Source organism: Heterodontus francisci, chromosome 31 (genome assembly GCF_036365525.1).
Source record: "Heterodontus francisci isolate sHetFra1 chromosome 31, sHetFra1.hap1, whole genome shotgun sequence".
Taxonomy (NCBI): Eukaryota; Metazoa; Chordata; class Chondrichthyes; order Heterodontiformes; family Heterodontidae; genus Heterodontus; species Heterodontus francisci.
This window is the reverse complement of record NC_090401.1, coordinates 61,638,249-61,710,337: the sequence shown is the minus strand read 5'-3', so window position 1 is coordinate 61,710,337 and position 72,089 is coordinate 61,638,249. Positions and strand designations below refer to the sequence as shown.

The window sequence follows — 72,089 nt, the reverse complement described above, 5'->3', positions numbered from 1 at the left end:
GCATAGACTTAGGGTAAGAGATAGGAGGTTTAGAGGAGATTCGAGGTGAAATATTTTCACCCAGAGTGTGGTGGGGATCTGGAACCCTCATAACATTTAAAAAGTACTTGCATATGCACTTGAGGTACCGTAACCTACTAGGCTATGGAGCAAAAGCTGTAAAGTGGGAATAGGCTGGATGGCTCCTTGTCAGCTGGCATAGATATGATGGGCTAAATGGCCTCCTTCTGTGCTGTAAATTTCTAGGATTCATGTGCCCCATGCTGCCAAGCTATCCTCTACCTATGTAAGGGTCCAAGCCAAAACATTTTAACAATAAATGAGTATATTATCTGCAGGGGGTCTAGGCTAGTGGAGCCCAGTTATGTCCTACTGGAGGCTAGTTTGCCTCATTCCTCTCTACAAACCAGTCTCCAGTCTTAAACAAGATGCCCTGTGAACTGGGGACCAGGAACTCCCATCATGAGAACCCACTGCTGTCATAAGGAGCGGACAGAGGTTTTATCCCTTAAAAAGATGATTTGAAAGTTCCAGATCAGTGGGGACAAGGCATATCTGGGTCCTTGTCTGTTTATATAACATTTTGCCAGAGTTACAGTGGAAATCTGGTGAAATCTACAAGGAATTGAAGGCAAACTATAAATTTGCCAAAGACAAAGACATAAGCAGTATTGTAAGCAGTGCAGATAGAAGTGTAAAATTACAAAGGGATATTGATAAATTAAGTAAATGGGCAAAACTGTGACAAATGTATTTCAATGCAGACAAATGTAAGATCATCCAGTTTCAACCTAAAAAGGATAGAACAGGGTACTTTCTAAATGGCGAAAAGATAGAAACAGTGGAGGTCCAAAGAGACTTGGGGGTCCAGGTACACAGATCATTAAAATGTCATGAACAGGTACAGAAAATAATCAAAAAGGCTAATGGAATGTTGGCCTTTATATCAAGAGGACAAGAATACAAGGGGGTAGAAGTCATGCTTCAGCTACACAAAGCCCTGGTTAGACCACACCTGGAGTTACTGTGAGCGGTTCTGGGCACCACACCTTAGGAAGGATATACTGGCCTTGGAGGGAGTACAGTGTAGATTTACTAGCATGATACCTGGACTGCAAGGGTTAAGCTACGAGTAGAGATTAAACAAACTAGGGTTGTATTCCCTGAAATGTAGAAGATTAAGGGATGATTTGATCAAAGTTTTCAAGACATTAAGGGGAACAGATAGGGTCGATAGAAAAAAAACCTATTTCTGCTGGTTGGGGAGTCTAGGACTAGGGAGCACAGTAGAGGCCTGCTCAGGTCAGGAACAAAGAACCTGACCCGAACCCGACTGAACCACAGCAGACCCGAGCCCGACCCGGCACGAACCCGCCCCCACTCGACCCAACCCAAGCCCGACCTGACCATACCTTTACTTCACTTCCAACTGAGAAGCTCCACGAAGCTGCAGTGCATGCGCGATGATGTCATAGTGTCGTCACTCGCTCACTGCGCAGACTCAGTTTCGTCCCGGACTCCCAGCTCAGGTAAGTTTTTTAGTTTTAATACGTACCCACAGAGCACTTACTGTGTGTGTCCGGCCCAACCTGACCCGAGCACGACCCAGACTTGGCCCGGCCCGACCCGACCCGACCCGACCCGAGCCCGAAAGCTGGACCCTGAAGATGGGCCTGACCCGACCTGAACCCGACACATGTCGCCGGGCCCCATCGGGTTCGGGTCGGGTAGCAGGCCTCTACAGCACAGTCTAAAAACTAGAGTCAGACTTTTCAGGAGTAAAATTAGGAAACATTTCTTCATGAAAAGGATGGTAGAAGTTTGGAACTGTCTTCCACAAATCGCAATTGATACTGGATCAATTGTTAATTTTAATTCTGCGATAGATTTTTGTTAACTAAAGGTATTAAGGGATATGGGCAAAGTTATATGATGTTATGTCTGAGATCTCCCATGATCTCACTGAATGGTGGAACAGGCTTGAGGGGCTGAATGGCCCACATGTGCTCCTATGTTCCTCTGAAATTAAGGGCCATATTATTCAGCTTTAATGCTTGTGCAGTTCTTTGAATAGTGGGGATATTGGCCCTATTCAAACCCATGGTCAAACGCAAAGCTTGTAATTGGTATTCTGGATTTGTTTGTAGATTGTAAATAGATAGTATTTATTGATTGGCAGCAATCAGCTACGTAATATCTCCTTGCTTCCTAAATGATCTCTTGGTTTCCATAGTTACCAATACCCTCAGGCAAGCTTACATTGCTGTTAGACCAGGTCAGACAGTCTGCTCCTAACACTTGGTTATCTGCTCGTTCAGTCTGGTAACATACTTCCTCAATTCTGTAAATCTAGGAAAAAAATATGCTCAGTCTTGCTTGCTTTTCATAGAATTGAGAGAAATTTAAAGCATGTTTTTGGGAAGGTGAAATTTGGGTAATTCATCAGTTTTAGAATCAGAGGGAGACTGGGATTAGATAAGTGGAGGGAAACTCAACCTACTCCTTGAAGCAATACCTCTACACATCCAGTTATTGGCCAACTTCATTGGGGTGCCTGAGGCACACAGACACTTCAAAATATTGATTAATACCTTGTATGCTTGTGTGTTATTAACATCTGATTGAAATGCATTCCCCTAAAGCATGCCTTTATTGATGTGCAAATAATAGGAGCACCATTAATAATATTAAGGATTGTTAATACTATAGAAGCAGGAAATCAAGCTGACTGTTACGAGCAGCTTGCAGGATTTTAGTAGGATGAATATACTTTTGGAACGAGAATCTAGCTGTAATAGCTTGCCAGGTTGTATGACATGAAATAGTTAAAACAATGAATTCCTGATTCTTTGGAGAAAGCTTTCTTCTTTTAAAATGTTAAAATCTCAGAATAGCGGATAGGCTATTTAGGGCTGAGATGAGGAGAAATTTCTTCACTCAAAGCATTGTGAATCTTTGGAATTCTCTACCATAGAGAGATGTAGATACTCAGTCGTTGAGTATATTCAAGTCAGAGATTGATAGATTCTTGGATACTAAGGAAATCAAGGGATATGGGGAAAGTGTAACTGAGGTAGAAGATCAACCATGATCTTATTGAATGGCAGACCAGGCTCAAAGGGCTGAATGGCCTACTCCTGCTACTGTTTCTGATGTTCTTATGTTTTTAATCTATGGGCTGACATAGTGGATGGACACCAGCTGAGATTTCCAGGGATTTGCTTCTGGAAACGAGCTCAGCTCACATGCAGCTATCAGCCCGATACTTCCCAATGGTCCTTGAGCTAAAATCATTTAACTTTAGAATCTTGTAAAATGACATATTAAACCTGCAGCTACAGGCACCAGTAAAACCCACTCCAAAAGATGCTCTTGGTCATTAGTGTGATCTTTAAGACAATATATTGTCAGCCATTCTTAGCAAGTCAAACATTTCACACCAACTCATGAGTTCTAAATAAGTGAGTGCAAAGTACTTTAACCAAGGGAATAAGTAAAGGCTGGGAAAATGTGAATGGAAATAAAAGTAAACACCAAATAAAAAACCTTTTAGTTCCCATTTAGTAGTCACCAGAGAGAATAGATTCCTTCCTTTTTGTCCTAGATTTAAACTGAGGTTTGAAAAAATGAAAGTTAGTGCTTTAAATAGTGCTCTAACAGAGAGCCATCTAACCCTCTGGACCACTATTATACTCATTAGATACAGTAGGTGCATGAAAAATCTTAACAAACCACTGACACGTCTGGATAATAGAGATTATAGACCTGGGCATAGTAAACTGCAGTTTCTAAACGTTGCATGAAAGCTCAGTTCTCAGGCTTGGTGTTGTCAGATCCAGTCGAGTTCTGTTTAATGTTTCTTCACAGCATTTGACAGGTCAGAGAGTTCAGACATAATACAGTATCTTTTAAAGTGCAGTAATTGGTATTACAATTTTAGACCCCTCAAATGCACTCAAAAAATGTTGAGATGACCTCTTTGGCAAATGTTGCTGGGCAGTTAAAGGCGGCTGTGAGCCATAGGACCAGGTTCCCTAAACATGTCCTTAGATTCTCAGCATAAATTGAATTTATATGAGATGGGGATTTTGATGCATTGATGTATGCTATTTTCAACAACTTAAACCACTGACAGTACAGCCAACACAATAAGGGTGGAAGTGCTCATATGCATGAAACCAAAATGATAAAAAAAAATTGTAGAGTATTATATATTACATCAATATATAGTCAGAAATGCTCAGCGGATGTGTTGCAGATTGTAAAAGTCAGCCAGAAAGCTCAGAATAAATTTTGTGACAGACAGAATGTTCTCAATGTAATAATAAACATTTACATTTATTTTGTCTTTCTTTTAGAATGCACAATATCCCTTGCATCAGTGTCCAACTGTCAAGCGGTAATTGATGGAAGTCAGAACAATGTGGAGCTAAAGGGGATTGCTATTATTTTTTCCTTAACCTACCTCTGACTCTAGTAGATTCACACGCCCCTTGTAGCCCCACAGAGCCATAATGTTAAAAGTTCAGTCTGGGGAGGGTTGGGGGGGGTGGCAACCCTGCTGGGCCGTTTTGTGGGAAAGTGGTGTTTCACAAATGGCATTATGAAGTCTCAAACACTTCAAAAATCAGACTTTTTTTCGTGAACGTTTAACTCTTGACATCCTGGTACACAATATATAGAATTCATATAGAAATACAATTCTAACTTAATTATAAAAGCAATCAGCACAAAAAGACGCCATTCAGCCCATCCTGTATGTGCTGGCTCTTTGAAAGAGCAATCTAATTAGCCACACCCCTGTGCTTTTGCCCCATAGTCCTGCAAATTTCTCCTCTTCAAGTATATATCCAATTCCCTTTTGAATAGCAGTTATGTTCCACCAGTTGGACTCAGCAATCAAGGGTCAGGAAATTGGGATTTAGGCCCTTCCACAAAACATATTCAAGAAAGAATTCCTCTTGGGATTTTCAGCATTGTTCACTCCTGGTCATTCTCAGCTGAAGTTTTATTTGCATATGTATCCAACATGCTAATGAGGGCCTTTAGCAAATCTGTTCACATTTCCAATGATTGAAAAGAACTCTCGCCCGGCAACAATTCCTTCCACTAGAAACAGCTCTTAAAAGGGTACTGGTTAAAGCCTAAATTAAAAATGCGACAGAAAAAAACCATTCAATTTTGCTTTACATTTCAGCTAATATTTATGTAGCTGAAACAGATTCCTAATGTTACAGCCAATGTTTGCAGAATTCATGTATTTTTCCAGTTAGTTTTTTTTATTTTTTCATGGGATGTGGGTGTCACTGACCAGGCCAGCATTTATTGCTCATCCCTAATTGCCCTTGAGAAGGTGGTGGTGAGCTGCCTTCTTGAACCGCTGCAGTCCATGTGGGGTAGGTACACCCACAGTGCTGTTAGGAAGGGAGTTCCAGGATTTTGACCCAGCGACAGTGAAGGAACGGTGATATAGTTCCAAGTCAGGATGGTGTGTGACTTCGAGGAGAACTTGCAGGTGGTGGTGTTCCCATGCATCTGCTGCCCTTGTCCTGCCAGGTGGTAGAGGTCGCGAGTTTAGAAGGTGCTGTTTAAGGAGCCTTGGTGAGTTGCGGCAATGCATCTTGTAGATGGTACACTGTCATGCAGGCCCCACCTGCCAAGAATGAGGCATATTAATTTTGTCATATGAACATTGCTTTTAAACTTGCTGGAAAGAAGAGAAGGCCTGTTACAAGGGCTGCCAGACACATAGCTGAAAAACATTTGCAAACTAACAGACAGTGCTTGTGGAGGCAAAAGGACCATTCCCTGACACATTCAACCCACAATGGATTTTGATCACCAGACATTGAAGGTGTAAGGAAGAGCATTCCAGAGACTGCTAAGGTGATACAATCCACAAAAGCCAGGACTGGTTAAGCCAGTTGGTGACATGACTAACTGGCTGGTCCAGGGTTTTTTGAACTAGCCACAGAGTTTTTGAATTCAGAAAGACTGTTTGCTCCTGGAGTGAGGAGACCTCTCCTGTCTGCTCCCATTTCTTTCTCACAAGCCTCTGGACCCATTGAGGACACATGAACTTCAAGAGAGAAAAGTCTCCTACATCGAACAAGGTTTAAGAAGAATACTGGGCCCCAACAAAAAGCAAGACCTACCTACAATCAAAGAGTTTACAGTGAACTTGAAGAACAGTAACCAAAACTATCTTCAGATATTGCCTTAAGCTTTTCCACTTTATTTCTTCTGCTCTTTTCTGTCTCTATCTGCATGTGTGCTACTTATCAGCCCCAGCCTGGACATTGTCCAGGTCTTGCTGCATCTGGACATGGGCTGCTTCAGTACCTGAAAGTCGCAAATGGTGCTGAACATTGTGCAATCATCAGCGAACATCCCCATTTCTGACCTTAGGATGGAGGGAAGGTCATTGATGAAGCAGCTGAAGATGGTTGTGCCTAGGACACTACCCTGAGGAAGACCTGCGGTAATGTCCGGGTCTGAGATGATTGACCTTCAACAACCACAACCATCTTCCTTTGTGCTAGTTTTGCTAGGGCTCCTTGATACCATACTTGGCCAAATGCTGCCTTGATATCAAGGGCAGTCACTCTCACCTCCCCTCTGGAGTTCAGCTCTTTTGCCTTTGTTTGGACCATGGCTGCAATGAGGTCTGGAGCTGAGTGGCATGGTGGAACCCAAACCGAGCATCAGTGAGTAGGTTATTGCTGAGCAAGTGCTGGTAGATAGCACTGTCGATGACCCTTTCCATCACTTTGCTGATGATCGGGAGTAGATTGATATGGCAGTAATTAGCCTGGTTGGATTTGTCCTGCTTTTGTGTACAGGACATATCTGGGCAATTTTCCACATTGCCGGGTAGATGCCAGTGTTGTAGCTGTACTGGAACAGATGGCTAGGGGCGTGGCGAGTTCTGGAACACAAGACTTAAGTACTATTGCCAGAATGTTGTCAGTGCCCATAGCCAATGCAGTATCCAGTGCCTTCAGCCATTTCTTGATTTTTTTAAATTCATTCATGGGATGTGGGCGACGCTGGCCAGGCCAGCATTTATTGCCCATCCCAAGTCAGGATGGTGTGTGACTTGGAGGGGAACTTGCAGGTGGTGGTGTTCCCATGTATTTGCTGCCCTTGTCCTTCTAGTTGGTAGAGGTCGTGGGTTTGAGATGCTGTCTAAGGAGCCTTGGTGCATTGCTGCAGTGCATCTTGTAGATGGTACACACTGCTGTCACTGTGCATCGGTGGTGGAGAGAGTGAATGTTAGTAGATGGGGTGCCAATCAAGAGGGCTGCTTTGTCCTGGATGGTGTCGAGCTTCTTGAGTGTTGTTGGACCTGCACACATCCAGGCAAGTGGAGAGTATTCCATCACATTCCTGACTTGTGCCTTGTAGATGGTGGACAGGCTTTGGGGAGTCAGGAGGTGAGTTACTCACCTCAGGATTCCTAGCCTCTGACCTGCTCTTGTAGCCACGGTATTTATATGGCTACTCCAGTTCAGTTTCTGGTTAATGGTAGCCCCTAGGATATTGATAGTAGGGGATTCAGCGATGGTAATGCTGTTGAATGTCAAGGGGAGATGGTTAGATTCTCTCTTGTTGGAGATGGTCATTGCCTGGCACTTGTGTGGCGCGAATGTTACTTGCCAGCCCATCTGGTAAGGTGTGTAGAAGGACTTCCAGGAGCAACGCCAGGTATAGTCTAGTTTGGAGGCATCAACCTAGCGAATCTACTGCAATTAAAGCTTTGTTATCTGTTATACGCCAGTCCGGAGAGGTGCCAGGTAATCGAAAGTTCTAGTTAATCTAGAGTTGCACTACCAAGGCAATGCAACGCAAAAGTTTTAATTTTAAGAGAAATTATTACATGTAAAGAACAAGAAGATGTACAATACAGAAGTCTTGAGGCAGTAATGATGCATAGAATTCTTGAGGAACAGTGAACTTAATGTATAAATTACACTAAAGCACTAGATGCAGAAGGTGATTGTTGCATGATCGCTTTAAGAGTGATATCCCTTTAAGAACTCAGTATGCTAATGAGCTAAGTACCAGGATGTAGTCATGTGACGGGAAGCCCTAGTCACTCTTTGCAGCAACACGCTGGACAAAGGTTCTGTATATAGTTTGCTCTGTATTGTGTGTATTAGTTTTAGCTGTTAATAAACCTTCTAGAGATCTTCAAGAAACTGGAATCCACGTACCTCATCGTGTTGCTTAAGATAACACAAATAAATACATGACAGTGATGGGGAGATAAATCACAATACTGCATAAGCACAGCGACACAACCAGATGAACTATCAGCAGCATCAGTAACTACAGTGCAGTAATGCCCAGAACAATCGGCTGCACTTGGGGAAAACTCGGCATAGAGAAGCCTCGGAAGATTTTGGAAATTCCAGATAATAGAGCTTTCCGGTTGGTAAAATGCTGGATAACAAAGCTTTTACTGTACATACTAAACACCAAAAGCAGCAGGATGTAGACAGAGCCCAATAATAGATCAGAGAGAAGGTTTCTAGCCCTCTCACAATTAGTGAAACATAGTGGTGGATAACCAGACAACAGGAGGAGGAAACTACATAACTTGTTTCATCTGCTGTAAGAACATCTGCCATCAACCTGAAATGTAAAGATGGCGCTGTCATGGCAGACAAGGTTACCAGTGCATTTAGCTTTTTTGCCTCCACTGCCTTCCAGTAGAGCAGAGGGATCCTCAGCACAATCAGCCAACATGCTGCCCACAAATGACTGATGCATCTGTGAGTGTAGCCAGCTTTTTCATCTCTTTTGCTGTTGATTGGTACCAGGATCATGACATGGCTATTCAATGTCATCTGCCCTATTGCAACTTCCAGCAGCAGTAACTGTGCAATAGGTTGCCTGGCAACACCTACGTGGCATGTGTAATTCGGCTGTGCACTGGGTAAATGGTACAGTTGGATAGGCTTACCATGGCAATTTCAGTAAAGTTTGCCACCTTCTGCTGCATCTGTTACCAGTTCTTGCAGGTATTGAAACAGTTCTGAGCCCCTACCAGCTATATGGCAATGCCAGCCTTTGGAGAGAATGCCCTGCAGTGCCAAATGGGGCAAATCTCTTCACACCCACCTCATGCAGCCAGCTCATTACTACATATAGTTGTTCTGCCACTGTTTTTGACAGACAATATTTTGCTAAATAGAGTCATTATAGTGTCAGATGTGGCTCAGGTGGGAGCACTCTTACCTCTGACTGAAAGTTGTAGCTTCAAGCCCCACTCCATGACTTGAACACAATATCTAGACTGATACTATAGCACAGCAGTGAGGGAATGCTATACTGTCAGGCGTTACTGCCTTTTGGATGAGATATTAAACTGAGTTCTTGTCTGCTCTTCCAAGTTGCTGAAAAGATCCCATAGTACTACTTTGAAAAAGAGCAGGGGTGTTAATCCCGGTGTCCTGGCCAATATTTATCCCTCAATCAACATCAAAAAAACTTATCTGTCCTTGTCACATTTCTGTTTGCTGTGCACAACTCAGCTGCCGCGTTTTCTACTTTACAACAGTGACTACACTGCAAACATACTTTGAAAGCACTTGGAGAGCTCCTGCGCTCGTGAAAGGTGCTATATAAATGCAAGTTTTGCTTTTCTTTTTTATAAAGGCTTTTAAAGATTGCTTTCATCGGTTGGACTTTTATACAGGGTACGCAGGTTTCTGTGTCCATAATTGTGACTGTCTGCCTTTAGGTGACTATCATTTTCCCACAATACCAAGTGATTCCTTGCCTTTCCTCTCCCCATTTGGCTAGTTTGCAGTGTCAGGTCCAAGATAGGCTGGGAGTTTGCCTATATAACACTACAGCATGATCAGGGACAGAGGGCTCTCCTGGTCTAGTTTTAAACGCTTACAGGGATCGGAGAGGAACTTATCAAATTTCCCCCCAAATTGGCTCTGGGTTTTTATCTGGTTATGCGCCTCGCCCAGAAGATCACATGGTTCTGGATGGGATGCAGAGTTGATATATTGAGATGCAAAAGTTCGTATAAATTTGCACATATTAAATGAGCCAACCACAAGCAATCCTGTGAAATTGGTCTCTGGCGAAAGGCCAGCTCTTCAGTCCCATCACTTTGGCGCCAGGAACTGAAGATTGCCCCCTACCGTTATCCTTCATTCAAAAAGAAAATTGTTAATTAATAACTTGCTGACCAAATAGTATAGATTTTGCAGATAAATGTATACAAGGGTATAGAGGACAGACAAGCAGCAGAAATGATAAACATTCAAGTTTGATTTACTGTTTGATCATTAAAAGACATGGGAACAGTCAGTAGGGAGTATGTCACATGTCTGACACTCCTGATATCTGATTACAAGCTGACTCCATTGTGGTTTCTTCAGTTTCTAAGATATAAAAGTGGTGGAAGTCACACTGCAGATGTCATACACCTCGATTCCTGTTAAGCATACTTTAAAAAAGGACGTGTACTGTTGAATTGTGTTTGTTTACAATTAGAGAAAGGTGGAGGATGGTAAGAGTAACAATTCACCTTTTTAGTCTAAATGCCCCTTATAGCATTGAAAATATGAAGCTAAGTTCATTCTACAGGAAGGGATTTTCTGTACATTTTCACGAGGGACTAATAGAATTGGAATCTCTGCCAGCCATAAGGGTCATATACATGAAAAAATTATATGCAGTTCCATTCCATTTCCCAGTAAACATGAGCCCACAACACAAAAACTTCCGGCTAAATTGGCAGTCTCACTGAAAAAAAACCCAGAAAGCTGGCTTTGGAGTAATGCTGGATTCTAGAAGTGGGAATAATCTCACAGAATGGTTTGCAAAGGTTTGGTTGAAGGTACATTGTTGGGACAGAGGGACCTTTATTCTGCATCTGATCAGGGCTCTGTCTGACTCTCGAAGGCTTGATGCAATTATGAGCACAAAAAATCTGAACTGGAGCATAAGCTGCTACTGAATTTATTTTGAGAAAAAAGAGACATATGGTCTACAGTTTGGATGCTTTATTAAAATAAATTATGTTCTCATGTGTTTATGACGAGTACACTCTGGAGATTTGGTGCAGGTCATGGATGACTCAAGCTTCAGTCTCAGTTTATCACACTCTTGAATAAGTTACAGCCCCGTAATGCACTTCCTGTCAGCATTTATTTTATGTAATATACAGAATTGGAATAATGCAAAACCGTACTAACTATTGATTAGCTATTCTCTAACCCTGAGCCCATCCTGATCCTCCATACGTTCCTCATGGAACTTGTGGCCTGATGCTTCCTGCAACATATACTGTACTTCCTATCTGCCCAATAGAGTTTGCTAAAGGGTCTTTCTTATCTTGCATGAAAATTCATAACTCTCTCTACATTTTCCCCGATTTTGGCCTCAGTGAATTTGTCAGTCTTCAGTTGCACAGGCGCAAGTAGCACATCACTACCTCACCAAGAATTCATTCTTGATGTGAACTTGGACAGTGAGTGCGGGTAAGGACTCCACCAAGGACAGTGCAAACCCAAGCCAAATCCTGTTCTGATCAAAATCCCACACAACATACTTTGTAACGAGAACCACTGGATCATGATCAAGAGCAGGAACCATGAGGACTTTTTGCCTTCCACAGCCCAGGGATGCTTGGCCAAATTAATGTCCATGGTTCTGCTCTGACTCAGATCAGCTAACTCAGCACAGACCCAGAATCAAACGTGGAACCTTTTAGTCTCTAGGTTAAGGTAATATGCCAGTGATGTTTGTACCCCATGAGGGAACTTGAAACTTATTAAAGAACGCTACAAGCACATTACTGTACATGAACATCAGCTTGATTTGTTTTCTCAATTAATTTAACCATTTAGAGGGTGAAATTACTCTGTTGAGGTAATGCACACACTGCAGGGGGTCATTTTAAGCTAAGATGCCCTGTGTGAACAGAACTGGTTTGGCTTGCATGCCTGAATTACATTCCCCACTTCTATCAAATTTAAAGGAGTGTAAAATCAGGTAGCGTGTAATATGTTTGACTCGAACCTGTCCCATTCCAGCTTGGTGCATTAGGTTACAATTACCCCCTAAGTGTGCAATAATTTAGTATGTCAGCATTAAAGGAGCTTCAGTGCATTTTTGTCCATCGTTCAAAAATTCTACTTTGGACCAAAGCAATTTAACACATGGTTTGATTTTCTTTTGGATTATTAAGAATTTCTGAAGTATCAGTTAAAGACAACTTGCAAATTTGCTCATTCAGTCCAGATTAGATTAAAGATGTTTGCTATAAAAGGTGGAGGCAGCCAGTGGTCCAATAAAGAGCAAAGCTGGAGACTTTGTAAAAAGACACTCAACTGTTTCAGTGCGTATGGCAGAACAGGTGCATCTGCCAAGTCTTATTTTTCCAGACATGTTGTTATTAGAAAAGGATGAGGATGAGGTACAAAGTAGGGCTAGGGAGTTATGACGCCATTGCAGAACAACCATTAGGATATAATATTATCCCAGGCAGCTATCTGCTACCAGCTATACAAATATCTCAACTTCACCAGGAAAAGAGCAAGGATCAATCAGTTTGTGATTCACCGTTGCATTAGCCAAGGTTACAGAAGCCATGACATGACATTATGGTGAGCACGTTAAAATCAGCACCAGTATGCAGCAGCAGGAGAGCTAGCAGGATCCCATATCTTTCAATATAAAACCTAAGGTAGAAGACACCATTGACTGTACCTATCTGTTCAGTCAATCATCTGTGCAACATTTCCTAGTACCCATGAACAGAAAAGGATACCATTTGATGAAAGTCCAAATCATGCATGCACATAGATACTTTCCAAGAAGTACCCACACAACAACAGTTTAAAAAAAATCATGGGTCCATTTGAGAGGCAGGAATGTCACTGAACAGATATTTGGCAAGCAAAAACACTTCTGATGTTTGGATCATCTGAGCACAGAAGAGAAGGTGCTCTACAAAAATGTTCTGGAGAGAGATGGCACAATGGTATGGTGTTCTGCGTGCTACAAACTTAACAACGATAAAAGAATGTGTTGGTCTATGGAGAATGAATAATAACAATTCACAGTACAGGAGAAGCTACGTGAGGCTCAGAGCTGCTATAGGAAGCAGCCCTGGTTTGTCAAACTCTTATTCAAAGAGTCAAAATCATTATGGCACAGGAGACTTCAGTAAAGCCTTTGACAGGGTCCCTCATGGCAGACTGATACAAAAGGTGAAGTCACATGGGATCAGAGGGGAGCTGGCAAGATGGATACAGAACTGGCTCGGTCATAGAAGACAGAGGGTAGCAGTGGAAGGGTGCTTTTCTGAATGGAGGGATGTGACTAGTGGTGTTCCGCAGGGATCAGTGCTGGGACCTTTGCTCTTTGTAGTATATCTAAACGATTTGGAGGAAAATGTAGCAGGTCTGATTAGTAAGTTTGCGGACGACACAAAGGTTGGTGGAGTTGCGGACAGTGATGAAGATTGTCAGAGGATTCAACAGGATATAGATCGGTTGGAGACTTGGGCGGAGAAATGGCAGATGGAGTTTCATCCAGACAAATGTGAGGTAATGCATTTTGGAAGGTCTAATGCAGGTGGGAAGTATACATTAAATGGCAGAACCCTTAGGAGTATTGACAGGCAGAGAGATCTGGGCGTACAGGTCCACAGGTCACTGAAAGTGGCAACGCAGGTGGATAAGGTAGTCAAGAAGGCATACGGCATGCTTGCCTTCATCGGTCGGGACATAGAGTATAAAAATTGGCAAGTCATGCTGCAGCTGTACAGAACTTTAATTAGGCCACACTTAGAATATTGCGTGCAATTCTGGTCGCCACACTACCAGAAGGACGTGGAGGCTTTAGAGAGGGTACAGAAGAGGTTTACCAGGATGTTGCCTGGTCTGGAGGGCATTAGCTATGAGGAGAGGTTGGATAAACTCGGATTGTTTTCACTGGAACGACGGAGGTGGAGGGGCGACATGATAGAGGTTTACAAAGTTATGAGTGGCATGGACAGAGTGGATAGTCAGAAGCTTTTTCCCAGGGTGGAAGAGTCAGTTACTAGGGGCATAGGTTTAAGGTGAGAGGGGCAAAGTTTAGAGAGGATGTGCGAGGCAAGTTCTTTACACAGAGGGTGGTGAGTGCCTGGAACTTGTTGCCAGGGGAGGTGGTGGAAGCAGGTACCATAGAGACGTTTAAGAGGCATCTTGACAAATACATGAGTAGGATGGGAATAGAGGGATACAAACCCCGGAAGTGCAGAAGGTGTTATTTTAGGCAGGCATCAAGATCGGCGCAGGCTTGGAGGGCCGAATGGCCTGTTCCTGTGCTGTACTGTTCTTTGTTCTTTGAGACGGCCATTCAGCTAGTAGATATTTCCCTGAGACCTGCCTTTATGTTCAAATGGAAAATTATTATGCAACATTCTGCTATGGTCTGCAGATCTTGACCAGTAAATCTTGAATCGGGTATTCAGTGCTTTCTTTCTCCAAAACGTCATTGCACTATTTCTACTGGGTAAGTGACTGTTCACCAGCATGCTTGTAGACTCTCTCTGATTGAACACTCAGTTACCCATTACTTTTAGTGTGTCCCAGCACACCAAAACTTCCAAAATGTGCACAGAGTAAAGTTGCATATTGCTACAAGTGTAATTAAAAAAGCCAAAAAAGTTAACTTCCATTTAATGTCTTGCCTGTACCAAGAGTAATTTTCTCCTACTTTATAATAATGGAAACCACTTAAGAAATGTCTGCCATAATTTTACTACAGAAATACCATGTAAAACAGATTTTCAGCAGAAAGTCATTTAATTTTACAGGAATTTGTAACAAATAATGTTTTTCAAAGTCTTCACTAGTGGTATCTCTGGATTTTTGCATTGCTGATGGACAAATATTTCAGGATGAATGTAGCGTGGCATGCCCCAGAACCACCATTTAATCATCTTATTGTAGGCTTCTTCCTCAGAAGGAACTCAATGCAACGACAATGTTGACATTTTAATATTCTAGCCACAGCAACAAAATGTACACTTGTCTCTGGCACAGGATTCCACAATGACCTTTCTGTGTCATTTTAAACTCCCCTCCACCCCGCCCCCCCCCCCCCCCTTCTTATTTTTGCTCAAAAAGGAGAAATAGGACATAGGCCCTCAACTTTAAACACTCTTTTTAAAGGTAAAGGACATATTCTGTTACCTGAGACACTCTGCTGTTAGAACTGTTTGCAAAAATACAAATATACACACACACAAGAGCCAAACCCCACACTCACACAGGGCATGAGCCCCACATTCACACATATGCGGACGTCCCAGCACCAAAAACTGTTAAGGGATGTTTAAATGCAGTCATTGTCGCTACATTGTTTCAAACAATTTATCAGGTTGGTATCAGAGGCGGCACAGTGGCGCAATGGTTAGCACTGCAGCCTCACAGCTCCAGCGACCCGGGTTCGATTCCGGGTACTGCCTGTGTGGAGTTTGCAAGTTCTCCCTGTGTCTGCGTGGGTTTTCTCCGGGTGCTCCGGTTTCCTCCCACAAGCCAAAAGACTTGCAGGTTGGTAGGTAAATTGGCCATTATAAATTGCCCCTAGTGTAGGTAGGTGGTAGGGAAATATAGGGGGACAGGTGGGGATGTGGTAGGAATATGGAATTAGTGTAGGATTAGTATAAAATGGGTGGTTGATGGTCGGCACAGACTCGGTGGGTCAAAGGGCCTGTTTCAGTGCTGTATCTCTAAATAAAATAAATAAAAATAAAATAAATGCTGTAAATGTGGAGGATATGCACCAACACAAACCAGTTGGGCTGAAAATCCAGTTTCCATGTTGTGGTTCCAAGCAATTTATTTTTTATTTTAACTGGAAAAAGAAGTGTAATCTCCCCCAGCAGCACAAATTCCCCATTTCAAATCAACACAGAGAGCATCAGCAAGACTTCAGAACTGACTGCTCCTGTTCTCGTCTGTCAGTTTAAAAGGATCTGAATCTGTTCATCTTGATGTTGATTTAGTTATTTTTGTTTATTTAGAGATACAGCACAGAAACACGCCCTTCGGCCCACCGAGTCTGTGCCGACCAACAACCACCCATTTATACTAACCCTACAGTAAGCCCATATTCCCTACTACCTACCTACACTAGGGGCAATTTACAACAGCCAATTTACCTATCACCTGCAGGTTTTTGGCAGTGGGAGGAAACCAAAGTGACGATAGAAGGGACAATACTGTTAATTTTTGTATGCCATATGGAACTTCACTTTTCAATTAAAATTTGTAATTTGAATCATAAGATTTACAGCCTTCTGAAAAATAAATCTTTACTCTTTCTCAACAATAGATTAACCCAACACAGGTACAAGTCAGAATCCTCCAGAGTCACCACAGGTAGGAAAGTCAGCTCTAAAACCAATATATTCTGAGACATTCTTGTGGTGCAACTTTTTGATATTATTAGAAAAATCCCAGCCATATTCTCTAGATTTATTATTCCGATTTATAGTGGAATACAATTCAGTCAATTCCAAATTTCTATTCTGTGACTAAGAACATTAGGCAGTTTTATATAAAATAATTCATGAGACTTATCCAATAGAGTTTTATGATTAGAAATTGTTTCATATTTTATCAAAATAAAACCAAATGGTTACCTTGTAGGTGACAGAGTAATGATCTACTGGAGAAGATTTTTTTAAACTTACAATAATGCTTGGATTTAAAAAGGAAAGTTGATTGCTCAATGCATAATTTGCTTTAAAAGCATAAATTTGAATGGCATTTTGACTGTGTTTTAAATATTCTATCAGACTTCGACTTTAAACAAGAATCACCTAGTTTTCTCGTCCAGGAAATTGCCAAGGAATTAGTAATTTTTCCTAATTTTTTTTCTGTATTTAATCTGCACGTTATTCTACCATCACAGAAATCAAGAGGGTTAGAAAAAAGCTGAGGATGTTTTGGTGACTCTTCCCTCATAACTATTTACCTCCCACATTTCTTCATCGAAAACATCACACATTTTAATTGGATGAGCTGAGCTGAAAATTTCCAAGAAGAGCTCCCTCTTCAGATTTTACTGCTCATTACAAACCAGCCAAAAGTAGATATGAAAATAAGATCACAATCCAAAGACAACGTCATACACTATTGAATGGGTCGCTATGAATTGAAACAATATAAATTATTTTGCTAGGAAACAAAAAGAATATATAATGTAGGACAGGAAGTTCTTCAAATGTGGCCTTTTTAAATCTTCAATTTTCTGAAATAAATGTGTGTGGTTTGTTTATAAGATGGCTAATTGAGTAATAACAGGAAATCTACACTGATAAAGCTTACAGGTTTTGCATGCACGAAATTATTCCTATTCTGTTAGGTCTATTGATAAATGACAACTCTTGGAAATGCAATTCAAAACAATTTTTTAAAAAATTCTTTATGTACTAATTCAGTCTGCACCATAGTCACAGCAGATCAAAGTTACACCTTATCTTAACAAAAAGACAATCAGATTCTAAAATATTCTATCAATAAACCATATCGTGAAAAAATGAACTTTTTGCAATACAAAAAAAATTAAGCTCTTATCTTTGCCTCCAAAGCAGAATTGAAACATGTTTAGGGAACAATTTTGAAGGCTGCTGTGTATTCTCTTGACAAAATAATTGCTGAATGACTTTGGTAATCGAAGGGCACTCCTTTCTATTCCTCTTTATTATTATATTGTGATTTTTCCGTGTTTGCCCAATCCTTGCATTAAGATCAACTACAATTCCAGGGAAGTGTAGAGAGAACGAATGGATGCATTTGTGACATTCCTGAAATATCAGTTCTCTCCATTTCTATCTCCAGTCATCTGCTGTTTTATTCTTCTCGGCCTTGTTGGCAATCTGTATTATGGACTATAATCCTTTACCATCTTTTCTCATTCTAAAAAAACAAAAGGATGATTTTGAATTATTACTTAAAAAAGATATATAAACGTTCTTTCTCAACTCCCTTCAATATTTCCCCTTACTCTTCTAAAGGTACCGTCTCAAACTGCATTATAATTTTCTTTTTATGCTTTCATGGGATGTGGGCGTAGCTGGCTAGCCCAGCATTTATTGCCCATCCCTAAATGCCCTTGAGAAGATGGTGGTGAGCTGCCTTCCTGAACCGCTGCAGTCCATGTGGGGTAGGTAATTCCATAGGAACCTCACCCAAGTGGCTGTTATTTATGTCTGAGCCCAAATAGTGAGCATTGGTAAGTTATATGTTGCCGTTGGGAGGGGCGGGGGTAAGGGGGTTGGTGGTACATTGCAGATTCACCAGAATGGTACGGGGGCTTAGAGTGTTAAATTCTAAGGAGAGGTTGCTAAACTTGTATATAGCAGATCAAGGGGGTGATCTGACTGAGGTGATTAAAATGTTGAAAGGATTTCGTAGGATGGAAACTATTTCCTCTGATGGGGACATCATTTTAAAATTAAAACAAAGCCATTCAAAAACAAAATCAAATAGAAATGTCTGATCAGGAAATCTCACCACAAAAGGCTGTGGATGCTAGGAAAATTGGAGTTTTCACAATGGAGAGAGATAGATTTATGTTCAGTAACGGTTCCAAGGGATACAGAGGAAACAAAGGGAAAATAAAGGTGAGGTGCAGATCAGCAATAGTCTAATTGACTAGCTTCCTCCTGTTCCGAATGTTACTATTCTGTCAATGGGAGGAGAGGGGATTCAGAGCCCATTCTGGTCCTGTCCTTATTCAATGTCCACACAGTTTCCAGTAAGGATAGCAGTAAGGATAGCAAGCAGGTCCAGGGACATTTGCTGAATTTTCCTATCCTGAGGCTAACTGAAGCACTGTTAAGTGCAATGCCAGCTGCGAGTCGCTAACTCGTGGTCTCTACTGTTCATTTACCAATTGAGTTACCAGGGAAGCCACGAAAAAGGTACATTAAAGTCAGTCACTCAATGTTATAAGTAAACCACTAGATTCCTCAGAACAGCAGGATAACTGTAAAATGAGTGAAAAGCAGCTGCTTACAGCCTGTATTTCTTGACTGTTTTCTTGAACAATAATGCTGTCCACCCACAGGTGCAGAGATGCCCTGGGAAGACTAAGTCACAAAAAGCAGCATTTTGAGAGTCACTATAGCATTGCATCAATTCATATCTTGTCCCTCGCTCCCAAGCATAAATATATGACTTTCCAAAATGATTGTTACATCATTGAGCCTCTTACAAGTATCAACCAGTTACTTCTTAATAATAAAACAATAGACCCAGTAAAGTGTTGAGATAGCTGAATTTATGCTTTTTCTTAAAGGTTGATTTTTTTTCAATGTTTGCCCCGTTTTATCACAATTTGGGTTCCCAACAGATTCAGCCTTTAAAATGCTATGATAACACTTTTAATAATTGATCTGCATTGGTTCTATAAGCATTACATGTACTTCAAATTTAAATAAACTATTCAGTTGTAAATTACTTTTATAAATCATAGTTAGGTGTTTTGCCACATTCAGGAGTCAAAATAGTTTTGTGTTTGACTGCGACTTTCATAATACTCTCACACTGTTAACGTGAGTACTGTTAGGTAGACTACTTGATTAATAAAACCAAATCTGTTTTCAATTAATTATATCAGATCTGCTGCACCACTCAGCAGAGTATTTTTTTTAATGATTATGGACAATAGATGCAAAGCAAACAAGGGGACCTTTAAAAACATGAAGAAATCCTAAAAGCTCTTCAACAGAACAAATTTTATGGTCCATTAATTTAGCAGTGTCCAAGCTTTTTTGACTTCTTTGGCCACTTATGTGCAGAACAAGGAGTCTCGTGGGACACATTTATAAAATCGAAATCAATGTTGCGATTAATTTGCATACATCTTGAGCTGCTGCAACTAACAGAGCTTCCGGTTCTGACTTTGGACCAATGAGGACTTATCCTACCATCCTTCCTAACATTTCAGGCTCATGAAAATCAAACAGGAAACACCAGCAAATAAGAAATATGCACACAAATGAAGGGGAGTTACTTGGGCTTTCTGAACCAAATTAGTATTAATCCAATATAAAAGCAAAATACTGCGGATGCTGGAAATCTGAAATAAAAACAAGAAATGCTGGAATCACTCAGCAGGTCTGGCAGCATCTGTGGAAAGAGAAGCAGAGTTAACGTTTCGGGTCAGTGACCCTTCTTCGGAACTGACAAATATTAGAAAAGTCACAGATTATAAGCAAGTGAGGTGGGGGTGGGGCAAGAGATAACAAAGGAGAAGACTGTCCTGGCAGACCCATTGTGTCAGCCTGCTCCTGCCCCACTGAACTTATTTCTTCCTATCTAGACTCTATCTTTTCTCCGCTGGTCCAGTCTCTTCCCACCTACATCCGTGACTCTTCTGACGCCCTACGTCATTTTGACAATTTCCAGTTTCCTGGTCCCAACCGCCTCCTCTTCACTATGGACGTCCAATCGCTCTACACCTCCATCCCCCACCAGGATGGTTTGAGGGCTCTCCGCTTCTTCCTGGAACAGAGGCCCAACCAGTCCCCATCCACCACCACCCTCCTCCGCCTGGCTGAACTTGTTCTCACATTGAACAACTTCTCCTTCAACTCCACGCACTTCCTTCAAGTAAAAGGTGTCGCTATGGATACCCGCATGGGTCCTAGTTATGCCTGTCTTTTTGTGGGATATGTCGAGCATTCTTTGTTCCAGTCCTACTCAGGCCCCCTCCCCCAACTCTTTTTCCGGTACATTGATGACTGTATCGGTGCCGTTTCCTGCTCCCGCCCCGAACTAGAAAACTTTATCAACTTTGCTTCCAATTTCCACCCTTCTCTCACCTTTACATGGTCTATCTCTGACACTTCCCTTCCCTTCCTCGACTTCTCTGTCTCCATCTCTGGGGATAGGTTGTCTACCAACATCCATTATAAGCCCACCGACTCCCACAGCTACCTCGACTACACTTCTTCACACCCTACCTCCTGTAAGGACTCCATTCCATTCTCCCAGTTTCTTCATCTCCGACGCATCTGCTCTGATGATGCTACCTTCCATGACGGTGCTTCTGATATGACCTCCTTTTTCCTCAACCGAGGATTTCCCCCCACTGTGGTTGACAGGGCCCTCAACCGTGTCCGACCCATTCCCCGCACCTCTACCCTCACCCCTTCCCCTCCCTCCCAGAACCGTGACAGGGTTCCCCTTGTCCTCACTTTTCATCCCACCAGCCTCCATATCCAAAGGATCATCCTCTGCCATTTTCGCCACCTCCAGCGTGATGCCACTACCAGTCGAATCTTCCCCTCCCTTCCCGTCAGCATTCCGAAGGGATCGTTCCCTCCGTGACACCCTGGTCCACTCCTCCATTACCCCTACCACCTCGTCCCTGTCCCAGGGCACCTTCCCCTGCAATCGCAGGAAGTGTAATACCTGCCCATTTACCTCCTCTCTCCTCACTATCCCAGGCCCCAAACACTCCTTTCAGGTGAAGCAGCGATTTACTTGTACTTCTTTCAATGTAGTATACTGTACTCGCTGCTCACAGTGTGGTCTCCTCTACATTGGGGAGACCAAGCGCAGACTGGGTGACCGCTTTGCGGAACATCTCCGCTCAGTCCGCAAGCAGGACCCTGAGCTTCCGGTTGCTTGCCATTTCAACACTCCCCCCTGCTCACATCTCTGTCCTGGGATTGCTGCAGTGTTCCAGTGAACATCAACGCAAGCTCGAGGAACAGCATCTCATCTACCGATTAGGCACACTACAGCCTGCCGGACTGAACATTGAGTTCAATAATTTCAGAGCATGACAGCCCCCCATTTTACTTTCATTTTTAGTTATTTTTTCTTCCTTGTTTTTATATACTTTTTTACATTTTTTACAATCTTTTTTTTGCATTTATTTCATTTCATCTTAGTTTGTTCAGTTTGCTTATCCACTGTTTTTCTTCAGGTTTGCACTTGCTGCTGTTCAATATTCAGTGTATTCACACCTAATCTGTACTAATGCTTTGGCTTTCAACACACCATTAACATATTGTTTGCCTTTGCTCCGTGACCTTTTGGTCAGCTATGTGGCCTGGTCCAATCTGCACCTTCTCCTTTGTTATCTCTTGCCCCACCCCTACCTCACTTGCTTATAATCTGTGACTTTTCTAATATTTGTCAGTTCTGAAGAAGGGTCACTGACCCGAAACGTTAACTCTGCTTCTCTTTCCACAGATGCTGCCAGACCTGCTGAGTGATTCCAGCATTTCTTGTTTTTATTATAGTATTAATCCAAATTGGTGAACAACAATCAGTTATTTTCAACTGGTTATTAAAGAGAGTTTTAAAATGATGTGATATACTGCATGTGATGCAACACAGATTCCAAGCTTTATTTCACAAATCTTGGCTGCGACGAGAACTGAACATCAGATGCCTCTTCAAAGGAAAGAGAAACAGAGAGCGAGAGCGAGAGAGAGAAAAAAGAGAAAGAGAGAAAAAAGAGAAAGAGAGAACACATGCCACAAGACAGAGAGACACACCTCGGTTAGATTTTTTTTTACTCCTGCGAATATCTGACTCAGACTGCCAATGGCCGAGACCAAGAAGCAATCTGCTGACCAACCCTTCCACTGCAATTGATGTGTGACTGATGGAGGAGAGCTGGAGAATGTTTATGGGGGATAACACAGGAGGAATCTTGGGATGAGAGGATTGTCCCATGAGCAGAGATTGAGTAGAATGGGCCTACATTCTCCAGAGTAACGAAAGATGAGAGGTGAGCTCATTGAAACATTAAATATTCCAGGGTTCACAGTCCCAGGAAAAGGGGTTGGCCATTTAGGACTGAGATGGAGAGAAATTTCTTCATTCAGAGGGTTAAGAACTTTTGGCATAATCTACCCCAGAGAGCTGTGGATGCTCAGTCGTTGAGTCTGTTCTAGTCTGGACAGACTAGATGCAGGAAGGATGTTCCCGATGGTGGGGGAGTCCAGGACCAGGGGTCACAGTCTAAGGATAAGGGGTAAGCCATTTAGGACTGAGATGAGGAGGGATTTCTTCACCCAGAGAGTGGTGAACCTGTGGAATTCTCTACCACGGAAAGCAGTTGAAGCCAAACATTAAATATATTCAAGAAAGAGTTAGATATAGTTCTTAGAGCTAAAGAGATCAAGGGATATGGGGAGAAAGCGGGAACAGGTTACTGAGTTTGGATGATCAGCCATGATTGTATTGAATGGCAGAACAGGCTCAAAAGGCCGAATGGCCTACTCCTGCTCCTATTTTTCTATATTTCTATATTCAATGCAGGGATAAAACTTAAAGAAAAGCATGTAATTGCACAAAAATGAGTGGCAGGTCAGAAGATTGGACAGAATATAAAAAGCAGCAAAGAACGACTAAAAATAAGGGGTCACCCATTTAAGACAGATGAGGAGACATTTCTTCTTTGAGGATTGAGAGTTTTTGGAATTCTCTTCCTCAAACGGCGGTGGAAGCAGAGTCTTTAAATATTTTTAAGGCAGAGGTAGAAAGATTCTTGATAAGCCGGGGGGCGGTGAAAGGTTATTGGGGTAGGCGGGAATGTGGAGTTGAGGTTACAATGAGATCAGCCATGAGCTTGTTGAATGGCGGAGCAGGCTCGAGGGGCCGAGTGGTCTACTCCTGCTCCTAATTTGTATGTTCGTAATAGATTTTTGGACTCTAAGGGAATCAAGCGATTTGGGGATAGGGAGAGAAAATGGAGTTGAGGTAGATCAGCCATGATCTTACTGAATGGTGGAGCAGGCTGGAGGCGGAATGGGTAAGGCCTACTCCTGCTGCTAGTTATGAATCCATTTTTATTCCCCTTCAAAGTGGCAATATTACCTTTATGACTAACCAGATTTTCCCTCCCCCGCAAAAATTAAGAGATACCACTCCTAACCCAGATAACAGTCTGATTATACTTACATAGGCAGTGGCCTCTGCTATCCTTCCCAAGTGATCCTTCTTTATTTATGAGTCTACCATTTAACCATGGTAGAATCACAGCAAAGCCTAATCAGATATACAGATACTAACACTATCCTGCACCGGTCACTAGGTATTAATCAGAAGGAGGAGCACAGTTGGGAATTCCTTTCCCCTATCCCAGGAAATTGAGGCCGTTTGCAGCTGTCTCACTTCAGCTCCTGCGGAGTTCAGCTAACAAAGCACAGATCGGGAATGTACCCCGGGACCTCCGATTTGTTGCTTGCTGGCCTTACAACTAAGCCAATGGAGGAGCATGTGTTTGCATATTCAAAGTGTATTGTACAAGTGAGAATCACATCTAGACTCTTATTGGTAAGTTGAGGTGTAGCTTTTCCTTTTGAAAAATGAAAGAGGATGAGGTAATCAGAAAGCAGCTATCAGGTCAGCCTGAACATGAATATGACAAACCTGATGATTATAGGAAGAGACGAGGACAGAGATATAGAATTCCATAGGTATGAGGTATTGGAATTGAGTAGCGCACTGTACAATGATTTTCGATTTCAATTCTGTGAGAATCCAGGGAGAACGATGATCGGGGAAATAGCATATTTGCAGCTGAAAAGAATCAGAGAGGAAAGTTCAGAGGTGTACGGTTTATAGCAAAAAGACAGACTATAAGAGCCGTAGAGTCATTGAGGCTCAGAAGGAGACCATTCAGCCCATCGAGTCCATGCCAACTCTCTGCAAAGCATTCCAAACAGTCCCATTCCCCTGCTCTTTCCCCATAACCCTGCAAGTTTATTTCTAAGCACCCATCCCATTTCCTTTTGAAATCATTCATCGTCTCCACTTCCACCACCCTCGTAGGCAGAGAGTTCCAGCTTATTACCACTCGCTGCGTAAACAAGTTCTTCCTCACATTCCTCCTGCATCTCTTGCCCAAAACCTCAAATCTGTGTCCCCTAGTCCTTGTACCATCAACTAATGGGAACAGCTTTTCTTTGTCAGTAGCAGTAGTAAAGTTCAGACAATACACTTTTCCCCCCCATCTGTTAGCCAGGAGTTGGAGACAGTTGTTGGAAACGAAGCATGTTTGTAGTCAATGTTTAATACAGCTCTTGTTCCCATGAAGATACATTCTCAAAGTATAGAAATTTAAATTGGAAACATGCTCATATAACAAACATTAAGTATTTAATTGTACTGTCCTACTGCTTAAGTAAGCATTGGGACATTTTATTAATGTTAGGTTCTACAGACATTTATTTGACAAGATCATCTGTTGACTCACATTGGTCCCTGAGGTCATGTCAGTTTTCTAGTGCTTACAGCAGTAACACTCTGTACTAAATACAGATGTTTTACTTGTTTAGACTCAGATCCATCAGTGATGACAAGTAAACCTGTCACTACAGTGCCGTTTGATCTGATGGAACAACTTACATTTCATCCGCTCAGAATCGGTTAGTCAAACAAAGAAGCCTTTAGAGTCCCTGGGACCATCTGTATTGTTATAGAAGGTAGCCTGATTTTTGCCAGATCATTCATCATATTAACTTAATGGGTTTATATATTTTTTAAATCAATATTTATTACCATTCTTTAAGAGAAAAAATTTGTAACACTTTTATTGAACCAGCTGTAGCTCAGTGTGTAGCACTCTCACCTGAGTCAGCAGATTGTGGACTCACATCCCATTCCAGAGATTTAAACCCAAAAATCTATACTGATAGTGTAGCACTCCTTCTGTACTGTACTGTTAGAGGTGCTGTCTTTCAGATGAACCTCTACGGTCACCTGCAAGGGCAGACAAAGAGAAAACAAAAAATCCCATGACACTATTTTGAAGAGCAGGGGAGTTAGCCCTGGTGTCCTGACCAATTAACAAAGGAACAGATTATCTGGTCATTATTACATTGCTGTTTGTGGGAGCTTGCTGTGCACAAATTAGCTGCCACATTTCCTACATTATAACAGTGACTACACTTCCAAAGCACTTCATTGGCTGTAAAGCACTTTGGGATGGCCAGAGATTCTGAAAGGTGCTATTGAAATGCAAGTGTTTCTTTTTCTTTACGGTTTCTCTAAAAATCTTGACATAGTAAAATACTTTTGCAATTATATCAAACAGGAAACAAACTCCAGCATTAGAAAAGTCCTTGTATGACCTAATATTGATATCAAGGTTTTAAACCCAACTTCAAATAAACCTCAATCCTTCCCATTCTATCTTCACTGCCAACGTTAGTATCCTCCCCAACTCTCCTGTCGGCACCAGCTTTAGTTAGGATTGGATTCCAGAGGCACTAGTAGTTCTCTGCTACCTCACTGAAGTAGCTATTCTTTACTTATGAACCTAAACAATGACTATTAGCAGCCACCTATTCAGCTTAGATGGCATCACAGGTAAATCTGATCCTATCCTCACTTGATATTTACTCAAGATTACTTTCCAGCAGAAATCACTACATAACAATCAAAGGCAGGAACCTTGGCTGAATCTTCAACCTCCAGCTACCTTCCTCACTAAACTCACCTAACACAAAGCAGAAAAGAAATCAAATAAGAAACATTTTCCTCTAGATTGCTTAATACTATACCAGGTAGTACCCTGCATAACCAGCCAATGGACAGCTAAATAAACATTTTCACAGCTGTCCTGTCTAATTGGTTCAGAAGTGCTTGGACAGCAATTATTAACACCTGACATCAAGCAATTAAAACCCTGGCTATTTATTTTAAATTGACCAATCAGCACAACACAGGGCTGTTCTAGTGTCATCAAACAAAAGTGCCATAAAGAACAAACCCCCAAATTATAAAAAAGGAAACTTATCAAATGAAAGAATGTTATTCCCTGTATCAACAATACACTCTAGTCTCTGCATTACCAATAAAAACCCTGTCTGAAATTAGTTCAGCATCCAAAACCCCATCTTACTAGGAGTGGTAAATTTCCCTAAATGCTTCTGTGCGATGTAAAATCTAAGTTGATTTTTTTTTTCCATTCCCAAGATTTGGGCATTGTTGGAAAAGCCAGCATTTATTGGTCATCCCTAGTTGCTCAGTATTTGCTAGGCCATGGCAAAGGACAGTTAAGGGTCAATCATGTTGAATCAGACAGAGTACAAGCCAGAGCTTTCTTCAAAAACGCGAGATTAAACTATTTTGGATTTATTTCAGTAATCTAAATTTGACCTGATCAGCTGATATTAGCTTGGATGCACCTATCTGTGATATATCAGCGATCTGGCTTGTCCTTGATCAACAGACTCTGGGGCCAATGTTCCTGTACTAATATAAACCAGTTCAAAATGGTTATGAACTGGTGTAAATCTAATAGTACTCAATTTTCTGGGTCAGCTACAGCTGCACATTTGAATGGACACAGCAAACATATTATTATACGAAGTGAAAATTACACTTGGCTACTTTAAAGACCTGCATACAATTAAAGGAAAGTGACTGAATAATGTGGCATAAAATCTTATATTATTTGGAGAGCTCAAAAAATCTTTATCAAGACTGAAAGGGGAGGGCTGAAAAACAAAAAGAAAAAGAAAATAAACTAAATGTGCAGACATGAGATTGCAGGCAAGTGACAGAGCAGCCCAGCACCGGGTCCTCTGCAATCGTTAACTGAGAATGAGGCTGTCATTTAATTTTACTTTTTGAGTCTTTCAGTTTAATTGTAGAATTTGCAACTGTTTATTAGTGTGCCCTCAGCAGGGCTGGTTTCTGTCCCAGTGACACTGGATTACCCAGTGCCACCCTTTTTGGTCTCATTAAAATAACCTCACCTCCTGAGCCCCTGGTTAATGGCTGCTGAAGGTGGCCTTGTTTGTCAAGCAACTATACCACTCCCATTGGCAAGCATTGTAGCATATCTGGAAGGAGGTGGAGCCAGCCTGCAGCTGACTGTGATGGTCGATTGTGGTGCATGTTAGCAGCAGGTGTCCTTGGAGCAGATGGCATAGCTCTGAATTTGACTATCTGCTGATCCAAACACTTAACCACGGTCATTGTCAGTTGTTGTGAAGTCATAGAAATTCCAACGGAGGAGGAGGATAATCACACCATCATGTCTGTTTCAGTAAATTTTAAACAGAGACCCAGCAAGGTGTAGCAAAGGCTGCACATGTAGTTGGTGACATTTTAATAAGTACAGCCACTCATGGCTACAATGTTGATCGCCCTGGCATGCCTTCCTTCAGGCAGTACCACCTAATGCAAAACATGCTGTGATTGGGATGTTAACAGTTAGTCAAACTGTTATATATATTGCACTTGTGTCATTGAACTTGCTATACTAACTACATTGTGCTTCTTCCCAGTGCCACCCATGTGGCTGGAGCCCATGAGGAAGCTGACAGTAGTGTGTCCATGAAAGGCTCCTGGGATTGAGATGATCCTGTTGCAGGCTGCAGTATTTCCAATGTCTATCTATTTTCGGCTATATGTGATGTCATCAAAGGGCAGGTGGTGTAATGACGCTGCTGTGTTGTTATTGGGTGAAACAGCAACATCATGCACTACCATTCATTCCTCCCTCTGCCCCTGGCTCTATGCCACTCTACCCATAATCTGTAGGGAAATATGCCCCATGGCACCACTGACATTACTTTCGGTAACCCTCTCTATTTGACCAGCAAAATATTCCAAGAAGGTGCTGACAGAGGAGCAGCCTGAGCAGTCACAAGACATGCAAAGCCTGGGATTTGGGTCTCTGCTGGGAGGTGGTGGGTGGTCAGTTATACATGAACTCGAGATGCCACACATTCCAAGATGGCCTCCTTCTGTCACAGTTACTCACATGCATTTTCCTGTATAACTGGAAGGATAGAGTCATAGACTCATTTATGGCACAGAAGGAGGCCATTTGACCCTCAGTCCCACTCCCCTGCTCGATCCCTGTAGCCCTGCAAGTCTGTTTCCTTCAAGTGGCCATCCCATTTCCTCTTGAAGTCATTCATCGTCTCTGCTTCCACCACCCTCATGGGCAGTGAGTTCCAGGTCATTACCACCCGCTGCGTAAAAAAGTTCTTCCTCACATCCCCACTGCATCTCTTGCCCTAAACCTTCAATCTATGTCCCCTAGTCCTTGTACCATCAGTTAATGGCAACAGTTTTTCCTTGTTTAACTTATCTAAGCCTGTCATAATTTTGTATGCTTCTATTAAATATCACCTCAATCTCCTTTGTTCCAAGTAGAACACCACCAGTTTTTCCAACCTAACCTTGTAACTAAACTCCCCCATCTCTGGAACCATTCTGGTGAATCTCCTCTGCAGCCTCTCAAGGACCCTCACATCCTTCCTAAAGTGCGGTGACCAGAACTGGATGCAATACTCCAGTTGGGGCCTAACCAGAGCTTTATAAAGGTTCAACATAACACCCCTGCTTTTGTACTCAATGTCTCTGTTTATAAAGTCCAATATCCCATATGATTTAATAATCGCTCTCTCAATATGTCCTGCACCTTCAAAGATCGATGCACATGCACCCCCAGGTCCCTCTGTTCCCGCATACTCTTTAGAACTGTACCATTAAGTATATATTGCCTCTCCCTGTCCCTTCTGCCAAAATGCATCACTTCACACTTGTCAGTATGAAATTCCTTCTGCCACCTCTCTGCCCATTCTGCTAATCTATCTATGTCCTGTTGCAGGCAGTTCATATCATCCACACTGTTTGCCACACCTCCAAGTTTAGTGTCATTAGCAAATTTTGAGTTTCTACTCTGTATTCCAAGATCCAAGTCATTTATATATAACAAAAAAAAGCAGTGGTCCCAGCACTGACCCTTGGGGAACACCACTGTCTACCATCCTCCAGTCTGAAAAGCAACTATTTACTATGACTGTTTTCTGTCCTTAAGCCAACCTTTTATCCAATTGGACACTGACCCTCCTACTCCATGAGCCTCAATTTTGTTAACCAGCCTTTTATGTGGTACCTTATCAAATCTTATAGCAGCCAAATTCCCTAAAGTTCATTACCCCTTTGAAGTTGCTGCAAGCCTTTAAGGTCTGAAGCAGCACACAAATGCCTTGTTGCAAATGGGTGAATGCCAGCGAGGAACTTGTCCACAGCAAGGCAAATTAGCTGAAGCTATAATACAGCCATGTTGAGCAACAAACAGGTCGGGCACATGTAAACTACATGCATCATGACTTACCCTGGGTTGCTGAACTGAGATGCAAATTGGGCCAATTGAACCTAATCCATTCTTGCCTAGTGCTGGTACACACGGTGGTTGAGTTAAAGTATGATCTCCAATTAAAATGTACAAAGATATAAATTTTGGGCCTTCGGAAACCCATGCTGTAGTAGCCTAAAAGCTCATATCTGGGTGCAATTTTATGAGACGCTGCTTTCAGCCTGATGCTTTGCTAGGTGGGAGAATAGACCATAGAACCAACCTCATAGTGTCATGTCATAACGAAAGAAAAGAGTGCCTTGCATTTATATAGCACCTTTCATGGCCTCAGGACACTTTTAAGTGTTTTATAGCTACATTTTTGAACTGTAATCACTGTTGTAGGAAATGTAGCAACCAATTCACACACAGCAAGCTCCCACAGACAGCAGTGTGATTAAAGGCAAGATAATCTGCTTATTGTTGTTGGTTGAGGAATAAATACTGGTTAGAACACCAGACAGAACTTCCTTGCTCTTAGGAGGTAGAGATCTATTGCATTCACCTGAGAGAGCAGACAGGGCCTCGGTTCAAAGTCTCATCTATAACACAGCACCTCTGACAGCGCAGCACTCCCTCAGTACTGCCCCTCTGACAGCGCAGCACTCCCTCAGTACTGCCCCTCTGACAGCGCAACATTCCCTCAGTACTGCCCCTCTGACAGTGCAGCACTCCCTCAGTACTGTCCCTCTGCCGGTGCAGCACTCCCTCAATACTGCCCCTCTGACAGTGCAGCATTCCCTCAATACTGCCCCTCTGACAGTGCAGCATTCCCTCAATACTGCCCCTCTGACAGTGCAGCATTCCCTCAATACTGCCCTCTGAAAGTGCAGCGTTCCCTCAGTACTGACCCTTTGACAGTGCAGCATTCCCTCAATACTGCCCTCTGACAGTGCAGCACTCCCTCAGTACTGACCCTCTGACAGTGCAGCGCTCCCTCAGTACTGACCCTCTGACAGTGCAGCACTCCCTTAGTACTGACCCTCTGACAGTGCAGCGCTCCCTCAGTACTGTCCCTCTGCCAGTGCAGCATTCCCTCAATACTATCCCTCTGCCGGTGCAGCACTCCCTCAATACTGCCCTCTGACAGTGCAGCACGCCCTCAGTACTGACCCTCTGACAGTGCAGCGCTCCCTCAGTACTGCCCCTCTGACAGTGCAGTACTCCCTCAGTACTGTCCCTCTGCCGGTGCAGCATTCCCTCAATACTATCCATCTGCTGGTGCAGCACTCCCTCAGTACTGCCCCTCTGACAGTGCAGCGCTCCCTCAGTACTGTCCCTCTGCCGGTGCTGCATTCTCTCAGTACTGCCCCTCTGACAGTGCAGCACTCCCTCAGTACTGTCCCTCTGCCGGTGCAGCATTCCCTTAATACTATCCCTCTGCCGGTGCAGCACTCCCTCAGTACTGCCCCTCTGACAGTGCAGCGCTCTCTCAGTACTGTCCCTCTGTCGGTGCAGCATTCTCTCAGTACTGCCCCTCTGACAGTGCAGTGCTCCCTCAGTACTGTCCCTCTGACAGTGCTGCATTCTCTCAGTACTGCCCTCTGACAGTGCAGCACTCCCTCAGTACTGTCCCTCTGCCGATGCTGCATTCTCTCAGTACTGCCCCTCTGACAGTGCAGCACTCCCTCAGTACTGTCCCTCTGCCGATGCTGCATTCTCTCAGTACTGCCCTCTGACAGTGCAGCACTCCCTCAGTACTGTCCCTCTGCCGATGCTGCATTCTCTCAGTACTGCCCCTCTGACAGTGCAGCGCTCCCTCGGTCCTGCACTAGAGTGTCAGCGTAGATTCTATGCTCAAGTCCCTGGAGTGGGACCTGAACCTACAACATTCTGACTTACAGGTTTCTACCAAGAGACCTTTTTTTGTTTAAGCTGTGTATTCGTCCACACGTTTTATCTTTGAATATATATACCTAGAAATTGAACTCTGACTATTAGTGAACAAAAGTTTAACACATTGCATGAAATTTCTTTGTTTTAATGGAGCAATAACCCATTTAAAACAGTATTGAGATTTCAGTATTTATTTATTAGTTAGATAGTACTAAGAACTGCAACATGTTTAATACTGGAGCCTCAGTCACTGCCCTTGGAGACCGAAGAACCTGATTCCTTTCAGCGTGCAACTGATTTAGGTTGGAATAGACCATTATAATTGAATGTGACATGACAGCAAAAGTCAGCTTTATGCTCAAAAGGAAAAAGCTCTTGGATTTGAAATCCAGTCGAGAGAAATTACAATGAAAGTTGTCTTTTGATGACAGTTTATGACACCATCTATGTCATTTTTTTGGCAGTCCATTGAAATGAAGTCCTAGCTTTATCAACGCACTGAGCTAGCATTATTTGCTACAAGGTTCAACTCTTGCTGCTTCAGTCAGTGCAGAATATCATGTTTCCTTATCAATTGTCTCCCTTTGTCTCTGCTGAAGGTGTCGACTCCTTCTTGCTGTTTGCTTGCTAAGGGCCCCTCTGCTACCTTGACCAATGTCTGAGGCTTAACTGTGATTGTCAGGAAGCGCTTTCATCTTGCCCAAGAACACAAACAAACCCAGTGCTCTCTTCATCTTACTTGCAGCAGGGGTTGCTATGGCAATCAGTCCAATTTTTCTCTTCCTAACCCAGAGGAACAGAGGCGAGTTTTAGTGCTTCTACCGATGCCCCAGATGAGATCAGTGAATTCAGCCCAGATCAACATTTAGCAGGAGACCTTTCTGCTCTGTATAGCTCTGCTATGCAATTGCTAAACACTGGGAGAGTCTTGAACATTATCTCAAGATTAATTGCATATTGAAGCTAACCTCAAATGGATTATTCTGGTGCCTCCTTAAAAAGTCCTATTGTCATTTCAAATGCATGTTAACTACAAGAATACATTATCACAAACAATCAGATTTGGATATTGTGTATTCTGATATTGACAGGTAAATGATTTATGGATTTGTATGACATTCCTTTAACCACTACTTTAGGAAAAGCATTAACCCATTCAAAATCTTCTTTTCTTCTTCTTTGGCCTCCTTGTCTCGAGAGACAATGGGTAAGCGCCTGGATGTGGTCAGTGGTGTGTGGAGCAGCGCCTGGAGTGGCTATAAACTATATATTCTATATTCATGTTTCCGGCAGTTCCTGCAGCCATACCGGTGCCAAACGTCGTGCTCTGCACTCCTTTGGACCCCACCAGAAAGGCCGAGAGGGGGGTTTTGACGCTTGGGCAACTCTCAACCTCCATACATTCGCCCAGGCATGCGCCATGGAGAGGTCACTCCATAGTTGCCTCACAGCGACTGACACCACTGACCACCTCTAGGCGCTTACCCATTGTCTCTCGAGACAAGGAGGCCAAAGAAGAGAAGAGATCGCAGACTGGTTTCAATCTCACTTTGAAGAGCTGGAATCTGTCATAGCTGCTAAGCGCACTGCACTGTCGAAATACAAGAAAGCCCTCAGTGAGTTAACATCCATAGCACTTAAAGTAGCCAGAAGCGCTGCAAAAAGAACAGCCAGGCGCTGTGCAAATGACTAGTGGCAACACCTATGCAGTCGTATTCAGATGGCCTCCGACACCGGAAACATCAGAGGAATGTATGATGGCATTAAGAGAGCTTTTGGGCCAACCATCAGGAAGATCGCCCCCCTCAAATCTAAATCAGGGGACACAATCACTGACCAACGCAAACAAATAGACCGCTGGGTGGAACACTACCTAGAACTGTACTCCAGGGAAAATGTTGTCACTGAGACCGCTCTCAATGCAGCCCAGTCTCTGCCAGTCATGGATGAGCTGGATGAACAGCCAACAAAATCAGAACTCAGTTATGCCATTGATTCTCTAGCCAATGGAAAAGCCCCTGGGAAGGACGGCATTACCCCTGAAATAATCAAGAGTGCCAAGCCTGCTATAGTCTCAGCACTCCATGAACTGCTTTGTCTGTGCTGGGATGAGGGAGCAGTACCACAGGACATGCGCGATGCCAATATCATCACCCTCTATAAGAACAAAGGTGACCGCGGTGACTGCAACAACTACTGTGGAATCTTCCTGCTCAGCATAGTGGGGAAAGTCTTCGCTCGAGTCGTTTTAAACAGGCTCCAGAAGCTGGCTGAGCGTGTCTACCCTGAGGCACAGTGTGGCTTTCGAGCAGAGAGATCCGCCATTGACATGCTGTTCTCCCTTCACCAGCTACAGGAGAAATGCCGCGAACAACAGATGCCCCTCCACATTGCTTTCATAGATCTCACCAAAGCCTTTGACCTCGTCAGCAGACATGGTCTCTTCAGACTACTAAAAAAGATCGGATGTCCACCAAAGCTACTTAGTAACATCACCTCATTCCATGACAATATGAAAGGCACAATTCAGCATAGCGGTGCCTCATCAGAACCCTTTCCTATCCTGAGTGGCGTGAAACAGGGCTGTGTTCTCACACCTACACTGTTTGGGATCTTCTTCTCACTGCTGCTTTCACATGCGTTCAAGTCTTCAGAAGAAGGAATTTTCCTCCACACAAGATCAGATGGCAGGTTGTTCAACCTTGCCTGTCTAAGAGCAAAGTACAAAGTACGGAAAGTCCTCATCAGGGAACTCCTCTTTGCTGACGATGCTGCATTAACATCTCACACTGAAGAGTGTCTGCAGAGACTCATCGACAGGCTTGCAGCTGCCTGCAATGAATTTGGCCTAACCATCAGCCTCAAGAAAATGAACATCATGGGACAGGATGTCAGAAATGCTCCATCCATCAATATCGGTGACCACGCTCTGGAAGTGGTTCAAGAGTTCACCTACCTAGGCTCAACTATCACCAGCAGCCTGTCCCTTGATGCAGAAATCAACAAGCGCATGGGAAAGGCGTCCGCTGCTATGTCCAGACTGGCCAAGACAGTGTGGGAAAATGGCGCACTGACACGGAACACAAAAGTCCGAGTGTTTCAAGCCTGCGTCCTCAGTACCTTGCTCTATGGCAGCGAGGCCTGGACAACGTATGTCAGCCAAGAGCGACGTTTCAACTCATTCCATCTTCGTTGCCTCTGGAGAATACCTGGCATCAGGTGGCAGGACCATATCTCCAACGCAGTAGTCCTCGAGGCAGCCAACATCCCCAGCATATACACCCTACTGAGCCAGAGGCGCTTGAGATGGCTTGGCCATGTGAGCCTCATGGAAGATGGCAGGATCCCCAAGGACGCATTGTACAGCGAGCTTGTCACTGGTATCAGACCCACCGGCCGTCCACGTCTCCGCTTTAAAGACGTCTGCAAACGCAACATGAAGTCCTGTGACACTGACCACAAGTCGTGGGAGTCAGTTGCCAGCGATCGCCAGAGCTGGCGGACAACCATAAAGGCGGGGCTAAAGAGTGGCGAGTCAAAGAGACTTAGTAGTTGGCAGGAAAAAAGACAGAGGCGCAAGGAGAGAGCCAACTGTGTAACAGCCCCAACAACCAATTTTATCTGCAGCACCTGTGGAAGAGTCTGTCACTCTAGAATTGGCCTTTATAGCCACTCCAGGCGCTGCTTCACAAACCACTGACCACCACCAGGCGCTTACCCATTGTCTCTCGAGACAAGGAGGCCAAGGAAGAAGAAGAAGAAGACTGTATATTCTACTATATATCTTGTAACCCTAATTATCTTTCACAGTGTATCCATATTTCAGGAATTGGTTCTACAGTTCTGCATCCTGGTCCCTTTTGAAAGACAACAACCAGTCAGGGTTCCTGCTCCTGACTGCAATCCAGTAAGTTCTGCTAGGACCTGTGTGTATGTGGATGTTGCATGAGGACAGGATCAGGATCAGCTGTGATGTCTTCCACAGTCTAATAGCCTACTTGCACTCACTGTTTAAATTCACACATAAAGACACCATCATCAAGGACAAAATTCATTCTCATTGGAGAAGCAGGGGTTAATAAGAACATAAGAACTAGGAGCAGGAGTAGGCAGTTCAGCCCCTCGAGCCTGCTCCGCCATTCAATATGATCATGGCTGATCTCATCTTGGCCTCAACTCCACTTTCCTGCCCATTCTCCATAACCCTTCAACCCATTACTAATAAATAATCTGTCTATCTCCTCCTTAAATTTACCCAATGTCCCGGCATGCACCGCACTCTGGGGTAGTGAATTCCACAGATTCTTGATCCTTTGAGAGAAGTAATTTCTCCTCATCTCTGTTTTAAATCTGATACCCCTTATCCTGAAACTATGACCTAGATTGCCCCACCAGAGGAAACATCCTCTCTATGTCTATTTTGTCAATTCCCTTAATCATCTTAGAGACCTCAATTAGATCTCCTTTCATTCTTCTAAACTCCAGAGAGTAAAGGCCTAAACTGCTCAATCTCTCTTCATAAGACAGGCCCCCCATCTCTGGAATCAATCTAGTGAACCTCCTCTGAACTGCCTTCAATGCAACTACATCCTTTCTCAAAACTGTACGCAATACTCCAGGTGCGGTCTCGCCAATGCCTTGTACAGTTGCAGCAACATTTCCCTACTTTTATACTCTATTCCTTTAGCAATAAATGCCAAAATTCCATTTGCCTTCCTTTTCACCTGCTGTACCTGCAAACTAGTTTCCTGCGATTCAAGCACGAGGACACCCAGATCCCTCTTCACTGCCACTTCCTTTAAGTCCCTAGGATGTAGGTCATCAGGCCCTGGGGACTTGTCTGCCTTCAACCCCAATAGTTTGCTCAGTACTTTTTCCCTAGTGATGACGATTGTTCTAAGTTCCTCCCTTTCTATAACCTCTGCATTACCTGGTACAACTGGAACAGTCAGTGTGGATTTGTTAATGGCTAATCATGAACTGACTCACTTTTTTGATAATGTAACAGAGGGTTAATGAAAGCATTGCAGTAGATGTTGTATATATGGACTTTAAAAAGGCATTTGATAAAGTACCACATATAAAATTTATTCAGAAAATAGAAGCACATGATATTAAAGGGACAGTGGTAACTTGGGTCGGTAATTAGCTAAGGACAGGAGGCAGAGAGTAGTGGTGAACAGATACGTTTCTGACTGCAGAGTAATATGCACTGGGCTCCTCCAGGGGTTGATGTCAGAGTTTTAACGACCTGGAAACCACTGACGAGGAGGGTGGAGGAAGCAGAGATTTCAAAAGGTAATTGGATGGGCACTTGAGGGAAATAAACACAGGGCTACGAGGATAGAGCTGGAGAATGGGACTGATTGGATTGTTCTGCAGAAGGCCAGCATGACCTCAATGGGCCAACTGGCCTCCTTTTGTGCCATTGAAACAAAGAGTTTAGGAGATTTTTTTATGCTAAGGGTTATTAGAATATAAAACATCCTAGCAGAAACAGTGGTGGAAACACTTCCCTGCATCAAAATTAAAAACAAAGTTGATCAATATTTGGAAAGAAAATTAAGACAGTCTGGGGAAAATACAAGAAAATGTGACTAAATGACAGTTCTTCCACAAAGCTGACAGTGGTGTGAAGGGCTGAATGGTCTCCCATGCTGAAAAATACTGTGATTCCATACACCAAATCCTGAGCAAGCAGTTTCACTCTATTGAACACAAACAGGAATTGAAACAGCTAGATAGTTTTTCACCTTACCCCTAAACTCTCAATGATCAAGCTGTGAAACAGCCAACAGAAAACTGCTAGGAAATGGACTTGCTTTAAAATGGAGTAAGCTGGATTTATTCTCTTTTTCCCTGTGTGATCCAGCACTTTTCTCCATGCTTTCTTTCATAGGATGCAATTTTGTGGGATCCTAGAGGTGCACGAAATATAACAAATAAAACATGAATCCACAGCAGAAATAATACCAAATATCTCATTGCACTTTCATTCTGCAAGGCATCAATCTACAATGCAGTGTTGGAAATTTCATCTACTTTAGTAACATACACTCACTGAGATTAAAGTGGAGGTCAATCTAAAACACACGTTACCTTTGTTACAAGATAGAAACCGTACCTCAGCTATGTCAACCATAAATAAATAAATAGCAACACATTTTAAAAAATCCTCAAGAATGAGTGATGTTTACCTCCTGTGTGCTCAGCACTGGAGGATATCTGGCCCCAGACAGCAGGAAGCAGGCCTACTCTGCGATATTCACGTACTCAATATATCAGCACAGAGACACAGCCAGCTGGGGAGAAGGAAGTGCAAGATTTCAAACACTTACATTTTGGTTGAAAAGTCTTACCGAGCACACTTCTATTCATTACTAAAAACTGCCTGTGGTAGATTTTGTCCTTGTGCGGTAGTGTAAAATGGTGACAGCAAGTCAACGACACATTTTATGTTTCTTCCGATTGAAATTAAAATCTACCCCATCCTGTTAGTATCTATTTGTCAACTCTGCCATTTTACCCAAGTATTCACTTGAAATGGAAATATATTTGTTAAACTTATTACAGCCTTCCAAACTTTCTAACAAATTGGATTTTGTTAGTAATTTGTCTCTCCCACCATGTCCAAAAAAATCAGTTCCTACTCAAAACTTTAGCAGTTCATTTTGAATGAGATCCAGAAAGAAGCTCATTCTATCAGAAAGAAATCCTAGTGGACTTACTTGCAACAGCTATCCAAATCAGCCACCACAACTTTCATTTATATAGCAGCTTTAATGTAGTATAATGTCCCAAGGCACTTCACAGGAGAGTTATCAAACAAAATTTAATACCAAGCCACATGAGGAGATATTAAGACAGGTGATCAAAAGCTTGGTCAAAGTGGTAGATTTAGAGGAATCTCTTAAAGAAGGTGAGAGAGATAGAGAGGCAGAGAAGTTTAGGTAGGGAGTTCCAAAGCTTAGGGCATTGGCAACTGCAACCAAGGCTGTCTATGGCAGAGCGATTAAAATCAGGAATGCACAAGAGGCCAGAACTGGCAAAACACAGAGATCCTTGAAGGTTTGCAGGACTGGAAAAGGTTATAAAGATAGGGAGGGGTGAAGCCAGGGAGGGATTTGAAAACAAGGATGAGAATTTTAAAATCGAGGCAATGCCAAAACTGGGAGCTAATGTAGGTGATAAGTAAATGGGGTTTGGTGCAAGTTAAGAAATTGGCAGCTGACTATTTGGATGTGTTCCAGTTTACAGAAGGTGGAAGATGGCAGTCCAGCAAGGAGAGCATTGGAATAGTCAAGTCCAGAGGTAAAAAAGACTAGGGCTGGAATTATATGTTGGGCAGGAGGCCCCGCCCACCGGCCAAAAACTTGGGGCAAGCATGCCTGCACCGAGCCTGGGGAGCCAGTCCAGGTATTTACGCCCGCCCAAACCTTTAAGTGGCCTTGGGTGGGACTTGCACCCCTCTGAGGCAAGAAGTTCCACATTCAAGAGCTGCAGGCCAATCAGCAGACCAGAAGCTCTCAGTCCCAGCAGTGCCATCAGGAGTAGTGACCACTGCTGGGACTGCACTCAAGTCAGCAACAAGAGAGATGCCAGCCCCAGAAAAAGGGTAAGTTTGTGGGGCCTCGCTGGGGACAATCGGCTGGGCCCCAGCCAGGCAAAGAACGTCAGTTGGGAGGGGGGGGGGGGGGAGGCGAGTGTTGAGAGAGGTGGTGGTGAGGCAGAGCTGGGTGTTGTCAGCATACACATGGAACCTGATGTGTTTTGGGATGATTTCTCCCAGGGGCAGCATGTAGATGAGAAGTAGGAGGGGGCCAAGGATAGATCCTTGGGAGACTCTCGAGGTATTGGCGGGGGAGTGGGAAGAAAAGCCATTGCAATTGATTCTCTGGTTATGATTAGATAGATAAGGAAAGAACTAGGCAAGAGCACTTCCGCCCAGCTGGATGACAATGGAGAGGTGTTGGAGAAGGATGGTGTGGTCAACCACGTCAAAGGCTGCAGACAGGTCGAGAATAACAAGGAGAGAAGGATTACCGTGGTTACAGTGACCTTGGAGAGGAAGGGGTTGTTGGAGGTTGAATGACAGTTTGCAAGAACAAAGTTGTCAAGCGTGGGTTTTTTTGAGGAGGGGGTTTATGGGCAATTTGAAGGGGAAGGGGAACAGTTAACAATATTAGCTAATGTGGCACGAAGGAATGGAAGTTGGGTGGTCAGCAGATTGGTGGGAATAGGGTTGAGGCAACAGTCCATTAATTACTTTTTCTCTCTTCTTCTCACCTGAAGCTACTGAGCAGTTCAACTGTGCAGTCCTAGACAGTTGAGCTTCATCCTTCCTCACCTGACAAACACAAGCATTTTCTCTCTAATCAGGAGCAGCAACCCTGGATGATCATTTTTCCTAGCCCAGGAACACTGAGGCCAACTATATTGCCCTCACTGCCTTGTCCAAATGGCCATTATTCAATTGTGAGCTGAGACAATGAGTTTTGGCAAGGCATTCAATAATGAGGGTCTTGACAGCCAAGCTTAGTCCTGTCCTCTCGAGGTCCATACACATGTACTCTTCAGAAAAGACCATTGGGTAGTAATTAGGAGATTGAATTCTGATTGATATTCCCCTCCTAAACAGAGGTATGCTGAGGTCAATAATCGTGTCCTATCAACCCAATGGGTGAGATCGACAAACTTATCAGGTACAAACAATGAAATGTGGGGAAACTCTGGTCTGTTAGGCTGCAGGCTGCCTTTACTAACTGAACCATCAGAGGAGATGTCTGTTTTTTATAGGTAAGCCTACACTTAATTTAAATAACAAGTTATGGAAATATGTGCCTATTTATCTTCCTTACATCTGTTTTGTGTGTTTGCAACAGTAAAGATTTAACCTGGGTGGTTCCCTACGTCCAATGTTTAGAAACAACATTAATCCTTTAAAATTGCATTGCCTCGATTCTCTGCGGAACCAAAGAAGACCCCTTTCCACCACCCTCAACAGGGTTTCTCTCCCTCTCTCATTTCCCATCCCCCTCACTCAGCTCCATCTCCTTCCCTCCCCCTCTCCCTCTTGCACTCCCTACCTCCCTCCCTCTCTCTCTCCCTTCCCCCTATTTCTCCTTCAAGTGGGTATTACTTTGGAAACAGGTTCAGTCTCTCCACCCCCACACCACAATAATTTCAGTAATGACCTGTACTTATCTGTCAGCATCATATTCTGCCCATACTGAACAGCTTTATGCTGCTAATCGGAAGCTTTAAAGACTGGAGCTGCTTCACAAGACCCTTACAGATGAGAGACCATTTGTCCCGACTAGGTTCATCTATCCAGAGCAACCCTACGCTTTCCCAGTTGTAGCATCTAGTTGTTCCTTAAATTGTTCCACGTTTCTGTCTTTATCACTCCATCTGGAAGTCCATTCCAAGTGTTGCTCACACTCTGTGAAGAATCTCCTGATGTCAATCCTAAAATTACATTTGACTAATTTGTGTCCCTGGTCCTACTTCCATAGTTTAATTTAAAGTTGTATTCTGGATTCCATTTACTGTCTTAAATATTGCCTCAGATACTTCCTTCCCAGGCTGTAAAACTCAACCTTTTCCAGTCTTTCCTTATAACTCAGACCCCGAACATTAAGGATCAGCCCCTCATTTGCTTTTTTCTACACTGCCCCAGTTTTCTAATATGTCTCTCTTGTTTATTAACGACCAGAAATACACAAGGGACTCAGGGGGTGGTCTGAACATTTTCAATCACTTCCAAAAACCAATGTAGCTTCGAACCGCTCAACAATTTGTTGCTGCTTCTCTCAGATCAACTCGACATCCACCATGAAGGTACAGTTAGATGGAAATTTACTAAACTCGAGCATTTTTCCAATTTTTTCCCTTCGTTTCCAAAAAATTTAGTTTATTTCAAAAATGCCTTTGTCGCAGACTTGTATTATTTTTCTCCTCGGATTAAAACAGTGTGCCTTTAAAACAGGGAGAGAAATTTTAGATTTAGATTAGATTAGAGATACAGCACTGAAACAGGCCCTTCGGCCCTCCGAGTCTGTGCCGAACATCAACCACCCATTTATACTAATCCCATATTCCTACCAAACATCCCCACCTGTCCCTATATTTCCCTACCACCTACCTATACTAGTGACAATTTATAATGGCCAATTTACCTATCAACCTGCAAGTCTTTTGGCTTGTGGGAGGAAACCGGAGCACCCGGAGAAAACCCACGCAGACACAGGGAGAACTTGCAAACTCCACACAGGCAGTACCCAGAATCGAACCCGGGTCCCTGGAGCTGTGAGGCTGCGGTGCTAACCACTGCGCCACTGTGCCGCCCCACTTTCTGGGGACAGTGTGCCAAGCTGCATTTTATTACCGAGACAACAGCAGGAGAGAGAGGTCACATGGTATAATGTTTCCACTTAATTGTGTGAAAAACTGGCAAAAAACAGTCTGAACCAGACTCACCAGTGAAGCGTACTGAAGAGAAAACAGCTGTCCGTTTTCTCTCAGCAGAAATTCTACAAGGAGCTACAGGCCAAATTAATTGCCTGAAGAGGAAATAACCCTTTTAAGAGTTTGAATGTCTATCAAACACAGACTGCTTCATCAAATCCACGTGAAGACTTTGAGTAGCATTTGATTATTTTCACATTTGAATACCTCATCCAATAGGAACGTAATGCACAAAGACTTACTTATTTATTTATTCTAAAGAAACAGCTAATTTTTAAAAACACCACACTTTAAAAAACGATTAACTACTGTTATTTTTGAGTGTATGTGTGTGAATGGGGGAGTTAGATTAAAATAAGAAGTTAGAAGGTCTTTAGACATAAGTTTATCTTAATAGTGTTTAAGATATAATTTTAATAAATAGTTAATTGTTGTTGTCTAAAGATAACTGGTTTGGTCTGTTTTATTTTGGGAGTTACTAGAGTGTTTAATTTGGCTGTTTTCGAGTTGAGTGGAAAACTTTAAATAAAATGCTGCAGTGACGGGACTGAATTGACAGTGCATTGCTCCCGCCACGGTTGTAACACATTTAAAGACTCTTCTCATGACACATATACATATGTAGACAGTAACTGGCAACATGCCCAGAGGACTCAACAATCTCTGAGGGATGGGAATCAGTTTTCTATCGTTCTTAGAAAGCAGCAGCTTGGAAGAGGCTATAATTGTCATGCATTCACTCATTTGCTTTGAAGAGCAAAGACACAGTTTGCTGTGCCAGTGCTGTGCTAAACTCATTCTTAATCTAAATCCAGTCATTCTACGTTTAGGTTGGATATGTATCATTTCTACTAGTGTTAGTGAGTTACCAAAGGGTCAAACGAATTTAATAAACTCTTGTAGTATTTTCCTAATATCCCTATTTCTGTGTTTATTATGTGAATTTTTATTGCTATTGAGATGAACTATTTAAACGTAAGTTGTTGTTGTTGATGAATTGAATACTTTGGGGCTGAAAGACAGTCAAGGGGGTAAGTTCCAGGATCTACCCAGCTGGAACCTCTGCCACTGACCCCATCAAAGATTGGAGGATGTGGGGAGGTCACTTAATTTGCATTGCAATGGCAGCTGTCTAAGCCATTGTTTTGGAGGAAGTTACTGGTTCTGAGGCAAGGGAATGCTGAATTCCCAGCTCTGGAGGACTGTTTGTAAGCTAAGGCAGTGTGAAAAAATAGATCAAAATCCTAGCCTGGACCCCTAATAGATTCCACTTCCACGCTTGGGTAGCATTGTATGTCTGGTCTCACCAGACGCACCATCACGGACCCTGCACCAGCTCCCTCTGAGGGCTGGAGACTTAGGAACTCCCAACTTTAAGGAGCCCCCATCTCCACATGCTGCTGGCCTTGTTTAAGGTGGGTAAAGGTTCCACCCCAAGGTTCCATCCCATACAAGGCTCACAGGAATTCCCATGCAAGGAAGGGACACAGTGCACACAGCTCCTGGCCTAAGTTATGGTAGAAGTGTATCAGAAAGTCCACCCATTTTCAGCCCAGGGGCACTCAATGTTAGAATCACTGACTCCCAGATTAAGTATTGTGTAGTTAATTACAGAGTAAATCTAAGAACATATGAAATAGGAACTGGAGGAGGCCATTCAGCCCTTCGAGCCTGTCCCGCCAATCAATAAGATCATGGCTGATATTCTACCTCAACTCCAACTGCCCACACTACCCCCATATCCCTTAATTCCCTTAGTACCTAAAAGTCTATCGACATCAGTCTTGAATATACTCAACGCCTGAGCATCTAGCGCTCTCTAGAGTAAAGAATTCCAAAGATTCACAGCCCTTTGAGTGAAGAAATGAACAAACCAGATAGAAAAGGATGAGTTGGCCCTTAGCCTGAACTGTACTGTTGTGATAACTAATGCATCAAATTAAGAGACTCCTTACCCATTAGGTGCTACATAGAGTCCTGGGAGAGTCAAAAAAAAATACCCGAGGCCAATTAGGGGAAAAATGTCTGGAAAATCCATTTCCAATCCCTCTAGGTGATCAAACTAATCCAATTGATCGCACTGACCATGAATTATAGAAGGGTGAAATTGAATAGTTAAGGTCTATTAGTATGAACTGGCAGAGGCAATGATGTCTGAGTAAGCCCAAGACACACTCGATATTGGTCCTTGGGCCTGATCTAAATTAGACTGGCAAGCTGCAGATATCAGCTGCACATCCCCCGGCAGCTCGCTGGTGATACACTGGCCCTCACTGGTCCTGTGAGGACTGCTGGAATGATTGTGGGGGTGAGGGGTGATCAGGAGGGGAGGAGAACGACTGAGTGATGGGAGGAGACCAAACTGCTGTGTAGCCAGGAGGAGCACTGCTGCTCCTCCAGATCCACACTCAGATAAGTATTTTTTAAAAATTTATGATTTTGTTGGTGGCCTTTAAATCGGTTCATTAGTCTGCATATAGACTTGGTTATCCTGTAGAGGGCCAGCCTGTTACCAGCTGCATTCAGAATAGCCCGATTGTTGTAAAAACCCATCTGGTTCTCTAATGCCTTTTAGGGAAGGAAATCTGCCGTCCTCACTTGGTCTGGCCTACATGTAACTCCAGACCCACACAGCATTGTGGTTGACTCTTAAGTGCCCTCTGAAATGGCCTAGCAAGCCTCTCAGTTGTTAAGGACAACTAACGACGGGCAACAAATGCTGGCCTTTCCAGTGATGCCCACATCCCTAATAAAAAAGAATAATTAAAAAAATTTCAGCAAGAGGTCCTGAAACAGATGGTGGCCTGTTTCAGGCACATCACTGGGCACCTAAAACAATGTGGCAAATGGCGCACTCCGAGCGTGGAATGTGCGTTCTCATTCTGCCCACTATATTGGACAGTTCGGCCCAAGCGCAGCAAAAATCACACTGTGAGCCAGACTATTTGGTGCCTACCTCTTATACGAAGACTTCATTATTGCTCAGTTCCAACCACAGAAGGGCAATGCCCTATAACATTAGTTTGACATTTCACCACATTCCACACGAGCCATCTTCTGACCTTGCTAACAGAGACTGATTTTTTGACTTCAAAATAAACAATTCCACAATGAAATTATTAATTATGCTAAAAATAATGTGGCACCATGAGGATGAAATCACCAAAAAAATGATGCATCATAAATATCTCCCTGGCTTCCCCAATTACAGAATGCATTGACTCAGTGAGTAGTTGAATGTAACCTTACACACCAGACAGCCTGTACTGAGTCTCCACTGGGCCTGGATTACAGAAGAGGAAAGTAATAGATAAATCCTGTCTTCACCCATATTAATTCCTACAGGAATTGTACATTGTAAAAACACCAGGTAAGGACAGGACTAGGCTTGTCTGTGATGCAACCAAAATCAAACAGCTGACTTACGAGCATGAATAATGATCACCTGGGTGAAGTGCCAGAGAGTCCCCAGTACTGTGGAACTGTACCCCAACGTTGAGCAAGTGTGGAGAAGATCGGTGAAAGGAAAAAAAGTAATTTCGGTGACAAAGTCTTATCACATACATGGCTGAAGAAGCCAAGAGGATCAATAGAACTAGACTTGGCCTTTCTATGGTCTCACTGCAAGAGATAAATAAAACTCTCAAGTTTTCAATTTATTCAGAATAGAACAAAGTGTTGTGGCTCTACACTTTCCCTAATTCCTGTTTATAATCCTGAGCATTAACATAATACAAATTCTAATATTTATTCCTGTTATTGACAATGTGCAGGCTTTCAAAGCTGCAAAGAAAATCCAGTACTCACATTGTTAATAAATAATTTATTCCAAATGTAAAATCTGCAGGAAAATGTGATAAACAGTTGACAGAAAGAAAGAGAAAAAGGAAGGGGTTCTGTAACAGGAAAAAGAGGTGAGAGTCCATCTCAACAACCACTTTGAACATTCGTTTTGACAGTCTTTACGATGTAATACTCCCCCCACCCCGTGTCAGCCCTCTCAGGTTTCGAGACCATAGACATTGCTAAGACCTTGCCTTAACTGTTCCAATAATGTGTCTCAGCCCCAACCTCACATGACTCACTTCACTCCATATCTGTGATATTTCCATTCACCATTCTCTATCCTTGTGGCCTCTTCACGTAGGTAGGACTGATGATAAATGATTGTGCTGCAGACTCCTCTAAAACTGAATTTGGAGGATATTTTCATCCCTCATGTTTAGACTAGATTCTAATCCACATCCCAGAGGTGAAAAGAAACCCCTTACAATTGTGCAAATTAACATTAGAGAACAGCAGGCTAATGCAAATAACCATGGAATGTTTGCACATGCTTAGTGGGTGTGATTTTAAATGCTTCGTATCAGACCTGAAGCTTTTTAAATGATTTTTTCAGTAAATTCTGATGTAGATAAATTCAGTCATTCTGTATACCCTACTCTCGCCAGTTTGGGTCTCATGACCCCCCCAAACCATGGATCAGTTAAATCTTTTGCAGTGTTCTGTTGAATACAAAGCTATTATGCACTAGCCCTTTGTAATCCCCAGAGAGCGGGGGATGGGGAATGGAAAATATGGAGGAAGGTTGGGGGGAGGGGAACTTGGCAATGAATTGGCAATGAAGTATTCCAGAAATCCAAGATACGTTTCCACCTGAGCTTCCCCCTTGTGAAATTCCTGGATATTCTTAATCTGTAGGAGAATTTGAAATGGATATTTTTCTGTTTTACTCTATTAGAAAGCAATATTGTAAAATACAAACCAAAGAGATCCTTTCAAGCTCAGCAGACTGGTGCATCACTGTATTACAGCACCGAGTTATTGTATGACATTCAATTCGTGTCATATGTTTTTTAATTTGACAGGATTTTTCTAAAAGAAAAGTTAGTAAATTTTATATATTAAGGTGCCTAATTGAAAATACAAATTGGTCCTGTGTTGTGTATAATTGACAGCTAGTACAGTGGGAGTTAATATCCTTGGTCCACTGTACCTGCCCAATAACTAGTTAAACATAAATATAACCACTCGTGGGAATGAAGGAAACTCTAATTTCCAGAGCAGATAATTATATGTATTTTAATTAAACTCTAATGAAGGAGATGCTGCTTCTAACAAGAGAAAAAGCCTCCTCCCCCAACCAGGAAATCCTGTTTTTCTACCCTAATCAAAAATCCTGTACACCGTGCAATTCAAAAAAATACTATGGAATCCTGCTGTTTAATTCCTGAAAATCTTTGTTAAGAAATTTTATATGATCAAAGAAAACTGTAAATCCATGACTCTGAATGATATCGATAGAACCTGTGCATGTGAATAATCAGTGTGTATGTATATACAGGGGATATTGGTGTGTTTCTCACACAAGCATTCTCTTCACTGTGAACATCCCACATGAATTTTCTCTGCATCTAGTCAATGTGGAATAAAGGTAGCTGCAGTGATATCTTGTACATGCAAAAGTCTAATACTCTACCAGACTTAAAATATTAAGTAAGACATGTCAGTGAATGTACAAATTTGGAAGGTCTGTTTCTAATATCAGTCTTGTGAATGTTTTTGCTGTATTGATACATGTGGACTTCAAAGTCAAGTCAGCATCCCTTGTGCAGGGTATAGTATAGGCCTGTTTGGTTTTGGTAGTTTCATTTCAATATTTGGTTGGATTTCTGTTGAAGGAGCCTGTATTTATAAAGAACCTCAATATATCCTCTGAATGTCTGCAACTGCAACCTACTCCATCCTTGTCCCTGGTAACTGTCCGAGATTAAACCAGTCTGTTTGCGACCTTGGTATCATACTTGCCCGTGAGATAAGCTTCCAACCACATATTCATGCCTTCACTAAGGCCACCTATTTCCACCTTCGTAACATCACCTGATTTCATCCCTGCCTCAGCTGATCTGCTGCTGAAACCCTCAATCATGCCCTTTTTTACCTCGAGACTTGACTATTCCAACGCACTCCTGGCTAGCCTCCCATAATGTACCCTCTGTAATTTTGAGGTATTCCAAAGCTCTGATGCCTGTGCTCTAACTCGCACCAAGCCCCATTCACCCATTACCCTGTGCTCTTTTTTAAATTCTTACAAGGCCAGCATTTGTTCCCCATCCTGAATTGCCCAGAGCATTAGCCTGGGCCTTTAGATGACTAGCCCAATAACATTACCACTACGCCACCACCTCCTCGAACCTACACTGGCTAGTGTAGCAACACTTCGCTTTTTACAATTCTCATCCTTGTTTTCAAATCCGTCCATGGCCTTGTCCCTCCCTATCTCTGTAAACGCCTCCAGTCCCACAACCCTCCAAGATATCTGCACTCATCTAATCCTGACCTCTTGAGCTTCCCCAATTTGAATTGTTCCACCATTGTCTGCCATGCCTTCAGCTGCCTGCGCCCTAATCTCTGGAATTTGCTCCCTAAACCTCTCCACCTCTCTGCCCTCCTTTAAGACGCACCTTAAAGCGTACCTTTTTGACCAAGCTTTTGATTATCTGACCTAATATCCCTTCATGTGATTCAGTGTCATATTTTTGTTTTATAAAGCTCCTGTGTAGCACCTTAGGACTTTTTATCATGTTAAAGTCACGATATAAATGTAACTTATTGTTGTTGCTTCACAGCAAATGAGTCGCTGTTATGTAGATAAATCCTAATTGTAATTGTAGAGAAGAATCCCCTAATTTGTTGCCACCCAAAGCTTGTGCTTATTAAGATCTCAAAATTGAAAAGAAAATCTAATTATGACATTACACTCTGATGCAGCACCTAGCAATTTTTTAAATCATTCTTCAGTATTTGTTGCCCATTCCCAACTGCCCTTGTGAAGGTGGTGGTGAGCCACCTTTTAGAACCGCTGCAGACCGTGTGGGGTAGGTACACCCACAGTGCTGTTAGGGAGATAGTTCCAGGATTTTGACCCAGTGACAGTGAAGGAACGACGATATAGTTCCAAGTCAGTATGGTGTGTGACTTGGAGGAGAACAAATCCCTGTGGTTAAGGCATTCCCACAATGCTGTTAGGTTGGTAGATCCAGGATTTTGACCTGTAAATGAAGAGGTGATTTTTAAGTAGCGCCTAAAACAGGCACAAGGTTGGTGGAGTGGACACTCTGCCTGCCTGTTCGTGCCGGTGTCAGACTCGAGTCATTTTGAAGCCCAAGCTTCAGTAACATCTCACCGACAAGCTATGGGCACCTGCTGCAGCTCACCACTTCTAGGAGGGAAGGAAATAGTCTGCACCCAAGCTGAGCTGAGTGACGGGTCGGATCTGAATAGGGGCAGGCAATCGTGGTGGGGAAACTTGGACGGGGTAGCAGTAGGCCAGAATTTTTGGCAGGCCAGCAGGAGAACCTCTGCTCCTCTCAGACCCACATAAATTTGAAAGCTTCCTAGGCCATTTTTTAAGTGGCTGCCAGCAATTCCTTCAAGGATGCCCAGTTTTGGCCATTCAGCATCTGGCACAACTGGGTGGAGCATGTCTATAACACGATCTCTCCTCACATATAACTGAAAATTGCAATGGAAATCATTTCACCAGTACAGGACCTTGATTTGCATATTTAAGTAGCAGGGCCTTGGGCATCACTGAGGTAGCCTTGTTACCTTCTCCCTAGATTTTCAGTTGCTGCCTGTATAGTTTTCAGACAAGAAAGGGACGGTCAGCAGTTTAACAACCCTTCTGAAGATTTTTTAGTGAATATATTGGCATATTAGCACAGAGCACTGCAGCAGTACATGATGCAAGAGTGATTCTCTCTATACCGAAAGCATAATTTTTGTCTTCTCGCAAGTTGAGGACATTTCTGTATTAAGTTTTTATTCAAAACTTGAGACTTCAAGGGGCCATAGACAGGCTGGTGGAATGACTGGACACATGGCAGATGAAATTCAATGCAGAAAAGTGTAAGGTGATACATTTTGTTAAGAAGAATGAGGAGAGACAATGCAAGCAAAATGGTACATTTTTAATGGGAGTACGAGAACAGAGAGAACTATGGGTGTTTGTGTACAAATCTTTGAAGTGGCAGGACAGGCTAAAAAGGTAGTTAATAAAGCATATGAGATCCTAAGCTTTATAAATAGAGGCATAGAGTACAAAAGCCAGAAAGTTTGGCCACAATTGGAGTAATGTGTCCGATTCTGGGCACCGTACTTTAGGAAGGATGCAAAGGTTTTGGAGATGCGACAGCAGAACTTTAATAGAATGGTTCCAGGGATGAGGGAGTACAGTTACGAGGATTGACTAGAGAAGCTGGGGTTATTCTCCTTCGACGAGATTTGCTAGAAGTGTTTAAAATCCTGAAGGTTTTAAATAGAGTAAATAAAGAGAAACTGTTTCCAAAGGTTGAAGGATTGATAACCAGAGGGCACTGACTTAAGTGATTAGCAAAACAGCCAGAGGGTGACATGAGGAAAAATTCTATCATGCAAGAAGTTTTAGGATTTGGAATGCACTGCCTGATAGGGTGGAGGTTTCAGATTCAATTGTAGCCTTCAAAAGATAATTGGATATATGCTTGAAGGAGTAAGAATTGCAGGAAAGAGGAGGGGGGATGGGATTAACTGGATTGCCCTTTGACAGAGCCAGCTCAAACTCAATGGGCTGAATGGCCTCTGTGCTGTATTCCTCAATGATTCTATGACTTTAGTTACCAATAAATATGACTTAAAATTAGCTTTGAGTAACTGTATTTTTATGTCAGGGGACTCACAAAGACATTAAATTGTCCTAATTCATCCACATTTTCAATGAGAATCGTTCGACTTTCTTTGTTTTTATTCAGGAGCTAATTAGGTGGTTCATTTGATATCTTTCTTTGAAGCATTAATGGATGCAAGTTTATAAACTGGGGAAGGAAACCAATTCATTATCTCTGGTAGATGACCCATTGGGTGTACTTAATTGGAAGATGTTTAATGGCTTGAACTTAATACCTGTGACATGAGTGGCTTATTTTGACATTAAGGTAATGCTATAACAGCTCAACTTTAATTTACTTTTTTTAAAACTCTGTTTCAATTTCTTGGATTGACAGTTGGACTCCATGCAGTCGACCGAAAGATTACCATAGCCAAATACAAACATCACATTGGTAAACCTATGAAAGACTGTTTTCTCCAAACGTCTTGCAAATGATCTAACTTTGTAAGCAATGCACTTTGACGAAAATATCTCCTGTGGATGAATTCTGCTTTTATTTTTTTCTAGCATCAATATTTTACTATGTATATGTGATTCTGTTTAATTATCATGTTGTAAATAAATCTGACTATTAGCTTTGCCTGAATATAACAATTTTACAGTGAAGTATTCACTGCATTTCAGAGTAAAACATGTACCCAGTAGGTATCCACATGATCTCCAATACAGTACACCATAGGTAACTGAAGCATAGAAACATAAGTAGACCATTCAGTTCCTGAGGCCTGTTCCACAATTCAATTAGACCATGGTTGATCTGTACCTCCACTCTATGACACACTATCCTGCTCATAACTTGAATAAGGCACAGCTTTTGAATTGTAGGATGCCCAGTCTGCTTATGGAAACTCCCTTTTCCTGTGAACACAAGTTCAAAGACTTGGGAGAAAGTTCAAACCATGACAACTGAACATCACTGAGTCTTTGATCTTGGACTGACCATTGCGAAGAGCCAATAAGCAGAGGGCACAGGAGTCTCGCAGGGCAAGTAAAAATAACACAGTGAGTCATTCTCAGGCTGCACCGGCACACCTTCAAGTCAGTGGTTATATAGCAACAACTTCTATTTACACTGATTCTTACATAGACAAATCCCTCAGAGCACTTTAAATGGTAGAGAGCAGATTATTGAGCAATAGGCAGGAAAGATGAAGGGATGGACTTCAAGATATACGATATGCAATGCTTTTGAATAAAGGGAGAGAGGCAGCAAGATAGATTGATTTTGGGAGAGAGGGGCAAGCAGCAGAGCTTGGTACTGAAGGATCAGTTTCCAAGGTGGAGTGGAGGGACTTGGGAGCATGTAATAATCCAGAATCAGAGCAACAGAGGGTGAGGTCTAGGAGATAATGGTATCAGTAAAAGCCTGGAAACTGGATGCTTGTTCACCATCTGCTAGTGCTTAGCAACGGGAGAAAAACTGAATGACCGAGTTCTCAAATTTTAAAAAAATCGAGAAAGTGTGAGAGACAACGGGCTTTGCTTTCAAAAGTTTGCATTTCCCATCAATCTGTCATTTTCAATAAAACTATGTTTTAGAAAAACAGTAAACTAATTTTGATAGATTTGTTTTTGGAAGATATGCATCAAAACACACTACATTTATTAAATTGTTATACTATCAGAATGCAGTGTAACATTATGTGGAATATTTTAAGAAGGATGTAAGCTTCCTGGAGAGGGTGCAGAGGACATTTATCAGAATGGTTCCAGGGATGAGGGGTTTTAGCTACAAGGTTAGGTTGGAGAAGGTGGGGTTATTCTCCTTCGAGCAAAAGAGATTGGGGGAAGATTTTATAGAGGTGTACAAGATTATGACTATCCCCATTAGTTGATGGTACAAGGACCAGGGGACACAGATTAAATCTTTTGGGCAAGAAATGCAGGGGGAATATGAGGAAGAACGTTTTTATGAGTGAATGGTAATGACCGGGAACAGACGGCCTACAAGGGTGGTGCGAGTGGAAACGATGAACAATTTTAAAAGGAAATTGGATGAGCATTTGAGGGTAAACAAACTTCTGAGGTCATGGGGATAGAGCGGGGGAATGGGGCTGACTGGATTGCTCTGCAGAGAGCTGGCATGGAGTCAATGGACCAAATGGCCTCCTTCTGTGCTGTAATGACTAAGACGCTGTTTACAAATATAGAAAATTAAATCAAATTAGCTTGTTAAGATAAATCATTGGAAAATTAAACAGCTTTATTTTATTCAATGTTTGCAAATAATTTGATACTGAATAATATTAAAATGCATTTTCTTGATGGTACTGCAACATTTTACATCCTGTGATATTTTTTATTGTTTGCTTACAAAATTTTTGAAATGTGGAGACATATTTTCCTTTGTTTGCTTCATTTTAACAAAAAGCTAAATGCGAGTAGACAGAGAGAGACTTTATTGGTAGAAATTGCTAAAATATTCAGTGTGGATAAACTCTGAAGTATATATCGTTCGTTTTGTGCATGCACTGCCTTGCTAACAGGAAATATACACGTGCAAGGAAGTAATTTGCAAGGCAGCACTTGGATGCCTAGCATGGGTCAGTATGTATTTACTTTAAATGTTGTTTGGTCGGGAAGGGAGAACAACAAGTTAAAGGCAACATTTAAAGGACAAAAGATAAGACAGAGAAATGCAAATTACATCTATCTAGCTTTATAATGAAGTAACTGAGAGAAGTGGAGGTTATTCAAGCAACGATGTTATTTTTCAGAGGTTCGAGTGCAACCAATGTAATGCTATGTTTATTGGTATCTCTAGCTCTTTTATTGATGCTTTCCACATGTTTTCACACTGCTGTCTTTGTTTGAAGCCTTTCTCATACGGCTCAAGATGTCCTATAAAATCACCACCAGCCAGTTTCATTTCCAGGCCATCCCCATCACTCTACCAGTTCAGCTGAACCATGGACAGATCAGATTCTAGCACAAGACCATGAGACATGTGGGCTGCAAACACTTGAGACAAAGTCTTACACTTAGAAATTGTCCAATGTTGGTAGCTTGTGTTGTGTGTATATGGAGGACTGACCAGAGAATTACATTAATGAGGGGAGTTGAAGAACCTGCAGTACAGGACAACTATAAGGTTGAAAAAAATGAGATTATGTACTTATTATGATAAATGTAATAGTGCTTAGCTGACACGAAGTTTGGGTTTTAAAAAATATTTGTAGTCATTTTAGCTATTCCCCAATCCTAGGGTTTGACATGATAACAAACTATAAGGAACAAAGTAAACCTTCCTGCCACCAGGATGATTACTGCAATGATATTCAGGTTGTGCTTATTATTTGAAGCCAATGAAAATTAAAGAGTTACAAAGAGAAAGGAAACAAATATGAAGAAAAATTAAAAATGGAAGCCAGAAAGAAAAAGATGAAAGACTTTAAAAATACTGAAGAGGTAAAAGAGTGAGGCTGAGATTTCCACACTTCCAGGGACAATAATAAAAACACACCTCTGTATTCTTTCCGTTTTCGTCCAACAGCAATAATTTAGATGTTTCTTACTGGACAAGCATTGCTAATAGTAACAATTGTAAATTTTAGATGATGCTGGCATATATATTTAACAATGCTGTGCTTCTTGTAAACAATCTGGACATACAATATCACCAACCTATTCTAATATGATTTATTAACATTCAATAATCAAATGTTTTGCAACACAATACAATAATTCTATGTAATTATTTTGGAAGCAAAATACTTAAAGTAAACAAATTTCATGCCTCTGTTAAAATAGTAGAAAGAAAAATTTGATACGAGCATTCATATGATAACATCAGCAACAGTAACTTTTAAGCAATAAAGGCTTATCAACATAAGAAAATAAAGATGAAATACATATATATAGACAATACATTGTAAAATGCATTTAAGATTTTGTTTGAGAGGACTAGAATGGAACTTTGGGCACTTGAGGGTAATTCTGTGAGAACCTGCACTAGTCGAGGGGCCTCATACGCAGCCAACATAGAACACAAAATCACAGGCATGCCACCCACAATTTCCTACCCATTTATAAGCAGTTACCTGAGATTTTGCAATCCTTGCCTGCTGGGTGTGAGACAGCACTGAACAGGCAAATTTGACAAAGCTTTCCCCACAGTCTCTAATAACGCAGTCAAAAAAACCAACAATACTTGTAAAAGGTTACTTTCATTAGATGCCAAATCTAGTTTTTCTATAAAGAGGAGGCTTCATCCACCACTATTTGTGCAAAGTCACTTTACAAACTGAAAATAAAGCGACTAGCGCAACGAGTAAGATTTTTGGGGATTAGCAAAAGAATTGCATTGTTCAACACAAGGGAGCTGTGAACACTCACTCATATCAAAACTCAACTCTTCTTACCTGAATTTATGTTAAAACATTTAGCACAAATATTGTATTTGGCACTGCTGGAGTTTAGCTATTCATACCAATTAAATTCTGCCATGTAGAAGTATTAAAATATCATTGACTGAGATTTTGCTAACGACATTTCAGGAAGTACACGTTTCCTACAATTTTGTTAATAAGTCAAAAATAACAAAAGAAAAATGGGCTGTTCTCGTGTTCTTTTCCAACCAGTGGGAAATAGATCCCGAGCTTCCTCTGCAATTTGTCTTTTTCTACCTGAAAAAAGCACAATGTGCTTACACCAAATTTCAATGAGATTATTGGACAGGTCGAACTGAACCACACTTCATCCTCACTCAGTAAACATCTGTTTTTACAGACATTACATCCAAACGTAGCATTTGCTTCTTTTCAATGTGATATTTCTGAATTTCACATCCTATTTCTAATCCCTGTATAAATGCAAACTTGTAACACAAAGCTACTGATCCATGGGAAAATAGGACATCAATTATTATTAGAAGTTTCAAAAAAAGATGTTGGACATTTTCGAGAATAGACCTAAAACCAACAGACTCACCAAAATTCAGTAATTCTTGCATATCTCCAGAACAGATACTAGGTGAATAAGAGTACACAAAAAGTAAGGTTGTGCCACAAAAAAATCTCCATGTCATTTTGTAGAAGTTCAGAAGTTTTAAATGTCAAACTCAACTTGGATTTTGAAGGAGCCGCAAAGGAGTCTGTGAAACAGCAACCCATCCTCCCCAACCATCCATCTCGGAGAATGGTGCAGAAGGAGTGGGGGAGGGGAAGGTTCCTTATTCAAACCACAAGTTAATGCTGCAATAGGACCTGAAGCCATTATAACAGGAAAGCTACTCCTTTATCCACATGTAAATTACTGACCAGAAGGGTCGTAGTGCAGGGTTACAAAGACAGAGGGCAAGTCATCCTGCTGTCTAGGGGCCGTCCATAAAATATGTACTAACAAAAGTGGGTTTGGGATGTGAAAATGTATAACGAAATATCCCCAGAAGAAACCTGAGGCAAGCATGTCAAAAATTGTGAAAAATTAATTCAGTGAAGTGAATTAAAGTTTGAAAATACTGTCCATGATTTGGTAATCATCCCCCCCCCCCCCCCACCCCCGCCAACATCTACCCCACTATTGAGGATGTTTTTTGATTATTTTTCAGGCCCCAAACCCACTATCGGGTGAATGTAGTTTATGGACGGCCCCTAGACTGCAGGGTGATTTTTCCTCCCTCTTTGTTACCTGCTCTGATGGTCAGTGATTTACATACATGGCCCCTTTATTCAGTAGCTCTGTTGCTTTGCTAAAGTAAATCAGATGGTTCCTGAGCACCATTTGTTACTCAGAACAGTTAGATTTCAATAGTAACATTTAGGTAGAAAAGCAGACAAAACCATACCAGAACTCCACAAGAGAGTTTATTTTCATTGTCTTCTACTCCTCAAAGTTCTCACAAAAATAATATAAATCACATTGCTTCTCCATACTACACTTTCACAAACGAGTTTTGTTAATACTACATAATATATTTGAGAATGTATGAACTTGGGAAGCAATGAAGCATTTTCCTTTCCAGTTTGGGGAACTCAGAGACTGTTGTTCACTCTCGGAATATGTGTCTTTATTTGTAGTACAGCCTAATCTCCCACAACTCCAAAAGAATGATATAGTAGCAAATGCAAGTAAACATTATGATATCCCTCAACATACTGGATTTCCAACTACCCTAAATATAGAAGCTGGTATCCCTAATCAATCTTTTCCTTGTCGTACACTTTCCTACTTTATAACCTATTTAGTTTTACGAGATTAATTATCGATTATCTCTTTATGCAATGAAACATCACAGAATCCACATCCTTACTTTAAAGACAAAACAATCATATCAAACAGTTTAACTGTACAGTCAACTCTTTATAATAAGGCATTCGGCATAAAGTACTAAACCGTACTGATAATTAAGATTTTACATCATTTGAATATGACGAGTGCTCTACAGTATATGAAACTTATATAATACTGGTTATATTCCTCGCAACTTAAGAGTTTTATGATTTCTCAGTGAACAATTAAATGGAAGGTTACCATGACCTTCACACGCTAATGGACCTTGCCACAGACATAAGTATGTACAGCTCATGTATCTATCCTGCATCATCACCATCGCCATCACTCAGTGTTTTGTGGCAATGTATATTTTTAACTTTAGGATTCTTCCACATTTGTAAAATATTTACAATTGTAACTTATGTTATTATGTTATGTTATTTAGATATTTCTTAAATATCAGGTGGGTCTTTTTAATCTTCAACCTGCATCAAAACTGTTTATTTATTATCCTAAAGCATATGAATTGATAACAAGCTACTTTATCCAATGTCTGACTGGAAAGGATCTGTGCAAGATCATTTCGGAGTAGACTGCCCTTTTTGTCCTTGAAACAAAATGGAAAATAAATAGATAAGAATAAAGACAAGGAATCAGGTGATTCTCAGGAGTTTCGTTCAGCTTTATTTTTTTTAAATGATCCAATCCTATGAAACCCAATTCCAGAACCTGACTTTTAAAAATCTTTATTCAGTAGGTCATTACATTTTTGAAAACAAGAATGGTCTCAGGTTTGATCCCCAATGTGTGTTGAGTCAGCTGCTCTAGGATGGAGTGGCACAGGGGTGCTAGAATTGGCATCAGCACCTTTACATTAGGGAAGAGAAGATCAGACCAGGTTTTCACTCTGAATCTTATCCAGTAACCTTTGACGGAAGTGGAACTATGTAGGTGCTAGTTGAAGATAGGATGGATTTTACTTTGATGTCCCATGTGATTGACTAGCCTGTAGCTTCTCACTCACAAGGTTCACACAACATGTGAGTGCCTGCAGAACCATATCTTAACAAGGAAATGTGCAGCGGTGAAACAATAGGGAAGAGTAAAAATAAAATCTTATCTTCTTAATGCCCTATCTGAAAGATCCTAAAAACTAACATCCATTTCGCAGATTCTAATCCAAAGCAATGAATCATCGAAGTCCAGCAAAGAGCTGCTACTACCCAACACAAAATGCCATAAAGAATAATTGGGTTTTTACTTTCTGTGGCTCAGTGGGTAGCACTTTCGCCTCTGAGTTAGAAGTTTGTGGGTATAAGTCCCATTAATATCACTGGACTTCTAGTGAAAAGATGCCGCCTTTACTAATATATCTATTTTCTTTTTGACTATAAGGCACTATAAGTTTAATTTCATCATAGATTCATCATTGGTCTGCATTGAGTGTGAAGAAGGGAGTTAGATAAGTGAGTGCATTTTAAGGGTTAATCTCTCGACTAGTTTTTGTTTTGTTTACAACTAGCAATTAATTGAAATTCCTGTTTCAGTGAAGAGGTAAGTTAGGTTTCTTGCAGTTTTAAACAGGGGTATACTAACACTCTGAGTGTACCTGTAGATAGTTAATAAGGTAACTAGCTTCATCTGGTTTCTGTGCTAAAGCAGAGCTGACACAGCATTGTTTTCAGTGTATAAATTCAGGGGACTCTCAGTGCTGCTGGAGGGCACAGAGTGTTAAAGAAGGCAGTTTGGTAATTGAGGGAGTTTGGTAAGGAGGGGAACATAAATTAAGAAGAAGATAAATTTGAGTGCACAGAGTGTAAAGTGGGAGTTTGATGCTCTAGTGCAGTACTGAAGGAGTGCTGCACTGTTGGATGTGCTGCCTTTCAGATGAGATGTTGGATTGAGGTCCTGTTTGCTCTTTCAGTTGGATGTAAAAGAACCTATGGCACTATTTTGAGGAAGAGGTGGGGAGTTATCCCTAGTGTTCTGGCCAATATTTCTCCCTCACTCAACATCACAAAAACAGATCTGGTCATTAATCACATTGCTGTTTGTGGGAGCTTGTTGTGTCCAAATTAGCTGCATTTCCTGCATCACAACACTACAAAAGTGCTTCATTGGCTGTAAAGTGCTTTGGGATGTCTGGTGGTTATGAAAGGTGCTATATAAATGCAAGTCTTTCTTTATCCACAATTCTCCTGGTCCTCTGTCCCTTGGTTGAAACGTCAGTGTCTGAGATCCCTCCAGCGATGGCTAATCTGAATAAATGGTACAGAATTCCTGGACAGAATATTCTACAATAAGAGCACACCACCAATTAAAGAGTGACAAATCAGCATCTTCATGTTTCTGTTTGCATCTTGGATTTGGGACAGTGAGTACTGTTTAGCTTTGACACATTTCCATGTATCACATCATGCATACATTTGGCTATATTGCACAGCCCTACAGGTAGGAAGCAGGTAAATGCCATCTGTGCACTGCAGTAACAACAATAGCTTCAATCAAATGAAAAATAGTTTAATGTTACAAAGCACTTGCAACTGGTGGTTTGGCTTTGGTGCAGGTGGTGGGGAATTGGATTCCTGGGGCATTATGGATCTGAACTGTGGTAACTCAATGGGGTTTGCTACGAATCCTGACAATAACACATCTATCTAACTTCAGTAGTCTACTGTAGAGGATGGGACTCAACTTCATGGTGGAGGTGCGGTTATATCTTCCCAGTAGTCTGGTAAATAAGGGTGTGACACTCTATAAACTACCTTGGAAAAAAGACTTGCATTTCTATAGCATCTTTCAAAACCACCAGATGTCACAAAGTGCTTTACAGTCAATGAAGTACTTTTTGAAGTATCGTCACTGTTGTAATACACAGCAGCTAGTATGTGCACAGCAAGAGCCCACAAAGAGCAATGTGATAATGACCAGATAATCTGTTTTTTTTGTGTGTGTGATGTTGATTGAGGGATAAATATTGGTCAAGGCACCAGAGATAATTCCCTGATCTTCTTCAAAAAGCACAATGGGATCTTTACAGTCATCTAAGCAAGCAGAAGGGGCCTTGGTTTAATGTCTCATCTGAAAGTGCAGCACTCCCTCAGTACTCCACTGGAATGTCAGCCTTAATTTTTGTGCTCAAGCCTTGGAGTGGGACTCAAAACTGGAGATTCAGAGGCAAGAGTGCTACCAACTGAGTCACAACTGACACAAGACTGGACAGAGTTGCCTGGAGTTAGTCGGCCAGGTTGTCTGGGTTTGGGAGCTGCATGTGGTCCACAGACCATAGTTTGGACACCTCTGATATAGATGGTCTCTCCCCAAATCAATTTCTGGGTAAATGTTTCTGACCTCCAGCTTTATTTCTTTGCAAAAAGTGATAGTATGTAACGGGTATTAATATAATGTTTAACTCAGGCATTTGGCTGATACTTCAAAGCTGTACCAATGAGGTGCTGCAATGCAGAGGTGCTGTCATTCAGCTAGGATGATAAACTGAAATCCCATTTGAAGAAGCATCAGGAAGTTCTCCTGGTGTCCAGGCCAACATTTATCCTTCAGCTAACAAACATCAATTGGCTGCAACATTTACCGACGTATTAACAGTGACTGCACATCAAAAGTAAATCATTGTCTTTGGTTATGTCCTGACCACTTGAAAGTTGCTACATTGCCCAAGTTGTCTCTTTTAGAAGGGGCTATACAATGATTTAACTAAGATAATAAATGTAACCATTTGAGTTGTATGGCCACGATTTTAAGACACGTAATGGGTGCGGAAGCTGACTTCAGAAATATTTAAATTTTGGAACTTTAAATGCAAACTTGACCTCAAATGGGAATAAAATCTAATTCTTGATCTTATTACACCACAAATATTGTGGCTGCCATTTTATTCTCGCTCACTGTTGTAATCTCATGCAGTTAGGGAAAAATCTTTTAATACTTCATTATTTTTCCAGTCAATGCTGCAAACAAGGACATTCAAATTGTCTCTATTATTGTATTCATATTAGCTGTGCCTCAGCTGGCAGTACTCTCACCTCTGAGTCTAAAGGCTGTGGATTCCAGTCCCACTCCAAGACTTGAGTACCGACACTTCAGCTGTTTATGGGAGCTTGCTATGTGCAATTCGGCTGCTCTTTTTCTTATGTTACAACTGTAGCTACACTTCAAAAGTACTTCATTGGCTATAAAGCACTTGGGGATGTCCTGTGGTCGTGAAAGGTGCTACAGAAATGCAAGTCTTGCTTTCTTGATGATTACTCCAATAAAATGTGGTTGGCATGTATTGTACTCGCTTCAAAAACAAGTTTACCTTTGCACCTGTTTTTTAAGTTCATGTTATTTTTCAGATTCCTTTACAGTAATGTGACAATGATAGTTAATAAAGGTTTATGTACAAATTAAAAATAAATTTTCCTGAAGATTAAATAGGGCTAATTATCAAAAGCATCATTTTTGAAATTGCAAGGAAATGATTTGAAGCGTGGTGGACCAATTTTAAAATTATATCCCAGTCACTAATGCTGAAATTAATTCTGCATGGATTAACCAAGTGCACTCCCAGACATTATATTCCTAAATAATGGGGAAAGATTTAATGGTAGAGAGTAAAAAGTATCCATTGCATTATCAGACCAATCATCTGTAACTAATCCTGGCCGAAGTATTCAGAAGAAGGAGTATATTTAATAAAGAAATAACCCTTTTGTTGGCCTATCCAGGCCAGATTGGAAAATTACAAATCAAACATAAACAACAACAACTTATATTTATATAACAGTGGGTGCAGGAACAGAGAGAGACCTGGGGGTGAATGGACTGAGATCTTTGAAGGTGCCGGACAAGCTGAAAGGCTGTTAAAAAAGTATATGGGATTCTTGGCTTTATTAATAAAGGTATAGATGACCACCTCCAGGCGCTTACCCATTGTGTCTCGAGATAAGGAGGCCAAAGAAGAGAAGATTATAATAGTAAAAATGTTATGCTAAACCTTTATAAAACACTGGTTAGGCCTCAGCTGGAGTGTTGTGTTCAATTCTGGGTACTACACTTTAGGCTGTGGAGAGGTTGCAGAAGAGATTTACTAAAATAGTATCAGGAATGAGGGACTCTGATTGTGTAGAGAGACTGGAGAAGCTGGGTTTTTCTGCTTAGAGCAGAGAAGGTTAAGAGGAGATTTGATACAGGTGTTCGAATCATGAACTGTTTTGATAGAATAACTAAGGAAACACTGTTTCTAGTGGCATAAAGGTTGGTAACCAAAGAACACAGATTTAAGGTGATTGACAAAAGAACCTTGGGCGATATGAGAAACAATCTATTGCACAGTGACTTGTTGTGATCTGGACCGCACTGTCTGAAAGGGTGATGAAAGTAGATTCAATATTAACTTTCAAAAGGGAATTGAATAAATACTTAAAGGGAAAACATTCGCAGGACTATGAGGAAAGAGCAGGGGAGTGGGACTCGTTGGATAGCTCTTTCAAAGAGCTGACACAGGCATGATGGGCTGAATGGCCTCCTTATGTTCCGTATCATACTATGATCGTAAACACAGTGAAGACTAACAGGGCGAAACGCTTTATTTCACTAGTGAAGAAGACTGCATAATCAATAATAATAGGCTATAAAAGTCTTTCAGAATCCATTATTTCCCATTTATTCCTTCTATTTGAATCAAAGAGGCAGCCAATACATTTGATTAAGTTACATCCAACATTGTGGCAATTGTGACCTCCAGTACCTCCATGTGTCCCACACAATGGTCACAGATTGGCCAGGAGGTACTAGCAGGTCAAGGTCCCTTTATATTGGAAGGATCAAGGTGTGGGCAGGTCAGCATTTTGGGCAATTCCATTGTCTGTGTTCAAACAGGACAGGTTCCCAGCCGGGTCTCATGAGCAGGACCTGACTTAATGATCATCTATCCTAAATCATCCGTGTTATGAAAGCTACCCGAATGATTAACAACTTCTTTCTTTTTTCTTTTGGGCCTCCTTATCTCGAGAGACAATGGATACGCGCCTGGAGGTGGTCAGTGGTTTGTGAAGCAGCGCCTGGAGTGGCTATAAAGGCCAATTCTGGAGTGACAGGCTCTTCCACAGGTGCTGCAGAGAAATTTGTTTGTTGGGGCTGTTGCACAGTTGGCTCTCCCCTTGCGCCTCTGTCTTTTTTCCTGCCAACTACTAAGTCTCTTCGACTCGCCACAATTTAGCCCTGTCTTTACATCATTTACAACTTACATCAACCTTTAAGGTAGGAAACATCGCAAGGTGCTTCACAGAAAGGGAAGAGAAAATATAAATATAAATATAAACAATAAATAAACAGACAATAAAACATGAGGCCCGATTTTAACCCAGAATGGGAATGGAGTGGATGAGGTGTGACAAGAGGAAAATGTTGCCAACCACAGCAGCGTGAGGCCTGGACAATTTTAACTCCCGGTCAGTTGTATCCCTGGAAACAGCAGCTGGCCGTAAGGCAGGAGTGAAATGTTTTGTGACAGGAGGCTGCCACCCAGGACCAATAGAGCAATCACTGACAGTGAGATGAGACGCAGGGAAGAGGGTTTCTCAAGGGACTTGCATTCAGCAATGGGAGGGGAGTCTGGGGCGGGGAAAGCATTAGATTTCCTTGCGGGGCCCAGAAGAGAATACCAGGTCCTTGCATCCCCACAAGGAGCATTCAGATTAATAAAAGAAATTTATATGTTGATGCTTTCTCTGCTTTGGCTCCTCCTCACTTCCCGTTGTCGTCACCTGGTGTGAAAGTCACAATAGCTTCAGCACTCAGGCCACCAGTTAAAATTGCAGTTGGGTCTCACTGATGTCATTGAACCCGGATCTGCATATTTGAGGGGGGATCCCACAGCTTCAGGAGTTGGTGAAAATTGAAGACAGTGGGAATGAACGGGCCATCAGCAGGGAATTGTCCTGGCAGCTAAAGAGAAAGAGTGAGAGGGCAGATCATTGTGGAACATTTAGGAGCTGATAATGCCACTGCTTATCAGGTACTGCCCATACCTGGACCCAAATGAGCTAACCTTGCCTCATAATGCTCTTCCAACTATATTCTGGACACATCCAGCACACAGTGCTCAACATACTGGGTGTGTCATGGGGCTGGGGAACTGGGAATGTCCAGTGCACCAGCTTTCTCCTCCCTCCAGTCACTAGGAACTTAAGAAGCCAATGAAGAGCAAAAGAAAAATAGGCATGGGGGTGCAATAAATAATTTGGTCCTGTATAGAGAGGGAAGATCACTTTGAGTCCAAATCTTTCTTCTGTTTCACGAGCGTCCCCTCAAGGGCTTGTTCCAAACAGACACTCAGTAACTGGAGTGCTCCAGATGTGCCCCAGTTGCATTATGGGGACAGTTGTAATTTGAATCTTCATTTAAAGAGCCTTGCACATAGTTTGTTCATAGGCTTAGAATTATCGAATCATTGAAAGATACAACACAGAAGGAAGCCATTTGGACCAACGTGTCTGTGCCAACTCTCTGGAAGACCTTTCCAATTAGTTCCACTCCCCCTGCTCTTTTCCCATAGTCCTGCATTTTTTCCTTTTCAAGTGTATATCCAATTCCCTTTTGAATGTTTAAACTTCCAGCCCACTGACTGGTTGTATTTTGGTGCACTATGCACATCAGGCATGGAGTCACAGAGTCATAACAGCAATAATGTCATCCCAAAGTAACTGCTAATCATGAGTATACACTTTTTAATGCCAATTCTTCTTTTCTTGTTCATTCTTGAGATGTGAGCGTCACTGGTAAGGCCAGCATTTACTGCCCATCCCTAATTGCCCTTGAGAAGGTGGCGGTCAGTCAACTTCTTGAACTGCAGCAGTCGATGTGGGGTAGGTACACCCACAGTTCTGTTAGGAAGCGAGTTCTAGGTTTTTGACCCAGCGACAGTGAAGGAACGGCGATATAGTTCCAAGTCAGGATGGTGTGTGGCTTGGAGGGGAACTTGCAGGTGGTGGTGTTCCTATGCATCTGCTGCTGTTAATCTTCTAGGTGGTGGAGGTCACGGGTTTGGAATGTGCTGTCAATGGAGCCTTGGCAAGTTGCTGCAGTGCATCTTGTAGATGGTACACACTGCTGCCACTGTGCACCAGTGGTGGAGGGAGTGAATGTTAAAGGTGGTGGATCGGGTGCCAATCAGGCGGGCTGCTTTGTCCTGGATAGTGTCAAGCTTCTTGAGTGTTGTTGGAGCTGCACTTATCCAGGCAAGTGGAGAGTATTCCATCACACTCCTGGCTTGTGTTTTGTAGATGGTGGACAGGCTTTGGGGAGACAGGAGATGACTTACTCGCCGGAGAATTCCCAGCTTTTAACCTGATCTTAGGACCATAGAAAAGTTGCGGCACAGAAGAAGGCCGTCGTGTCTGCGCTGGCCAGAAAATCTAGCTGCCCAATCTAATCCCACCTTTCAGCAACTGGTCTGTAGCCTTGCAGGTTACAGCAATTCAGGTGCATGTCCAGATACCTTTTAAATGAGTTGAGAGTTTCTGCCTCCACCACCATTCCTGGCAGTGAATTCCAGACACCCACCACCCTCTGGGTGAAAAAGTTTTTCCTCATGTCACCTCTAATCCCTTATAGCCACTATATTTATATGACTGGTCCAGTTAGGGTGGCACAGTGGCGCAGTGGTTAGCACCGCAGCCTCACAGCTCCAGTGACCCGGGTTCAATTCTGGGTACTGCCTGTGTGGAGTTTGCAAGTTCTCCCTGTGTCTGCGTGGGTTTTCTCCGGGTGCTCCGGTTTCCTCCCACAGCCAAAAGACTTGCAGGTTGATAGGTAAATAGGCCATTATAAATTTCCCCTAGTATAGGTAGGTGGTAGGGGAATATAGGGACAGGTGAGGATGTGGTAGGAATATGGGATTAGTGTAGGATTAGTATAAATGGGTGGTTAATGGTCGGCACAGACTCGGTGGGCCGAAGGGCCTGTTTCAGTGCTGTATCTCTAAATCTAAATCTAAAAATCTATTCAAGTAACTCACAGGATATTGATAGTTGGGATTCAGCAATGGTAATGCTATTTAATGTCAGAGAGACGGTTAGATTCTCTCTTGTTGGAGATGTCCGTGCCTGGCACTTGTGTGGTGTAAATGTTACTTTCCACTTATCAGCCCAATCCTGAATGTTGTCCATGTCTTGTTGTATGGACACAAACTGCTTCACTATCTGCGGAGTTGTGAATGGTACTGAATATCGTATAATCATCAGCGAACATCCCCACTTCTGACCTTATGTTGGAGAAAAGGTTATTGATGAAGCAGCTGAAGATGTTTAGGCTTAGGACACTAGACTGACAAACTCCTGCAGCAATGTCCTGGGGCCGTGATGATTGGTCTCCAACAACCACAACCATCTTCCTTTATGCTAAATATGATTCCAACCAGTGGACAGTTTTCTCCCTGATTCTTATTGACTTCAGTTTTGCTCGGGCTTTTTATGCCACACTTGGTCAAATATTGCCTTGATTGTCAAGGGCAGTCACTCACATCTCACCTTTGGAGTTCAGCTCTTTTGTCCATGTTTGAACCAAGGCTGTAATGATGTCTGAAGCTGAGTGGCCCTGGCGGAACCCAAACTGAGCATCAGCGAGCAGGTTGTTGCTGAGTAAGTGCTGCTTGATAGCACTGTCAGTGACACCTTTGATCACTTCACTGATGATTGAGAGTAGACTAATTGGTCTGTAATTGGCCGGGTTGGATTTGTCCTGCTTTTTGTGGACAGGACATATCCGGGCAATTTTCCGCATTGTCAGATAGATGTCAATGTTGTAGCTGTGCTGGAACAGTGCAGCTAGTTCTGGATCACAAGTCTTTAGTACGACATAGAACAAAGGAAATAGGAGCAGAAGTAGGCCATTCGGCCCCACGAGCCTGCCCCACCATTCAATAAGATCATGACTGATCTAATTGTGGTCGTAACTCCACTTTCCTACCTGACCTCCTCCCCGCAGCCCCCCACCCCCCCGCCCATAAACCTTGACTCCCTTGTAGATAAAAATCTGTCTAATTTATTCAATGACCCAGCCTCCACTGCTCTCTGGGGAAGAGAATTTCAAAGATTAACAAGCCTCTGAGAGAAGAAATTCCTCCTCATCTCTGTCTTAAAAGGGAGACCCCTTATTTTGAAATTGTGCCCCCTAATTCTAGATTCCCCCCAGGGGAAACATCCTCTCAGCATCTACCCTGCCAAGCCTCCTCTGGTTCTTATCTTTCAATAAGATCACCTCTTGTTCTTTTAAACTCTAATGAGTATTGGCCCAACCTGCTCAACTTTTATTATAAGACAACTCCTTCATCGCAGGGATCAGCCTAGTGGACCTTCCCTGAACTGCTTTTTTTTTATTTCCAAAATATACTTTATTCATAAAAATCTGTAAAAATTACATTCCCAAACAGTTTAAAACAGCATCAAGTCAAAAAATACAAACAGTGCAAAGGTGATCAGTTTCCTTCTATACAATCATGAGTTGCCTCACAACCCTTCCATTTCACATTTGTCCTGCCAGATACATTTTTACATTATATAGGAGACAGAATTTTCCCGATACAGTTCGAGGGGTTTCCCATGGATCCAGCCCCTCAGTTCAGCTTGGTGGGGGGACCTTACACTGTGGTCTTTCCCCATTGAGCCTTTGCTGCGGCTGCCCCAAGCTTTAGTGCGTCCCTCAGCACGTAGTCCTGGACCTTGGAATGTGCCAGTCTACAACATTCGGTGGTGGACAACTCTTTGCGCTGGAAGACCAGCAGGTTTCGGGCAGACCAAAGGGCGTCTTTCACCGAATTGATAGTCCTCCAGCAGCAGTTGATGTTTGTCTCGGTGTGCATCCCTGGGAACAGCCCGTAGAGCACAGACTCCTGTGTTACAGAGCTGCTTGGGATGAACCTCGACAAAAACCACTGCATCTCTTTCCACACCTGCTTTGCGAAGACACATTCCAGGAGGAGGTGGGCAACCGTCTCTTCCCCACCACAGCCACCGCGGGGGCATTGTGCGGAGGGGGCGAAACTTCCGGTGTGCATGAAGGATCTGACGGGGAGAGCCCTTCACACCACCAGCCAAGCTACGTCTTGGTGCTTGTTTGAAAGTTCTGGTGATGAGGCATTCCGCCAAATGACTTTGACGGTCTGCTTGGGGAACCATCCGACAGGATCCACTGTCTCCTTTTCCCGTAGGGCCTTGAGGACATTCCGTGCAGACCACTGCCTGATGGACCGGTGGTCAAAGGTGTTTTCCTGCAGAAACTGCTCCACGAAGGATAGGTGGTACGGCACGGTCCAACTGCATGGAGCGTTCTGCGGCAATGTGACCAGGCCCATCCTTCGCAACACCAGGGACAGATAGAACCTCAGCACGTAGTGACACTTGGAGTTTGCGTACTGGAGGTCTACACACAGTTTGATGCAGCCGCACACGAAGGTGGTCATCAGGATGAGGGCCACGTTGGGTACCTTTTTCCTGCCCTTGTCCAGAGATTTGAACATCGTGTCCCTCCGGACCCGGTCCATTTTAGATCCCCAGATGAAGCTGAAAATGGCTCGGGTGACTGCCACAGCGCAGGAGTGGGGTATGGGCCAGACCTGCGCCACGTAGAGCAACAACATGAGCGCCTCGCACCTGATGACCAGGTTCTTACCCACAATGGAGAGAGATCGCTGCCCCGACATGCTCAACTTTTGTCGTACCTTGGCTACTCACTCCTCCCAGGTTTTGGTGCACGCCCCGGCCCTTCCGAACCATATCCCCAGCACCTTCAGGTAATCTGACCTGACGGTGAAGGGGACCAAGGATCGGTCAGCCCAGTTCCCAAAGAACATGGCCTCGCTCTTGCCATGGTTAACTTTGGCTCCCGAGGCCAGTTCGAACTGGTCGCAGATGCTCATCAGTCTGCGCATGGACAGCGGATCCGAGCAGAAGACGGTGACGTCATCCATGTACAGGGAGGTTTTCACCTGAGTGCCTCTGCTGCCTGGGATTGTCACCCCTCTTATGCTCGCATCCTTCCTAATAGACTCAGCAAAGGGTTCAATACAGCAAACAAACAAGACCGGGTAGAGAGGACAGCCATGTCTGACTCCAGATTGGATCGGGAAACTTTCCGATTCCCACCCATTGATTGAGACTGCGCTACTGATGTTTGTGTAGAGCAGTTGGATCCAATTGCAGATTCCCTCCCCAAACCCCATTTTGGAAAGCACGTCCATCATGTAGGTGTGCGATATCCTGTCAAAAGCCTTCTCCTGGTCCAGGCTGATGAGGCAGGTGTCCACCCTCCTGTCCTGTACGTAGGCGATCGTATCCCTGAGTAGCGCGGGACTATCAGAGATCTTCCTGCCGGGTACAGTACAGGTCTGATCGGGGTGGATCACCAACTCCAGAGCAGACTTGACTCGACTGGCTATGACTTTGGACAGAATTTTGTAGTCAACATTAAGCAGTGAGATGGGCCGCCAATTTCTGATTTCTGCCCTCTCCCCCTTCCGCTTGTAAATGAGGGTGATGATGCCTTTCCTCATGGATTCTGACATGCTGCCGGGCCGACCCAGTCCCACAGGGCCGATTACAACTCGGCCGGTAAGCCGTCACTTCCGGGAGTTTTACTCGTCTTGAAGGACTCGACGGCCTTTGTCAGCTCGTCCAGAGTTAGCGGCTTGTCCAGTCTTTCCCTCCTGCCATCATCTAAGACCTCTGTGATAGATGACAGGAAGGACTGGGAGGCTTTGCTGTCTGTGGGCTTCGCGTCATACAGCCCAGCATAAAAGGATTTGCTGATCCTTAGTATGTCGGACTGCGAAGACGTTACCGAGCCATCTTCTTCATTCAGACTGCTGATAACATTGCTCTCTCTGTGTACCTTTTGGAAGAAGTAACACAAGCACGTCTCATCCTGCTCAATGGAGCGGACTCTGGACCGGAAGATGATCTTGGAGGCCTCCTTGGCAAAGAGCGAGGCCTGCTGGCTCTTCACCTCTTGGAGGTCCTCCTTGACCTCGACCCCCATTGACTGCAGCCGGAGCAGATTTTGCATACTTTTCTGGAGTCGGGACATTTCCCTCTGTCTCTCTCTCACCCTCTGAACACCTTTGTGGATGAAGAACCTCTTGATGTTCTCCTTAATCGCTTCCCACCAGTGAACTGGAGACTCAAAGAGGGGTTTCACGGTCCTCCAACCTTTGTAATCACCTTTGAGTTCCTCAACGTTCTCTGGGGTCAGCAGTGTCGCATTGAGCTTCCACGTCCCTCTGCCAACCCGCTGGTCGTCCTGTAAGTGACAGTCGGCCAGTAAGAGGCAGTGGTCAGAGAAGAGCACCGGCTTGACGTCGGTGGATCTGACCGTGACGTGACGGGACACAAACAGGAAGTATCCTGGAACGGGCAGACCCGTCCGATCTTGACCATGTGTATCTGCGTTGCGCTCCGTCTGCAGGTTTGCTGAAGACGTCGTGCAGTTTGGCATCTTTAACTGTTTCTATTAGGAATCTGAACGTAGCGTCCAGTTTGCTTTCGTCACTGCCAGATCGTCCAGCCGCATCGATGATGCAGTCGACGTCACCGCCTAGGATGACCGGCCTGGACGTCGCCAGCAGCAGTGGGAGCTGCTGGAAGACGGTCAGCCGCTCACTGCGTTGTACCGGGGCGTACACGTTGATCAACCGGAGCGGAGCGTTGTTGTACATTACGTCTGCTACGAGGAGGCGACCGCCCACCACCTCCTTAACTTCGGAGATGGTGAAGTTACCTCCCCACAGCAGAATACCCAGGCCGGAGGAACGGCAATCATTACCCCCCCCGACCAGATCGATGGCCCGTGGGACCACCATCGCGACCACTGCCTGTAGGTGCTGAGGTGTGGTATTCCACACTCCTGCAGAAACAGTAGGTCGGCTTTGACCTTGGCAAGGTAATCCAAGGTTGAAACACATCGCGTAGTAGATTTAATGCTACGCACATTAATGGAAGCAATCTTCACACCCATTTTTTAAAAGTTAGTTGTTGCTTCCCATACCATTTGTCCTTGTTAGTCCCAGTCCTTCGGGATGTTCCTGCATACCCATAGTGTGTGCAAGCTGTTTCACAATAGTTGGGCTCAGAAACCCCTCCTGGTTTTTCATGCAGGGTTTGTTTCGCTGGGGTGACATCGGTGGGGTCTTGTAGGCAGCAAAGATTGGGTTATCCTCTGCTGCTTCCATCTGTTCCTCCTCGAAAACATCACTGCTCCCGGCTTCCCGGAGCTGAGGTGCGCCAGACGTGTCTTTGCTCCCGGTGTCCTGGAGCTGAGATGCGTTGGCCACGTCGTTACGTGTGGCACTTTGGGGTTGGGGCACGCCGGGCCCATCACAGCTTCCAGTGCCCGGGGGCTGGGATGCTTTATCTTCCATCTCCTTGGAGTTCTGCCGCCTCTTTTGAAGGGGCTGTCGTTCCAGCATTCCCCCGTCCAGTGAAGAGGAGCTGTTGCAGTCTGATTCAGAAGATAGCCTCCTCTTACCACTGGTTTGGGTGGTGGCCTGTTCCGCTTTGGGATGTTTTTTCTTTGTGGTTTTCCTCTGGACCACTTGCCACTGACCTGTTTGTCCATCTGCTGCCTCCTCCTCCATTGATTCTGTCTGTGGAGGTGGGGTTTCCAGGCGCAGAGTAGGTGCTGGGTCACTGGTTTCAGCTGCCCC

The 72,089-nt window shown here is 42.9% G+C and overlaps 1 long non-coding RNA gene across 2 annotated transcripts; it reads right to left on the bottom strand.

Annotated features, from left to right (window-relative positions):
* Window positions 1–17,458: 17,458 nt before the first annotated feature.
* LOC137347019 (uncharacterized) lies at window positions 17,459–38,288 on the bottom strand. 2 transcript variants are annotated; one of them, XR_010968849.1, is made up of 3 exons: window positions 38,199–38,288; window positions 37,760–37,919; window positions 17,459–17,948 (listed from the first exon to the last, which is right to left on the bottom strand). It is a non-coding gene; the product is annotated as an uncharacterized lncRNA (long non-coding RNA). The 2 variants fall into 2 exon arrangements; XR_010968850.1 differs by lacking the exon at window positions 17,459–17,948 and adding an exon at window positions 24,503–24,581.
* Between the last annotated feature and the right edge of the window lie 33,801 nt (window positions 38,289–72,089).